Below are 72089 nucleotides of genomic sequence, written 5' to 3'. Positions count from 1 at the left end.
AAATCACTATGAGATATCACAAGCAACTCCCAAGGATCTTCAATAGCCATTATATCTTGTTAAGCTTATCGCTTACTATTCTTTTCGCTATGCTAATGTAGCAACTGCTCCATGACTACATATCTATACTTATGGACTCGAGAACATTTGCACCAAAGCCTCACCATCGATAACTTCCAGGTACATCTCTGGATGGGGGGCATGGTGGGAGAAAGCCTCGTCAATGGTGCAACCCATCGCCTAGAATTTTCCTTCAAATTACAAACCTCTTTAAACAATGCTACCATCTTCACAAATCAAAGATCTCCAATTCTTAGTGAAGATATCTATATTAGCCTCGCAAGTCGACGTAATTCTTTCAATCCTCGCCAACAACTTCAACACAGAGCAGTTCAATAAGAGTCTATATGACTCACTTCTTGTATTTCATGTATATCTACTTCATAAAGAGCACTTAAATATATATAAAAACATAAAAAGCACATGGAAAAAAGCATGCAGGAATAGGTCCTACTCAACAACATTTGACAAGAATCCCGTCACACGAACGGACACCATCGAAGGCCAATTTCTTCAAATGAAAATATACATAAAAACATAAAAAGCACATGGGAAAAAGCATGCAGGAACAGGTCCTACTCAACAACATTTGACAAGAATCCCGCCACACGAACGGACATCATCTTCAAATGATGAATGTTGCTTAAATGAATCAAATGAGGAAGTGAGAATCACCATCTTGTTCTTCTGATGATTATGTCTACGTTCCTCCGGATCCTTCCCTCTCTTCTCTCCCATTATTAACATCTCTTCGCATCCCCACCACCACTAACACAAATCACATGTAACCTTGCTTATGATTGCCAAAAACAAGTGAGCAAAATAAATAAATAAATAAATTCTCAAATATAAAAATGCAATCACTCTCACAAAAAACCCCATCCCATTAGGAATTCCCAATAAACCACTAACCTTTTCATTTACTAACCTTCCTTTATCATTCCTTCCGAAGGGACAAAGACCATTGAACGTCAATCAACATCAAAGCCATCGACAAAGCTTGTCCATTCTCCCTATACAAAGGTCTTCAACGCGATCATGAGGATGCAATCGCCATCAGGAAATGTTAACCCATTCCTAGAGTTAACAAGAGCTACCACCATTATCTTAGAATAAGGAGTCAAGGTAGATACACCAAAGGTTCATACATTCAAGATATGAAGCAATGATATCGAAATCTACAATTTGGACAGGCGCTTGTAATGGTGTGACAGAGTATTTAGGGCGATTCCCGCTTCAAGAGCATGTGGTAGCATGTAGGATGAAGTCCCAAGTGATGTACTTCATAGATATATTATAAGAGTAGTCATTGTAATAGCATTAGGTCTCTTATGAGCCTAAAGTGCCCAGTTGGCCACAGTTTACCGGCCACAGTTTAAGTGAGTGTGAACACTTATGGCCATGTATATAAGTGAGTTTCTCTCATAATACAGCATACTCTCCCATTGTGCAATTGAGTCTTGCTGTTGCTAATCCTTTTGCTAATGTCTCTCTCTATGCATGCTAGTGAGTGTGTGTGAGTGATGTGAGGTGAGAGGAGGGACAAGTACACATAGTGCAATGCGACGGCATGACAACGCTCGTAGGAGGCAGTGGAATTGCTACTCAAGGAGTTGTAGAGTAGCTTGGAGACCTCAAGGGTTACGAGCTCGGCCATTGGAAAGATCCTCACGCGACAGTTTTACGGTTCACCAGGTAATCTCTTGTTAGGTGTGTTTCAAGGAGGATTAGGGTGAGCCATAACATTTAGAGATCATGAGAAAGCATAGACTCTTTACCAAAAAGAGAACTTGCACCTTTATTTACTGATTGCATTGAATATCTAGGATTCATTTTTTTGAAATATGGAATCTCATCTGATCCAACCAAAATAAGAGCTGCTATTCATTGGCCACAGCTTAAGTCAATGAAAGTATTTTGAGGATTTTTTGGTTTAACAAGTTGGTATCATATATTTATTCAAAGATATGAGAAACTTTCCTCTCCCTTTGCAACATTTCTCAAGAAGGATTTGCCTTTTAAATGGACTCCAATGTGTCAGAGTGTTTTTAACAAGCACAAAGTTGCCTTGGTAATAAACCACATGCTAAAATTGCCATATTTTAGCAAGCCCTTCGAGATTGGGGGAATTCTTAGTCAAGATAGCCAACCTATGGCTTACAAGTCTCAAAAGTTGAAGCCTCACGAGAGAAATTATGATGTTCATAACTTGGAACTTCTAGTTGTTACTCATGTATTGAAATTATGGAGTCACTACTTGCTTGATTAGATATTTACTTTGGTAACCACATAAAAGTCTAAAATGGATATTTACCCAGAAGGATCTTAACATGCATCAAAGAATGGATGCAAACTTTGCAAGAGTTTGACTTTGAGATAAAGTGCAGATCTCGGATGGAGAATGTAGGTTTTGACACTCTTAGTCGAAAGGTTTTGGCACTCTTAGTTGAAAGGTTTCTTTGTTAGTAATAACTATACTCTCCAACCCTTTGCTTGTTGAGATGAAAGAGGAGATCAAGATAGATGAGTTCTTTGACCCGATTATAGCTTTATTGAAGCAAGAGAGCAAGACTCCTCAAGAAGCCTTGTTACTTGGCCTAAAAACTTAAGAATATATATCACTCTAGGAATATGTAAAATAGAATCCTTATGCGTATACACACTGAGTGGCCATTTTCATAGTTTCAAGGACTACAAGATCCTTAACTGTAATTTTAGGAACCATTGCCTCGTGTTAGTGAAGCCTATGCAAGGATCATGTTTACAAATCCCCCATGCCAGGCACCCATTTCATCCCCTATATTCTCGCAATAAACTCATACGGTTGTAGTTGCCAATACGGTAGGGGAATAAGAGGCAATTATTATTATGATTATTAAGTGCATAAAAATTACATGGAGGGGAGGAAAGGGACATTGTTGTGTATGCAACAACATAATACACACCAAGGAAGGAAATGGAGTGTTTCGAGTGTAGGAAATCATAGAGTTGCAGAATGTCCAAACAAAGTGCAAGAAAGACAATACCAATGCATGTGTGAAGATTGTGGAGTGAGCCATCTCTATCCTAATTGTCCAATTGTCTCGGCGGAAACTACCTCACTTTGTTAAGTGATACAATGTCATCCAAGGCCATCCACACCACTTAACATATTAATGCCAGATGTGAATAAAGTGGTAGAGCCAAGGCAAGAAGAAGTAAAGTGCTTTAAGTTTACTAGACTACATGCCCAAGCCTAAGGAATAAGAGAAAAAGGAACATGACCTAACCATGGCCATAGGTAGAGTTGAAAGTGGAACACAAGAAGAAGAAAAAGTGTGGAAAGAAGGCAAAGAAATCCCTATCTTGAAGTAGAAGGGAAAGCCACTTGTTGAGAAGAAGAGGTATCTCAATCCAAAAAAAAAAAGCTTCTTAAGGACACAGAGGTGGAGACATTAGGTCAAGACTAATAAATTGAGGTTAGGAAAACCTCTAGGAAGGTTGTAGCCAATACAACTATTCTCCAAAAGATATTTTCAAATGATATGCACCCATGCAATTTTGATTTATAAATACCTACATAGTATGGGAATACATTGAACAAGATTATAGGAGCACGAAAGTATTATTATCACTCAATAAGTTTGCTAGAATGAGTACAATCATGGGATTACTATTATCTGATAAACATGCATGCACCAATAAAATGCTTGACATATAATGTAAGGGGTTAAATAACCTGTGAACTCAAAGATTACTTTAGAACTATATATATAGGATGAAACTGGATATAGTGTGTCTATAGGAACATAATCAACATGCTCTCGTTGTGGACAAACTAGTTTTGACATATATTATGTAGGCTTACCTACTTTTTTTTTTGGCATTCATGTACTTGTACAACATGTTTCACACATAATAGTGGCTTATGATGATCCATATGGTAGACTGATAATTGTACATTACATTTTAAATAGATAGACTTTTAAATTTGCATCGATTGATGGTCCTCTGGTATTTTCTCATCATGCCTTGCTCTAGCAAAAACTTATGCAGTATCTATGGATGACTAATGCTTTTTTTTATCTGGTGATTTTAATAATTCACTAATACTCATGGTTGCTCGGACATGATTGCATCTCAGAGGATCTCTGAACAAATGCATTATGTTTTTTATGTGGTGATTTTAATAATTCACTAATACTCATGGTTGCTCTCACATGATTGCGGCTTAGAGGATCTCATGAACAAATGCATTATGTTGTTTGAATGCAATAGATATGGAAGAAACTTATGATGATATATGAATAGTTTTACATTCCATCACAATGCTCTTATTATTATCATGCTCTTTTAGATCGTTGGTATATCATAAATGTTGATCATGCCGATCCTCATGCATGTTGTATGTTGGGTTGACTATTCCTTGGGACCCTCCAATCATTCTCCTTTATGGTTGGGTCTTTATTCGTATGCTCCCATTGATGATATACACTTGCTCAGCAAACAAGTGTGTATAGTAAATAACAGTTATCTCACTAACCCCCTATTTCAAGAAATGGTGTGTGCTATTATGGATGCCCTAAAAGCTGAAATGTCTGGCATCATTTTGCAATGTGAATACAAGGGTTAATAACAAATTATGGAAAATGGTACTTAGGTGAAGAAAGAAAAAAAATCATTGGCTAAAAAATCAAATGTAAGCTCTTGAAGAGCTTAGCCATATTCATTTGTTATCACCCATGAAGAACTACAGATGAATTATGCCCAGCATGAAGTGGATAAAAATGATCAACGAAAGCTACAAAAATGGCAAATCTGATCATGACAAAAACCCCTCTGGACAAGGGTTGTTCCTCCAAAGCTTTCTTGAAAAGTTTACATTCAACATGGCAAAAAGTAAAAATTTTATATTAATGAATATCACATAGAAATTGATATATCAACATAAAAAATCATACCTATGTTAATGTTGATGGTGATTGCATATTCACCATAGCTTTTATTTTTCTCTCTACTACTATTTGGATGCTATCTTTAGAAATGGCATGGCTAAGAAACTCTCCTTTATATGCATGGAAAAAATACTTTAATGGATTGAATGATATTATAATCTTTTTGCATCTTTGACGTATGTATCTTAGTCCCAAATCATCTATTATTTTTTAGAATTCTACAAAAGCATCCAAGAAGTTGTTGTAAAACGATATGCAAGAAAATCAACAAATAATCTCATCATACATCTTTGAAATTTCAGTGTTACATTGTGTAAAACAAAAAACATCACATTTAACAATATTACTTCCCACTTTGTGATGAAGGAGGTCTTTTCTTAATCCTCAAGTGAAATAATGACCTAGTTATAGCCATCGTACACATTCATGAATCTACACTACATCCTTTGACTTACTACCTCATCCACCAATGTTCATTAGGGAAAAGGATTCTTCATTAATTGAGCGTTGAGTTTTTTGTAATTCACGCCTAACACCTCTAAAATAAATATAATCTTTAATAGATTTTTAATATTATCTTTTACTTTCTATGAATGATTTGAATTCAATCTATACATTTACATTTACACTTACACTATTTAGGCATTGTGCATTTAGAGATATTTGCTAATTTGGTAGCTAGAGAAACTACCGTTAAATTACTATAATCCCATGTAGAGATATCTGCTAATTAGTAGCTAGAGAAACTACCTTTAAATTACTATAATCCCATGTAAACAAATCATCATAATCCTTGCATAAGCCTTTTGTTTCTTGGTGAAATCACTAAGAAATTATTCACTTACTCTAATAGTTCTCGCCCATTGCTATTATAGCTATAGAAGCTACCTTTAAATTACTATAATCCTATGTAATCCTTGAACAAGCCTTTTAATTCTTTGGTGAAATCAGTGGCAACTTTACTCTTACATCTATGTAAACAAATCACCATTATCCTTGAACAAGTCTTTTATTTCTTTAGTGAAATTAGTAAAAGCAAGTTTATGCTTACTAACCTTGAACAAGCCTTTTATTTCTTTGGTGACATCACTACGCAAATTTACACTTACTCCTACGTAAAAAAATCACCATTATCCTTGAACAAGCCTTTTATTTCTTTAGTGAAATTAATAAGTAATTTTAGTCTTATTATAATATTTCTTGCCCATTTCTCTATGCCAATGTTTAGCTCTTTCACTTAATTATTACCCCATTATGCTTGAATTTGATATTTCTTTATCTCCTTAGAACTCTGACTATGAACATTCCTTATCTCTTCATTTAATTTCTACAAAGCTCTTGAGTTACATACTTCTTTTGCTATATTCCTAGCTTATTGCAAATAAATTGCTTTCATGGATGAAGATGATTTTGATTACCAACAAATCGAGATTTTATGCTCAATAGATAAAGATCTTCATAATATACCTCTAGCTTCACATATTATCTTATATTGCAAGAGTTTATAAGAGTATATTCAATCTATCCACGCTGATAGATAATCAATATAATCATTAATTACTTTCCCTTTTTTAGCCATGTTATCCCAAGAAACATTGGGTATGAGTTCTCCTCTTTCACTTTTAAAGACATCAAACCTTCCAATTATCATTATTTCAAAGTAAGACCTTCAAAATGCCAAATTGCACTAGCCTTTTGCTTGCCATGTAAGATTGAGAGGAGTTTTTTAAAGTCTTTTAAGTCTCAATTTACTTGTGGTATTGTCAAAGATGTGTTGGCCATTAATTCTCCACCCTCATATTGTAATGGCTCATAGGTGTCATGCATGTATATCCTCGATTAAGAAGTAATCCTCATTGAGTAGCCTAGGCACCCAACTTTTCCATATCAATATGTAATGGTAATGTAGGAGGACAAATAGTGTAGAGATGGCTTAGATAGATTTAGCACAACAACAAATTAAGTACATGCTTAAGTGGCTCAATATCTCCATAATGGTCCACACATGGGGCTGATAGACTTCTTAGTTGGACACACCTTGCCTTAAGTTTATGGGCCCAAACATGAAGCCATGTTATTTTGCAAAGTCACATGGGCTAGTCACATTGTTTTTCAAATAAGTCACATGCATTGTATAGGTGACCACATACATGTTTAACACTTTGTCACATGGTTTGCACTAGTCACATGGTTTACACTTTGTCACATGGTTTGCACCAAACTTATGAGTAGATCTATGTGGGATCTAAAAGCCTCCATCCAAAGCTATATTATCATGGATCGTGGTTCTAGTTTTACCCTTATGATTTTATAGCTTCATATTTTCCTACATTAAAGATTAGTGTTTTAATCATATTTTTTATGTTACCTTTAATTTAACCTAAACTAACTTGATTTTTTATATTTAGCTAAGCTTGGTATAAATCTTATTTGCTAGTTGATTTCTAACAAAAGATTATAACAAATGGCTTCTTTATCAAGACCCTATAAAGACATCAAGTATCCTCCTCTGGCTTCTTTGTCAAGGCCCTACACACCACAACTCAATGTTGATGGAAATCTTGAAAGAATAAAAGTATTCTCTATATAAGTTTAAGCCAAAGGCTATCATGTTATCTTATGAAACTTAAGATACCATCATTGGCATTAATGTTCATCCTCCACTAATAGTGAATGCACAAGGAAATCTAATATCACCCATTACCACACTCATCTTTCCTTAGAAACAAAGGGATGAAAATTCCCTTTGTGCCCCCTTTTATGCTATTATCACTAGCATAGTGATAGTATGTTTACCATGGTTTAGCATGTCCTTGTAGCTATAAAATCATCGGGTATATTGTCATTCAATAAGATACTATAAATCTATTTAAGGATTCAAAATCTTAAAAATGATGCGAAACCTATGAACTAAGTAAGGCTTTGCATAAATTTGCTTACTAGCCCCATAGCATAACTAAGATCCAGTCATGTGATAGTCATGTAAATAAGACTGCCAACAACCATCTTTCTTTCCAACTCTTCACGAAAATCAGCCCGCAGCTTCACATTCTGCTCCAAAGGTATACTCATTGGCTTACACCCTGTCATCCCATATTTTGCCAACATATTCAATGCATATTGGCGTTGCACTAACCATGTCCTTGCATGGTCTTTGATCAATTCAATCCCAAGAAAATATCTCAATTCACCCAAGTCTTTCATATCAAACTGCCCACTCAATGCCTTCTTGACATGCATATTATATAATATCTTCCTTACATCTTTGAATAATGGTGTTAGGAAAATCAATCTCATTGAGTTCCACTCTCTAGTTTAATATAATCAAGAGATACACATGTAGAGTTGCAATAATCTTGATCACCCTTTCTCAAAAGAAAATTAAGGATTTAATATTTTAGTCAAAATAAAAAGTATTATATGCTTTTACAACAAGGAATGGCACATAAATAAAGAGTGCATGAAAAATCTAGCATGTGCCAAAAATAGAAAACTAAAAACCAAGGGAAAAAGTACAAGAATGTAGACAAACAAGATGATTTTTAGTGAATCATTGATAGTGAGGCTTCTAGGCTTATAATTTAATATAAGGAAAGCGATTACTTTATGAAGCTTGTAGATTATGATATTATGATGGCAGTGGCGATGCAAAGCATCTTATCAAAAATAAAAATTATATTTTAATCATGTATAATTTTTTGGGGTATGTTCTTTGGGTGAAAGATATTAAGAAGAACATCCTTTCTATTGGTCATCGCACTAATTTATGACTTACAAGTTCATTTCATCACCAAAATGAGACTATCATTCTTGAGGTCATTCTAAAGGGAATTCGGAGAAACAACTTATACATCCTCTTTCTATTTGTATTGCAACCCAAGCTAATGTTGGGAGTAGCAAGATATGGCACAAGGAATACATTTATCTTAGTATGCATGCTCTCATAAAATATACAAAAGATAATCTTAGAGACAACTTAGAATTTAGATTGATTTGGTACATTTCCAGAAGGCAACATGCTAATGTGGGACATTATCTCTATAGCAGTCCATACATGGGTTTGTAGAGTTTACTTTTTGACCTACTATAGAGAGTTTGTCAACAATTGGTTGCAATTACATTTTGCTTGTATGAGTGAATGATATCTAGACAAGTGCAATAACACTGCTTAAGCATCCATCAAGCTTGTTTCTAGGATGATTCATGTTTAGAATACATAATCATAAGTTTTATTATCAATTAGTCTACAAATAAATATATTATAGGAACATGCTCAAGTAGGATCTAGTCATTGCAGATGAACCTCGTGTTTATCTACTGAACATCATGATCATCCCATACTAGTATTGATTCTTTGATATTATCGTTCTTTTCTATGCGCTTTGCATTTGGACAACAATAAAGATCAATGTTCTAAAAGTTTCTTCTAATGTGAAAGGATAATAATAAGTAACATGTACTCATTAGTGGCAACTATGAGATATGTGCATCATGGTCTATTCACATGTTAAGGTTTCAGGACTGATAGGAAATGATGTTCCAACATGTATTTTCTTCCAGACCTAAAAGATACACACCAAACATCAAACTACCATGACTGTTTGAGTTTATGTTATAGAAGGTTGGGATGTGAGGGGAGGGGCTCTCTTGAAAAATCTCTTCTTGTTTTTTGAGATGACTGGAATTGAACACCACAACGAACACACACTACCTCCTACTACGTACCTCACTGTATCGTTTGACGCTCGAACACTTCCGCCATCTAGACTATCGGTTTTCGGGCAACTCTTGAAAAATCTCATTACATGACAAACCCTAAGACTTTGGGTCAACAAGGAGAAATGTCAACGAGTGTTTATTTCTTGCTCTTTTTAAAACTTCTAATTTTGGGTCCTATGGTTAAGGCAAAAGTCCTCCTTAGCAAAATGAAAATAAGATTTGGGCGTCACCGTCGCTATTTCAGGTTGTGGATGATTCGAGCTGCTATTTTGTTATTGTTGTTGGCTTTGAGCTGCCTGCTTGCCATAGCCACCTCGATGGTGTTGAAGGCATAATTGTAAGATTAAGATATCCTAAGAATGGCACCACTAATCAAGGGAAACACTCATTATCATTCTCATTGATCCAAGACCCAAGGTACGTTTATAGCTTTAGATGGAAGCCTCTAGATCATCTCACAAGGTCCATGTATCAAGTCCACATGTCCTCACACTCACTATCATTCTCACTGATCCAAGACCTAAGGGACATTTATAGCTTTAGATGGAAGCCTCTAGATCCTCACAAGGTCCATGTATCAAGTACACATGTGCTCCATAAATATGATCCACACACAACCCACACTTAGGTAATAAACAACACGACATGTATCATCCATGTGTCTAGCACAAATCATGTGTCCTATAAATATTGCATATCCACTTTCTTTTTTAACATTTGACCACACTCTCAAACGTAATCTTTAAACCAGTGAATCATACACCAATACAAATTTTGGGAGAATACTTAATCAAATGGATATTAAGAGAACATATAGTGGATAAAGGATATTTACTTATCTCAATGCATACATGATAATCGACCATGGTCAAGGTGAGGATATTTACTCATCTCATATGCATATATGATAATCGACCAATGATAATTGACCATGATCAAGATGAGGAGGAATTAAGGCAAGGAGCAGCAAAAAGGTAGCCAAGAACTTTATTGAAGCAAAAAAGAAGTGATGTAAGGGGATTGAGTTTTTGTTAGCCCACAAAGATTAGATAAGGAGATAAAAAAGGCTAAGCTCATGCCATTCTAGGTGGCAAGGTAACTTGGCTAGCCAAGTTGCAACCCTCACTCCTTTCCAAGGATTTCTACACCCATGGCTAGCTCATGCCATTCTAGGTGGTAAGATAACTTGGCTAACCAAGTTGGAAATCTAACTCCTTTCCAAGGATTATAGACCCATGGCTAGCTCATGCCATTCTAGGTGTGAAGATAACTTGGCTAATCAAGTTGGAAATCTAATTCCTTTCCAAGGATTTCTTGACCATGGCTAACTCAAACTATAATGCATATTTTACCCCAAGGGTAAATCTATATTGATGAACTTAATGAAGGTAATTATCTTAATTAATTTCATCCTTAATTAAGGTCATCTATAGGAAGAAAATAATAAGTATCCATAAAAATCCATACATAATTTGGCAAGTGTTAAGGGTTTGGTAGAAGAAGATCCCAAAATCCATACATAATTTGGCAAGTGTTAAGGGTTTGGTAGAAGAAGATCCCAAAATCTTTGGGAGGTCATAGTTGCACTATATTACTTGGAATACTTGATCACAACTTAATACAAGCTTAAGGGGTTCTCATCCTGTAAGAAACTTTCCAAAATCTTTAGAAAGATTTATAGTTCCACTACATTACTTGGAAGACTTGATCAAAACTTAATACAAGCTTAAGGGATTCTAATTCTTGGTAGAGACTTACTTAAAGAAGTTTTTGAAGGACTAAATTAAGGGCTCATGATCAAATTAAGATAATGCTAATGAAAAATGAATCAAAAGCACGAGCTACTACCTTTTGCACAACTTCAAAATGCAAATGAGTCAAAACCAAATAATGGAAGCTAATTGAAGGCTAATGTGTTTCGTGACCTAATGATGTGGCACACTCACTCCTAACCCTAAGAATCCACATTATTTATGTCCCTTTTAGGCTAGTTTTTGTTTACATAAAATGACATGTAAGATCCAACCATTAATCCCAAACATGGCTGGCTATATCAATCAACAAACTCATAATTGGGTGGAAGCACATTAAAGCACTGTGTCGTCTCAAACATGTGTGCTTGTGATAGCACAAAAACAAACTCGTGTGTCGCCTAAGCAAGAAGGATATTTGTCCTTAAATAAATGGAAGAAAGTTGTAGTTGTAACACCCCCTATATTTTCAGCTAGATGAACCTCATGCATATATGACTATCTCGGTTCTAGGTAGATTTCGGGGTGCCTGTGTACGTGGCACCCCACGGGCCCCAGCATGAGCGGTCACCTAGCCGGTGTGACTGCCTCAATACAGACAGTGGTACAGACAGCCGTGCAAAAGAGTTATGAACACACGTCTGTATGTCGGTGCGTTTGCTGTGATTTGAACCCAGGTCCCTGCCAAGGGAGGCGAAGCTGCTATCCACTACACCACGCGCACACTTGTGACATAAACACATGTCCATAACACCTTATGGACATATGTCTACAAATGGGCCTGTCTCACCGGCCATTGACCGGGTGGCCGGGCCCACGGGGTGCCACGTACACAGGCACCCCGAAATATACCTACATCCGACTATCTCCCAAGCATTATTCATGATTAGTTGTTCTTTTCCATCTAAATAGTGGCATAAGCCTATGCTTTGTACGAGTCTGCTATATAACACCCCCTAGAAGAAAGTTATACTTACAACACCCCCTATATTTTAAGCTAGATGATACTCATGTCTATGATTATCTCCCAAGTATTATTCATGATTAGTTGTACTTTTCCATCTAAATAGTGGCGTAAGCCTACGCTTTGTACCAATCTGCTATTTAACAGTTTGAGGCACTGCTATATATAGCACTACTATATCTATGCTTCATGTCAATATATTTAACATTTTGAGGGAGTGTTATACCATTGTCTATGTTTCATGTCAATTATAAAAGAGTGCTATATAGCACTGTCTATGTTTCATATAGCATTGTCTATGTTTCATATCAGTTATATAGGAGTCTATTGTGTTATTTATGTTTCATATCAACTATCTAGGGAGTATATTGCATTGCCTAGCTTTATATCATTATATAAAATAAATTGAGGTAGTGCTATATAGCTTTGTCTATGCTTCATATTAGCATATGAGGTTAGAAGAAGTGTAGTAGTCTAAAAGAGTGCTATATAGCACTGTCTATACTTCATATAGATTTATATAGCAATCCAAGGGAGTGTTGATTCTCTTCATATCGGTTGAGGGAGTGCTATATAGAACTACCTCTCACTATTATAACATAGATTGGTATGACGCACAAACATCTAGCTGGTTGGTTTTCTGTAGCAATATCATAAATTGAAAACACTCAAATTTGATACTGCAAGTATATTGATCTATATTTGGGAGCCAATCAAAGGATATGCTAATGATTAGGAGTCTTTCCATTGTTTGAAACTATCTCACCTTGGTGCATTTTACAATGGTTATTTTACACGATCAAGAACCTTTTGAAATATGCACAAGGCTGAAATGCCCACTCATGAGTTGTTACCTTGGTTACAAATGGGTTTGAAGGTGAGAGGATCTCGAGAGAAGATGTGTGTGAGTTATCCCATATGCACACGTGTAAAGGTGCCCACTCATGAGTTGTTACCTTGGTTACAAATGCTTTTGAAGTTGAGAGGAGAGACAAGATGTGTGTGAGTTATCCCGTATGCACACGTGTGTTGTATAAAATGGGGATGTGTTGGATTCTACTTGTTGGGTGCGCTCACTGTAAATTCATTCTTTTAGTTTTGTTTGGGCATACAAGGATGCTCTCACACACGCGCGCGCACACACACACAAGATGCTGCATCTTTCCCATCATTGGCCCCACACATACACAAGATGCTGCATCGTTCCCATCATTAGCCACATGCGACCTCTTTGGTAATACCACATGAACATTCTTGGGCTTCAAGGGAAACCCTCAACATTAGCATTCAACTCTGCATATTATGTCAATTTTTCATATATGTGCATATTAGATTGATGGGTTGTTTGGTTGGGTATTAATCCTCAATATCAGCACTGTGTGCATAAGCGAGCTTTAGGAGCCGAGGAGGCAGATGATGCGTGTGTGAGTTACCCTATACACACACATGAAGGTGCCTAAATGGGCCTCTCGTTGTATAAAAAGAGCATGTAAGAGGATGTGTTGCCTCTTTTTAGGTTTCTTTTGTTTGGTGATTCCCTCTCTTCTTCTTCTTCTCCTCTCTCTGTCTACCTCTATCTTTCTCTCTCATAGGATGCTTCATCTTTCCCATCATTAGCCCGTATGATCACACGACCGGTTTAGCAGCATGATATCGACCATCTTGGGAACCCTCAACATTAGCAATCAACTCTAGGGACAATGCATTCATACGCACACATTACGTCACAGTTTCATATATGCATGCATTAGGTTGATGGATTGTTTGGTTGGGCGTTAATCCTCAACATCACCATGTGTGCATAAGTGAGTTTTAGGAGCCAAGAGAGGATGCAAACCCCCCCCCCCCGGTGCATTAAGTTGGGAGCCAAGGCATGTGGGCATGACGTGCATGACCTGAACTTGTTGCACAAGGAGTACTTTGTACACCTGTGATTGACTACGGTCATCATTTGTAGTTGGCATGTAATAGTATTGGTTAAGCTACGCATATAGATCAATGTGTACGTGTTTGCATGGTTATTCATTGGGACTGCATTGAATTATTATTGACCCAGAGCATAGGAGGGTCAAATGCTTGCTCTTGGTTGCAAATGGATTCGCAGATGATAGGAGAGAGAGGGGGGGGGGGGTGTAAGTTATCCTATAAGCATATGGGTGTAGTAACAGTGCCTAACGGCTCTCCAGTTGTAGTTTAAAAAAAAGGGCATGTGTTACCTCTTTTTAGATATTTTTTGCTGGTGACTACTGCAATGACAAGGTGTAACAAATTGTGTTGAGTAAAACACGTCTCTCAATTTAGTATTAGTCATTGCAATACTTGATAAAGCATTCACATGGGAAGTTAACTATGAAGCACAAACATGATCACCAAGAAATTCAGACATGGTTGACACTAAAAAGAGCCACATTATGCATACATAAAGGCCATTGCTTCTCACGTCACTTAAGATTATTGTTTCATCATGCAAAGCTAAGCACAATCAAGGAAGTGGTGTATCAGGTTTGGGACACAGACACAGAGAGCCAAATGTGCATAACTGTTTATACCTTGAGAATACACTCCATGAAAAAGAAGTCCCTGTCAGCAATCGAAGGGTGAGCTCCCATCCTGAGTCCTACTTCCAATTGCAATATGAGGACAAATTTCAAAAGACAGGTTTAAAAACCTGATTGTAAATTGAGACATCACTATGCTCCTATAATCCAAAAAAATCATCTGTAATAATACTAGAGCCTTGGTGCATACTTCTCAGCCACAGTATTACTTCGCAGGTATCTTGTGAGCAATACCTCATTTCAAAACCTCGTCAAAGGGAGCAAGGAACCTTGCCGATAACTTCGGAAGCTATGCACTACCATCTTGAAACCTCAATAGAGTATGACTTGAAAATTTTGCTTTTCCGCCATCTATAGCAGTGTATTGTTTCCGATAGGCACATAGGCCCAAAAAATGCAGCTCTTCACTACAGCTGAAGTGTCACTGAGGGGATGCAAAGCTTAACTGAAAACCTCTCTTGCTACGATCACTGTCAAATCGCCGCAAAACTTGACAGAAGTTCGCCTGCATAGGAAGCAATCACATAATCATTCAATAAGCACTTTAGCACTAAGAAACAGAAGAAAATTAACCCCAAAAAAAAAACAGTTGTTCACATGACGCGCACACCCCCAACCCACGCACTCACCCCCCTGCCGCCAAAATGCACACATGCACACACACACCCCACACCCCACACCCCTCCTCCTCCCCCCCGCCCCCCCCCCCAAAACACACCTGCACACACTCGCCCCCCCTCTTCCCAACAAATCCACACACGCTGACACCCACCTAAACCCCTCATGCAAGCATATGCACAGACCCACATGCACATGCACACGCGCACACACACACAGGTTTATTAACATCTCCAGCAGCTGAAACGGTCCACCAGACCAATGTGAATGATGATACTATCTGTGCGTGCGCGCGCGTGTGCGCGTGCGTGCGTGCGTGAATGATGATACTATCTGTGCATGCGTGCGTGCGTGCGTGCGTGCGTGTGTGTGAGAGAGAGAGAGAGAGAGACCTCAAGGCGGAAGAGCCTGGTAGGAATCACAATGCCAGCACCAATAGAAACCCTGGTAGAAGAGAGAAATTTCTCCAAGGACAAGGATCGGCTGTCTATTTCAGGCAGACCAATGAGATTGCCTGCACAGATGAAACAATGGGCATGTATGTTTTGCTCCCTTAAAAAATCCAATGGCAAATCAAATGACAGATCTGCAAAACCAGTCACTGCAAGGTCACCCCCAAGGGTATCTCTCATTTCGGTAGCCTCAGTGCCATCCTCCACAGCAGTCGTAGCTCGCCTGATCTCCATAGGTCCAATTCCTCTGGAGCGAAAACCAGACATTGTCACTGGACCTTTTATGTCACAAACAAGAGAAGAATGCCCGCCCATGAAGAATCGGTCACTGATGGGGGTTACTTTTTTACGAAAGCCTTCACCCCAAGGCACAATCAGCCCCCCTGAGATACCCAGATTCAAAGCTGCATTGCAAATGCCCAAAGGAATGGCACACCTGAGATCTAATTCCTGCAATAGGGTGCACCCTTCAGTAAGTTAATAATATCTAGCATGTACTCAAATAGATATTTGCAGCAGCTGCCATTCACAAATATACAGCAATAAAGTGGTATCATAACAGCCTTGTGGTTCAAAGTACAGCATTCAACTTAGTGGGGCGTACTCCTCCATCAGCTAGACTACTAAAAGCTGTAAGAAAGCAGCCCAACAAGCAGTTATAACAAACCAACGCAAAACAAACTCCTTTCACCTAGAATGCTGAAGTTGACCATGAAAGCAGTCTAGCTACTCTCACTCATCTCAAGGTCCTCGTAAAAGTTCAACCCACATGTAAAGAGGAATACTCCTATATGACTTCATATCTATATTCATGAAACATCGGAAGAGTCAAAAGCAAATCATTCAGACACTTTAATTGACATGAATGAGTAGCATGCTCCACAACAAAGTGGAACTTGCCCGACACAGGCTTATAGTGTGTTCTACAGCACTTGCACTCGGAGGACTGTAACTGGTGCACACTGGCTACATAACTGCTGCATATTAGCTACATAACTGCTGCTAATTTGAGATCTGTTTATGATCAGCTGGTAGACTCCTATTGGGTGCAACAAAGGTTGTATGGCTCTGAGGACTGCAGGCTTATTAAACTCACAGGGGGATGGGGGCTCATTATAGGCTCACGCTACTCCTAAGCAGTTGGCCAGCTTGTCATAGTCCAACCTTTTGCCCTGAAGTTGTAAAAGCAAAAATCAAGAACTTTGGCTATTATTAATAATATTTAATAAAAAGACAAAAGCAAATCAAAAGCATTACTTTTTAGAAAAAAACAAGGTTTCCCCAAGTATAAAAGAAGCATGAGCCTCTCTTGAGCATCAAGTTGAAGAAGAACCTCTTCATCGCGTTGCCATCTTCGTTCAAGCGTGGAGATTATCTTCTTCATCATCATCTATGAACCAAATCATGGAGTTTTTCATCGCTACCCATTGATTTCAAAGCGCCTCCAGCAACTGCAATGCCACGTCACCATATTTCCGTGCGACTGTACGGACAAAAACTTCAAAAACCCTTAAAACTGCTTTTTGGAGGTTTTTATCGCCCGAATACCATTAAAACAGGTTTTATATCAATTTTTTTTCCAGTGAGGCATGTATGTTGGTATGATACATCAACTACTTTATTATGTTCATGGATGCACCACTAGGTGTGGCTCTTGCGGGATGGCCATGAGCAAAGTGGGTAAAGCATCAAGAGGGACATATGTGGAAAGTACTTAGTGGATGTATTGTTTGGATGCATTGAGTTGCTCATGTTGAACCACCAGTCGTGGGTCTTGCGGAATGCCCATGAGCGTAAGGCTTGCGAGTAGCCCTTAGACTGTTACTTTAAGAGTAGGTACAGCATCTTGAGGAGCATATTGTTTGCGAATGCATATGTGTAGAGCTTGGACATGGAACTTTGGGCATAGAGCTTAGACATGGAAGCTTGAACTTGAGCACTTACATGAAGAACTTGGACATAGAGCTTGGGCATGAAGCTTGGACATGAACATGGAACACAGAGCTTAGACATGGAGCTTGGATTTTGGAATGGGATTTGGACTTGGACTTGGACTTGGACTTGGACTTGGACTTGGACTTAGATTTGGATTCATTGGACTTGGGATCCATTGGATTTGGAAATTGGATCTGGTACTAGCGTGGTGAGAGATACTTGCGGGTCATCCCCGTGGTGTGCTCGACATCAGAGATCTTGTACGTTGACATCAACATCGACTTGGATATCCTACATCGGCATATTTGCTTTGTTTTGTATTCATTGATTGTATTGATCCTGGCCAGCATGCCCGTGGATTGTTCCTGAATAAATTCCTGAAAGAGGGCGGAGAGCTACAGTTGGGGGTCCCGTCGACATTCTCTTTCTCCAAGAGCACCATCTATCCGAGGGGCGTAATCGTCGTTGTGGGAAGATTTTACAAAGCAGGGGTACTTTTCGGTCTCCCTCTATCTGTGATGTCATATGCTCAACTGGCAACATCTTAATGCCTAATCTTTGACCAATGGCTTGTCTTTGATGATTTTTCTTCATGACCTGTTAGAGGTGTTAGATAAAAGAAATCCATACTGACCTCTTGCAAAAATTAGACACAATGTAATCAACAAACAAGTATACATCATTCGCACCTACTAGATATTCCAAGTACTGGCCAAGTAGTCTGGAGCCCAGTGGACTATCACATGCCATAAATCCAAGCATTGTCCACGCATCAAAAACAACACACAAAGTCAAAGAAATTCAAACATACAATGAATATGTAAATATCTTCATGTTCATAGATTGTCCTATCATAGTCGAGCATCTAGTCTCATTGGAAACCGCTCTTGAGCTTATTTGGCTCCCCAAGGAAACCACTTAGTCAATCACAACCACTCATCTGGGCCATCTGAACAATATGACCGCCCAAGTGTGAAAGAGTGCACAGAGCGGAAGCAAATAAGCACTAGAGTGTGCTAAGTAGAGACCGCAAGAGAGAGAGAGAGATATGGAGCAACTATGCTGAATATACTGAAGTGATACAGTCCCAAGCAAGAGACAGAAAGAGTCTCATAAGTGAGGGAGCAAAAGAAAGACTAGACAAGATGGAAAAGTGAGAGGCAAGCCCACCTATTTATAGATAGGAAGGGCTGGCCAACTAGACATGCTACTACTGGCCGAGTGGACATGATAAAGCAGGCCGATTGGGAAAATACATCCAGGTTGGGAAAATTTGCAAAAAAATATGTAAATAACGGTGGCCAGCCCACAACCAAGGGCCATGAAAAAGGGACCAAAAGGACACCAAACATGAGCAGAAACTGGGGATGAATGTGCTAACACCCCCTCTCAGCACCAAATGCTGAACATACTCCGAGAAGCCGAAGATGAGAAGCCAAGGAAGCCTAAGAAACCGGCTTGGTGAACAAATCTGCAGCATTCTCTGCTAAAGGACAATACTCCAAACGCAAATCTCCAGCAAGAACCCGTTCACGAACATAGTGATACCGTATCTCAATGTTTTTCCTACAAGCGTGAAACACAATGTTCTTGGCGATGGCGATGCAACTCTGATTGTCACACCAAAGAAGAGTAGATCCGGTAGGAGGACAGCCAAGCTCCTCCAATAATCTCCGCAACCAAATTGCCTCACATGCAACATAACAAACCGCATTCCAGAGTGCCACACAAGTACCGAAGAACTCTGAGAGCACACCGCCAATGCTGTTGACGAGGTTTGGATAAAAAAGAACTCAATAAGCTGACTGCGAAACATACGTCCAATCGGGAGTAGGTCAACCAAACCGAATAATCAACGAGAACCCGATACTGTCCCTGATCAATCCCTAGAGAAGTAACAAGAAGAGAGCTTCTCACTAGTATCCATAGGAGAAGAATACCGGTTTGTATCCAGTCATTTGAAATCTGTCAAGAATCTCCCATGTGTACTTCTGCTAAGAGAAGAAAATGCCCTTCGGGGTCTGCCAAATCTCAAAGCCAAGAAATAATGCAAAAGGCCAAGATCCGTCATCTCAAACTCCGTCTCCAAAGCATCCATGACTGAACGGATCCTCACAGAATAAGAACATGTAAAGATGAGGTCATCAACATGGACCACAATGATAACAATCAACCCCCTCTCAAGGAGGATATAAAGGTTCGAATCTGGATGAGAACGGCGCAAGCCGAGCTACTGAAAGAACTCGTCAATCCGCTGGTACCAAGCCTGCGGAGCCTGCTTCAAACCATATAAAGCTTTCTTCAGCCGGTACACCTGATCCTGTTTGCCTAGAACAACAAATCCTAGCGGCTGATCAACATAAACCTCCTGTGTAAGATCTCCATTCAGGAAAGCCGACTTGACATCCATCTGGAATACATGCCATCTATGATGTCTTGCAAGAGCAAGAACGGTGTGAATGGTAGTCATCCGGGCCGTCGGAGCGAAGGTCTAATCGAAGTCGACTCCAGGGCACTGAGCATAACCCTTGGCAACCAACCTCGCCTTGTGCTTGTCCAAGCTGCCATCATCTCGGAACTTCGATTTGAAGATCCAACGCACACCAATCACCTTACGCTGCAGTGGCCTAGGCACCAAAATCCAAGTGCCATTCCATTCAATAGCATCCAGCTCTGCCTGCATAGCACAACGCCAAGGCTCATGTGAAAGAGCCTCGTCCACAAAAGTGGGATCAGAAGGACCATGAATGATAGAGGACATAAGAGCATAGTTAACAAACATGTTGCCCTCATGAATTTGTTTTCCTGAAACTCTGGAAGATCGCTTGAGAGAACAAGGTGGAGAGCAGAAGGAAGCTCACGTAACCCAGAATCATGAACTGCCTGATAGTACCATCCAGGCACAGATATGCTCGAACTCGTTGGAGGAGGAGCAGAGTCATCATCATCTGACTGAGAATCCACAGCTGGAGGTGTAACATAAGTAGAGGGAGGCGGAGGCGGAGGCGGAGGAAGAAGAAACTAACCACCCCCCTCTAAAGATGTAGGAGTCTTGTCGAACACCACATCACGGCTCACAACAACTTTGCCACGCTGAGGATCATAAAGACGATATGCCTTGGACAGTGCTGTATCCGAGAAAAGTCATGCGCTGAGACTTCGAGTCCAACTTGGAGCGATGCTCCTTTGGCACATGAACATACGCCAAACAACCAAATATCCGGAAATGAACAGTAGAGGGCTTCTTACCATGGCAAGCCTCATATGGAGTTTTATTTGGAAGAGCAACAGTAGGATACCTGTTCTGAATGTAGACAGTGGTAGACGCCGCCTCAGCCCAGAATTGTCGTGGTAATGAAGAATGCTCAAGCATAGCACGGGCCATCTCCATAATGGTCCTATTCTTCCTCTCTGCAACTCCATTCTGTGATGGAGTATATGTTGTAGTAAGCTGTCTCCGAATGCCATGGGTCCGGCAATATTGCTGAAACTCCTGGGATGTAAACTCACCACCTCTGTCGGTCCTGAGAACCTTGACCGAGAAACTGGTCTCTTTTTTCACCTCAACTCTCCAATCACAAAAGTGCTAAAAAGCCTCATCCTTGGTCTTCAGAAAGAAAACCCAAGTATATCTGGAGAAGTCATCCACCATCACGAGCATGTACAATGCCTTACTCAAAGACGCAGTACTCATAGGACCACATAAGTCTGCATGAACAAGAGCAAGTGATGTCGAAGATCTGTGTGTCGCCTCCTTCGGAAAGGTGGCTGGTCCGAGACACCGTTGTAGAGGAAGAGTTCTTTGCTTCTTCATCTCGCTTCTTCTTGTGACATTGGGGCGATTTATGACCCTTCTTGCCACAATAATGACACTCAATGTCCTTGTTTTTAGAAGATTTGCTTTTGTCTTTATCCTTGTCGTTATCCTTGGAGTTCTTGTCAGAACCCCCTTTCCCTTTCTTCTATTGATTCTTCCCTTTATCTCGCGCAGCCAAAGCTCCATCAGAACCACCAGATGTGCCAGTCCGCTCCTCAAAGCGAGACTCAATCTGCATAATGGAGGGGAGAACTTCCTCCCAAGTAACTGGAACAGGACGAGGAGAAGAAACAAGAGACTAAAAATAAGTATCAAACCTCTCTGGAAGCTTGGAGAGAAGCCGAATAGCCATATACTCTGTAGAGATATCCTTGCCACGAACAGCAAGCTCGTCCCGGAGATCTTTCATCTTCGAGATGGAAGCAGATAAAGATGGAAAGGCCGAAACTGATAAGTTCATAAGCTGCTTTTCCAACACCAAAATCCGACCCGGAGACTTAATCTCATAGAGATCTACAAATGCCTTCCAAACTTCATGTGCAGCATCTGCTGTACGCACATGAGAGAGAACAGAATCCTGACAGTTCAACGTCAGAAAGGAGAAAACACAACAATCATTCGCCTGCCAAATATCAATCTGTGCCTGAGTCACACCACCGGAAGCAAGGGTGGGAGGGGTGGCATTGGCAGGTGTAACAAGCCAATCCCAGAGATCCACGCCATGCAAGGCTGATTTCACCTTCACCTTCCACAAAGTATAGTTGGAACCATCTAGCTTTGCAGACTCAGAGAACATATGAAGTGTAGTCAGGGCAGCCATCACAAAAGCTTGGGCCCAATCTCAGAAATATGCACAATCTCGGAAGGAGTGTCCACCACAGGTACCAAGGTTGCCACCAAAGCCCAAACCACCACAATACCCCCTCTGCAAAAGGGAATGTCCACTGGAGAGGAAAACACAGCCAAAGAGGGGCTGCTAACCTGAAAAAACAGGCCGCCTAGTTCCAAACTCCAAGTAGAAGAAAATGCTGATGAGAAATTACCTTCAGGCTGTAAGCGATGAAGCCAAAGTGAAGGGAAAGCAATCAGCAGCAGCTGTCCAGAAAACGCAGCATCCAGAGGGCTGCAAATCTGAGAAAAACGCAAAGGTGAAGGGGCTGTAGATAGGGCTGAATCTGGGGCAGCAGATGGAATCGCTGAACCGGGAGCGATGATACCATGAAAGAGTGCACCGAGCGGAAGCAAATAAGCACTAGAGTGTGCTGAGTAGAGAGTGCGAGAGAGAGAGAGAGATGGAGCAACTATGCTGAATATACTGAAGTGATACAGTCCCAAGCAAGAGACAGAAAGAGTCTCATAAGTGAGGGAGCAAAAGAAAGACTAGGCAAGATGGAAAAGTGAGAGGCCAGCCCACCTATTTATAGGTAGGAAGGGCCGGCCGACTGGACATGATAAAGCTAGCCGACTGGGAAAATACATCCAGGCAGGGAAAAATCCCAGGAAAATATGTAAATAAGGGGTGGCCAGCCCACAACCAAGGGCCATGAAAAAGAGACCAAAAGGACACCAAACATGAGTTTCTACTAGGGATGAATGTGCTAACAAAGTGTTCATCAATTCAGTCATTTGGGCCATCTCACGTCTTGGACCGCTCGACTGTCAAATAGTCATCTGGGCCATCTAGTCGCATTGACCGCCTGACTGTCAAATCCAACACAATCATCTGGGCCATTTGGTCACTATGACCGCCCGACTCTAAAATCCAAGGCATCTGGCACAAAGTCCACCCAATGGGTAATCTGGCATCACTGCCACCCAAATACAAATCTCGCTCCTTGGGTCATCTGGTATGCAACCGACCCAAACTAGAGCATGACCAATCAACCATTACATAAGCAAAATAATGATCTATTACATTCCAATATATATATATACAATGAAGAGGGCTAGAGGAACAATGCCTCCCTCTTGAATCTCATCTGGACCAACCGCTTCCTCATAAGCTTGAAGTAGTCAAGATGTCCCCATGTCCCATGTAGGGTAGAGCATGGCATTCTTCCATCACTTTTGGCCTCAAATTCTTTGTCACATATAAATGGGTTTGCATCATAAGGAAACCCTTCTTGATGACATAGAAGACCACTAAATCTCCATTCTGCAATCTGTTCCAAATATCCTTGAAATCCTCATCGTTAGCATAAAGATCTTTCTTCAAAGTAAAATCCATATGATAACCCGTAGAAACCGCATGGCTCATGGGTCTCCGAGATGATGCATCTGCTACCTTGTTGTCTTTTCCATAAGTATGAATAATTTGGAAATGAAATTGGGCCAAATAATTAGCCCATCATTTATGCTTTTCTGACATCTTAGGTTGAGACATGAGGTACCTAAGACTTTGATGATCTGTCTTGATAACAAACACCCATAAGATAATGCTTCCAAATCTTCAATGCATGAACGATAGCCATCAATTCTTTCATACGTGGGTGCGGTCTTTTCGGCTCCTTGAAGTCTTCGACTTTCATAGGCCACAACATAACAAATCTAGAATAATCAACATTGGTCCTTTGCTAGCATAAAATTTCAATGCGTCAAACGATTCTTTTCAACTTTGATCCACCATCCACGGCTTTCTTTGTCAAATCATGCAATGGACTAGCCACCATTGCAAAGTTGAGTCCCATAGTCACCAGAAACGTTTCGGGGTTTTTGACGTTTCAGGGTTTTCGACGTTTCGGGGCAAAACGTTTCGGCCTTCGGCTAAGAAACGCCAAGGTTTCGGATTGTTTCTGTATAATTTTGCATTGCTAAAGTTTCAAAAAAAAGGATCTTTTAACTTTGAGAAACAAATTTTTTTTTTTTGAGAAACCAAAAAAATCAAGAGTTTCTGAAACGTTTCTTGCGTTTCGGGGTTTCTCACTCCAGAAACGCGTTTTCATGTGACTATGCCAGTGCAAGCCACTTGATGAACTTACTATAATAAGAGCATAAGCCAAGGAAACTTTGAATTGCATGCACACTAGTCAACTTTGGCCATTCCATAATAGCCTTAACCTTGTCTGGATCCATCTTGACCCCTTCCTTGGACACTATGTGGCCCAAGTAGTGAATTTATGCCATTCATAAACAACTTGTGCTTCCGCTATTCCTGAAACACAATATCCAAGTGCTTTCGATGCTCTTCCTCATTTTTAGAATGCACAATAATATCCTCAAAGAAAGTAGCAACAAACTTCCTATGTGGTCTAAAGATTCTTTCCATCATTCGATTGAAGGTAGTGTCAAAATGGGCAGCGAAAATGAGACAAAGTACTCAGACCAGAAGTACAGAAATGAAAGAGAGGAGAGGGTGGACTATATACACCAGAATCCGGTACAAACTGAGTGGGGGACCAAGGCATGCCATATATACAAGAAGGGCAGCCAGTCGGCCAGTAGCAACTGGGCCGACAGCCCCCTGATGGGCCCACGACTGAAATATGTCGAGTCGGCAAGCACAAGATTAGGTCGGTCAGCAGAACATCAGTCGGCCAATGACAGATTAGGTCGGCCATCATAAACAGTCCCCCCTGCTCCTAGCAAAATTGGAAAAAAACATGGACAATGAGGAAAAATGGAGAAAGCTCCTAATCGGGCAGGCACACCCACAACAAAGGCCCTCACTCCCTACTGAGTAATATGGTAGGGACAGGAGATGACTGCTAACACTCCCTCTAAGCTCCTCGATGTGGAACCAACCCCAGTGAGCTAGAGTGCTGACAGAGCATCTGCTGAGGTAGACGCTTCGTGAGAGGTCCGCCACATTGTCCTCTATCAAACAATAGATAAGCAAGATGTCACTAGCCAAGAGATAGATATGCAGGATTGTTTGAGGAGCACTCTTCACTACATCACTTGATGGAGGCCTCGGACTAGCGACAGCTTGGCAGACTACTACTAGAGCTTCATAGTTCTCGAGAGAGACTCCTCCAGACACCCGCTCCCACTAGGGGTGGGAGACAGTCCCAGCTCACAGATTTCTTCCAGAGAGCTATGCCAGTGCCAGCTGATGTACCACGTGGGGTGACCGCACAGAGAGCAGAGGAATTGAGAGCCAGGAGGACACCTAGACAGACTGGACATAGAGCACCCCGACTCCGTCACCGAGAGATAGCAGCTATCCGAATGAGACACCAGATGGAGACACAGGAGAGGCTAGCTCGCTTTCACTCAGACTTAGGGTACATGTTCATGCCATTCACAGCCTCAGCATCGGCGATGTATGATATCTTATATCCCTCTTATGGCACTGGATGGAGTTGGACATAGATCTGCATAGCATGCTTGTACTACCCCTTCAACATATAGAGATGCATCTTGCCTTAGCACTCCATCCACATCCCCACCCCCCCCTTATATTGTTTGTATATGGGCTCCACCGATCCATGATGATTCATAGTTGTATCCAGACACATGCACACTTTTTCTTTTGTTTCTTTTCTTCCGATGACCGGAAGAACACAGTTGTATTATTTTGTCTCATAGGCCGACTTTGGCCTCTCATAGACGTTTCTCTCTCTCTCTCTCTCTCTCTCTCTCTCTCTCTCTCTCTCTCTCTCTCTCTGCTGCACCTCCCCGGACCCTTACACACAGGTTGAAATTTTATTCTTATTGTGCTTGAATTTTGAAATATATTTTAAAACTCTCGAGTCGTGACTCGTCTTGCATTTCTCCATTTTCTTCATTGCTTTTTGTGCATATGCCATAGATGCCTCCTGCATCGAGTTCCGTATGGGCAAGGCACACCATCATTCAAGGCACACCCAACACCCCAGGTGTCGGTCACTCCAACACGCGCGTGTGGAACTGCAAATATTGTGGAGGAATATTTACTAGCACATCCACTCATGTTATTTATCATGTTGGCGGCATTGGACCATGTTCATTGATGAATCTTCAAACTTCATATTTCAAAAGTTTATAAGTATATATATTGGGGACAACGTTCACTACGTTTGGAATCTTTTCAGCACGTTTTCCAAACGTACTGCACGAACTCTGTGCGATCTTCGAGGTTCATCCTCCGTGGTCCACTCGGAGGGATACTCCATAACACCTAACTCCCGAATGGTATCCAACAACCACTTTGGTACCCAAACAGAACGCGGTGCCTCCTGCTGATGTTGTGGCTCATCTCAAATCTCGGACTCAACCTCTACAACTGATTGACGCTGGCTAGCTAGAACAATAGCCTAGGAATCATCCTCATACTCATGAGTCATCTCGTTCTCCAAGAAGTGGTGGCTCATCAACAGTGAAAGCTGGAACATGCTCATCAAAGACAACATCTCTACTGACAACAACCTCATTCCGCTTTGGATCATATAACCTGTAGCCTTCGGAAAGAGAGTTATATTCCATAAACACAAGCTTCTAGGACTTCGAGTCAAGCTTTCCCCTCTGCTTCTTTGGAATGTGAACATAGGTATCACTCCCAAAAACATGGAAATGGGAGACATCTCGTTTCCTTCCAAAATAAGCCTCAAATGGAATCATCTTAGGCACTGAAGTCATCGGAGATCGGATGAGGGTATGGATAGCCGTAGCCACAGCCTCTCCCCAAAGTAGACAAGGAAGATCACGATGCTCCAACAACATCCTCGCTATCTCCACCACGGTCCTGTTCTTACCTTCAACTACTCCATTCTCTGAAGGTGACCCTATATTGGCCAGCTCCGCTTGATGCCATGCTCCGCACAAAAGCATTAGAAGAAAACTCCCCTCCTTTGTCAACCCGAACAATCTTCACCTGCAATCCAGACCCCTTTTCCACCATAACATGCCAACCCTTGAACCGAGCAAAGGCTTGGTCCTTTTGGGAAAGAAAATACATCCATGTGAACTTGCTACAATCATCCACAAGCAACATGAAATACAAGGAACCTCCCAAAGATGGGGTCTGCATAGGTCCACACAAGTAAGGTTTCGAAGCCCGCCTAGCAGCTTGCTTTGGAAAAGACTCCCTGTGCTACTTCCCACGAATGCAAGAACTACAATGTCCTTGTTTTCTACCAACATCTGGCAAGCCATCCACCATTTGGTCCCGAAAAGCCCACCGCAACGCATCCACATTCAAGTGGCCAAAACGGAAATGCCACAAATCACCGAGCTATGTACCTCTCAGAGAAGACAATGCTGAGAGTTTGTAAATCCCATTCTCCACTCCACCTTACCAAACAACCTAGCCTATTGCTTTGTCCCAAAGAGCAACAAAATGCTCATCAAACTCCACCCTTGCAAACCTCATGCAGTGACAAAAGATGAAAGCCAAGAGATGGAACATAAAGAATGCTTCCCCCCTCTACCATCGGGAATAATCTCCAACTTGCTCTCACTGTGAATCGGGATAGTGAATTTGTCACCAATAAAGATGTGACATGTCTACCTTTGAAGATCTTGTAATAGCTCTCGAGAAGGAGTCATGTACCTAGAAGCACCACTGTCTAGAATCCACTCCCGAGTATCCCTAGGCGGCACTCCTCAAAATCACTAACTCAAATTTATATCCACTTGTATTTCCTTTGCCATGTATGCTCATAATGGTACTGAGCCACCCACTGGTGATCAAAGAAGAATAGAAAGCTGAGTACTGAGGGGTAAGATGAGACAGTAAAGTGATGGCCATATCCTCTGAAGATATCTCCTTCCTAGCCTGAAGAACCTCCTAGTGAAGAGCCTGGAATTTATTGATGTACTCTCGCATCGTCAAAGACTTTGTAGGATTCATCACTCACATCTGCACTTCCAAGGAAATTCTCTTCATGGGTGATACCCTATTGTACAAAGAAGCCAAGTGCGCCAAATCCCTTGGACCAGCGTCGTGTGTTTGATGTGGTTAATCACTTGGGGTGTGCACTTAAGGAAGATGAAAGAACGCACACAAGCATTGACACGATCCCACAATTGTGCATGAGCCTCCCGCTCTTTCCTAGTGGATAGTGAAAGCTCGTCCTCCTCCAACTCTAGCCTTGGCACTCCAACCACAATGAAATCAGCCAAATCATAAGACTCCAAGACTGTCATGTGCACAGTGGGTATCTACCGTGTGTTATACGCATGCAAGACTAGTTTCGAGACTTAGGGAAGCTTGGAACTAGGCAGGCTGATTGACGAGCTGAGTTAGGGAAATACTAACGGGTGGGCACCCAAGTATGGACGGGCGGGCGGCCAAGTGTGGATGCCCGATGACCTGCCAAGAGCCTATAAAAGGATGGCCAAGGTTAGTTATTGTATTATAGAGAGTCTCGCGAGTTTGTGAGAGCTCTATGGTCTTGGAGCCTGGATCTAGTGCAGACGTGCACCTGCTTTATGCAGCCGAGGCCGACAGCAGTCTCGAGGCCCACGAGGGCAGCTTCGTGGCGGTATGGGACGTCGCGAGGAGGAGATTGGTCGGTACGTCATCCTAGTTAGCTCAGCTCGTGGCTCGGTGGGGACAGCCAAGACTGTGGGCTTGCCCACGGCTGTCATGGTTGGGAGGTGAGTCAGGCCTGCACCCCCTTGCTTGTTTGGTTGTTCGTTTGTTTGCAGGATTCGAGTTTCGAACCAAGATCGATCACGAGGGAAGATCCGTGGGGATTTGACAGTGGTACCAGAGCATACCTCGTGAACGAGCAAGTCGGTAGGTAGAGAAGAAGAGGTCGAAGAACGGTATGTGTTAAAAACTTGCTGTTTTTTCAGTGCATACTACAGTTTTCAGATTAGTATGTGTTTTTTCTTCATCAAAGAAACCCATGTTGTTGATGGGATGGTAGTTAAGTAAGGGTTGAATGCTTTTGTGCAGTCGCATGAGAGAAAACAGAGAAAAAAAAAACGAAAAAAACAAGTTTGCTTTTCGTTGATTGAACGAGAGAGAGAGAGAGAGCGAGCGAAGTGTTGGTTGACGCGTTGCTGGCGAGTGCGCGTATGGGCCGCAAGAAACCCTGTAGGCAGGCGCCCCAGGCGCCTAGGCTTGCGTAGCCAGGCCTACGCAGCCTAGCGCAGGCAGCCCAGGCCAGGCCGGCGCCCAAGCCAGGCAGGCCAGTGCTTATGCCAGGCAGCCGGCGCCCAGGCCACGTCCAGCAGGTTGGCGCCCAGACTTCCGGTTATCTGGATGACCGGCATAATCCGAATCCGTGTAACCATGCACTAATGCATCCTGTTTGCCAAAGCAAATGCACATATCATGTGTGCCCTTCAGGTATCTCATGACACCTTTCACTGCTTCCCAATGCTTCTTGCCAGGATCGGCCATGTATCTAGAAACCACTCCCACTGCAAATGCAATGTCTGGCCTAGTAGCAACCATGGCATACATGAGACTGCCACAAGCTGAAGCATACGGAATCTTGGCCATATCAGCCCTACCACTATCTGACTGTGGGTTGTCCATAGCACTGAGTTTCACATATGGAGGCAAAGGAGTACTAGTCTTCTTCCCCCCGTCCATATTGAACCTCTGCAATACTTTGCCAATGTATTCCTTCTGAGACAAATACAACACATGCTGATTTCGGTCCCGAAGTATCCGCATACCCAAAATGTGATTTGCATCACCCAAATCCTTCATATCAAAGGTTTGATGCAGCCTCTTCTTTAAGGCATCCATCTCTTTACGAGATTTCCCGGCAATCAACATATCATCAACATACAAGATGAGGATCAATAGACTGCCATCCAAAGCTTTCTTGGTGTATAAGCAGTGATCTATGTCACTCCTCCTGAAATCCTGTGATTTCATGAATGTATCAAATTTATGATACCATTCCCTTGGTGCCTGTTTGAGCCCATAAAGACTCTTTTTCAGCTTGCATACAAGCTTCTCCTTTCCATTCACTGCATAACCCTCTGGCTGTTGCATATATATCTCCTCATGGAGATCACCGTGAAGAAAAGCAGTCTTCACATCCATCTGAATCAAATCCAGATCATCATGTGCAACCAAAGCTAACACAGCTCTAAGTGTGGTCATTTTGACCACTGGAGAGAAGATCTCATCAAAGTCCACACCATATTCCTGCTTGAAGCCCTTAGCCACTAACCTGGCTTTGTATCTTGGCTTTGCATCAGGTGCAACTTTGAGCCTGTAAACCCACTTGCATGGCAAAACCTTCTTGCCTGTAGGCAAATGCACCAACTTCCATGTTCCATTTTTGTGCAGAGAATCCATCTCTAGCACGCTCCCAAAGAGCCTTGTCTGCCCTCTGTAAAGCCTCCTTATAACATGAGGGCTCCCCACAGTCAGTGAGCATTAAGTAGTCAACCCCTGGAACAAACCTGTCAGGGGCTTTGGAGGGTCTTGTGGACCTCCGTACCCAATGACCATCATTTGCAGGTTGCTGTCCAGCCTGCATATCACCTATTGGTGGCTCCTGTTCCATGCCATAAGGTTGAAATATCATGCCCAGTATCTCCTCTAACTGTGGTATATCCATAGGGATATCTTCTGCCATCTCTGGCTGTCCATTTGGACCATTTTCAGCACCATTTAAGGGCTGGTTTTGCTGCTGTAATGGCTGATTTACAACCCTTGGTTGTTGTCCATGATGTCCATCATCATCAAAGATGACTCTGCTAGGCTCCTGTTGCCTTGCAGGCTCCTTATACATGCATGTTTCATCAAAAATGACATCATTGCTGCGTATAATCTTTCTATTCACGGGATCCCAAAGTCTATACCCCATTTCACCTCTGTCACCATATCCTAGGAATATGCATTTGTGAGACTTAGGATCAAGTTTGGTGCGCATTTCCCTGCGTATGTGCACGTACGCAATGCAACCAAACACTCAAGTGCTTGTATGACGGAGGCTTCCCTGTCCATACTTCCTCTGGCACTTTCCCACCAAGCCTCGTGTTAGGTGACCTGTTTATAAGATGAACGGTTGTCATAACAGCTTCAGCCCAAAAACCATGAGGTAACGCAGCATGTGACAACATAGAATGGACCTTCTCCTGAATGGTCCTGTTCATCCTCTCTGCTGTCCCGTTTTGTGGAGGATCATAAGGAGTAGAGAGCTCCCTCTTGATGCCTTTAGCATCACAAAAGTCCTGAAACTGTTTGGACATATACTCTCCACCATTGTCGGAACGCAAAGCCTTCAGTGTTTTGCCAGTTTGATTCTCAACAAGAGCAACAAACTTCTCAAACACTGAGAATGTATCACTCTTCAAACGAAGAGGATAGACCCACACCTTGCGTGTGGCATCATCAATAAAAGACACAAAATATTTTGCCCCTCCCAAAGAAAGCTGAGGCATCTCACATACATCTGTATGCACAAGCTCTAACTGAGCATCTTTCTGTCCAAGAGCTTTCTTGTGGGGGCACTGGAGTTGCCTGCCATATATACAATGCTCACAAAACTGAAAACTTGAAAACTTTAGAGAAGGCAAGTAACCCAAACGAGACAATTGCTCCATTCCTTTGACACTCATGTGTCCCAACCGGCTATACCACATAGAGATTTCCGGCAGCTCGGTTGCATTTACATTAGCATGGTGACAAACACCTGCATGCATGAAGTAAAGAGTGTCCATCTTAGAGCCTCTGGCAACAACCAGTGAGCCCTTACTAATTTTCCACTTTCCACGACCAAATGTGGTAACATAATCAGCATCATCAAGCTGTCCAGTAGAAAGCAGATTCTTCTTGATCTCAGGCACATGCCTGACATCATGGAGCATAAGCTGTGAGCCATCTGAAAACACAAGCCTCACATCACCTCTGCCAAGAATCTTGCATGCATGGTTATCACCCAAATAAACTACTCCTTCATTGCCAGCAGTATACCTGACAAACAAGTCTCTGCAACCTGTGACATGAAAGGAGGCACCTGAATCAATGATCCATGAGTGCATACCATGACCATCTCCTGTAATTAGTGAATGGGCATCAAGTGAAGACGTGAATAGGACCTCATCCTCACTGTCACCTGCATGTGACACATTGATTTCTTCAATCTTGACTCCACTTTTGCCCTTTGGCTTTACATCTTTGGCTTCATCTTTGTCTTTGTCTTTGCCTTTTCCCTTTTCCTTTTGATCATTTTTCCATTTGTAGCATTGCTTTTTGATGTGTCCCTTCTTGCCACAATAATGGCATTCCAAGTCCTTTTTGGAGCGGGACTTGCTCCTTCCCCGTTCTTGGCTTTTACCCCTTTGCTGGGATCTCCCACGTGCATTCATTGCATTTGACTTTCCAACAGAGTTGTTTTTCCTGTTCATCTCTTCTTGAAGAAGAGCACCCTCAACATCTGCATATGACAGCATAGCATTCGAATTGCTAGTGGCTGTCCTGAATGTGTCCCAACTCTCTGGCAAAGTGCATAAGAGAAAAGTGGCTTTGAACTCATTGTCCATTGCCAACTTTTGATTAATGACTTGGCTGACAATACCATTAAACTCATTTAGATGGGCTGCCATAGACGCCCCTTCCTTCATCTGAAGACCTATGAGTTTCTTCAACCAATACACTTTGCTTGAGGCACTTTGCTGGGCATACAAGTCCTGCAATCTTTGCCACATTTCCCAAGCTGTCTTCTCTTCACGAATGCTGAAAAGTAAAGTGTCTGACACAGACAACATGATGGTGGATCTTGCTAGCTCATCCATATCTTCCCACTCTTCAGCAGTAAGAGAAGCGGGCATTACACCCCTTTCTTTGATGGGCTTGTGCTGCTTCTTCTGGAGCAACACATTATAGCACTGGGTTTGCCAAATATCATAATTATGTGAGCCTTCAAGCTTCTTGATGTGAAGCAATGAAGAGCTCTCACCTGTGGTTGCCATAGCAATATGCAACCTGTCAATGCCTGACTCCCTGCAAAATGTGCAAACACTGCACCAAAAGCACACAAAGTGCTCACAGTTGTTCTCCCAAGCTTTATCTCCCACTGCGGAAGCACAAATGCAACTCTACTCCCACTGTATGTGATGAAATCACCAAAATCTGGTTGCTGCAGATTTAGGACAGCACCTTAAATGTGCTCTGTTCCCCTTTCAAAGTACTGTACAGCAGTACTAAGTGCTCACCAATGATGTACCAAACCTGTACCGGCAAGTACAGCAGCTGAAATTGAGATTTTTGCTCACTCAAATCAATGTGCAGCCATGCCAAAACTTGTACAAAGCTGTACCAAATCTGTACCAGCAGGTACAGTAGCAATAAATGCTCTCTTGGCTGTCCAAATGAGTGAAAATCAGACTTTTACAGTCCCCACCACTGCATACAACAGTCCCGGACTGAAATTGAGCAAAAGCCCCTTGACTGCAAGTGGATTTATGAGGATTCAAAGCATAAAAGTCTTGCCTGCTGCTTTGCCAAGCTCAACAAGCATAAAATCTTGAAAAGCCCCTTGATTTAAGATCAATTTCTGATCATACATGGTACATTAACGCACATGAAGGCATCCAGAGTCTTCACGATGCTTCCCCCTGGCCACATATACATCCAATACATGAAAGCCCCTTGATTTACAAGCACATTAAGTGCTTGTCAGGCATCAACACGTTGCCCAAAGAATCAAATGCGAGTGCCTGCATGCAAATCAATCCAATCGGCACAAAAGCCCCTTGATTTGCACTGCAATTTGCTGCAATTTTGCCCGAATGTGCGATTTCTCACATCATACAGCATGTATGAATGCCCAATTGCACAAATACATCAAAAGCCCCAAATTTTGACATCCAATTTCCTGCAAATTGATCCTGATTGTGACCAATGTCACCCAATTTTGCCAATTTCGCTCAAAATTTGAGCAATTTGCACCTATACCTGCTCAATTGATTGAATTGATAAGAAATTCCCAAAGAATTGAAGCAAATACCTCTTAATTTTTGAATTTCTCTGATTAATGTTGCAGAAAGGGGGCGTTGAATTTGGTGCTGCTGTATTGATGCTGTTGCTGCTGAAAATCTGTGCAGATGAACTGCAGCTGGTTGGAGCTTCTATACACAGAAGCGTAAGTGCGTAGCTCTCCTCAGGCATGCTGCAGAAGACGTGGAGACAAAATGACAGGCGAGGAGTTCCACTGGGCAAGTTCGCTTCGCTCCTCTTCACCTTCTCCAAGGCGTACGAAGCTTACGTGGAAAAGGACTTGGAATGCTATCGAGTCGACGACGCACGGCGTAGACTCCTCCAGCTTCGCACGAACCTACAGCACGGCGCCCATCGCACGTCGCGTGTTTGTTGCCGCCGACTCAACCTTGTTTGTTGCCGCCGACTCAACGTTGCCGTGTTTGTTGCCGCCGACTCAACGTTGTTTGTTGCCGCCGACTCAACGTTGCCGTGTTTGAGTGCTTTGCTCACGCCTAGTAGCCAGCCGACTAGCGACCAACGCCTGCTGCAAGCTGCTCACGCTGCCTACGACTTGGCTGAAGAAGCGAGGCAACCGGGGTTACCAGGTCTGCACAGCAGCACACAAGAGTCCGTACAGCACATGAGGTCGTTTTGCAGCTCTTCTACGCCGATTTCCAGCTCTGCACCCTTGAGAACAAAACCCTAAAACCAGGGCTCTGATACCAGTTGAATGGGAGATTAATTAGGGTTAGGTTTTTATGTGAGAGACAAACACACAGAGAGAAGAGAGAGAGAGAGAGAGAGAGAGTTGTGGGGATAAGTCAACTCAAGCATTGAGTGAGTGTGTGACTCCCCTATCACACATGTATATTGCACTAGTACACATAGATGATAGTGCACTTAGTACATTAAAAGTACTAAGTGTACTATGTACTATAACTTATGGGCTTGTACACACTACAAGGGTGGGCATAATGCCTTTACCCCAACAGGAGATGCTTCCAATCCAGATTCAGGACTACAAAGACACTCTGGAATGCTATGTCATGCATCTGGAAAATGTAGACTTGTTATTAGGGATTGAGTGGTTTAAGACTCTTGACGTCCAGATAGATTGGTCTAGTCATATTTTTTCTTTTCAGCATAGGGACACCAAGTATAGTATTTTAGGTGATTGTATCCATCCCTCTCAGGGACCTCTTGTAAATACAATTGATTTTGGAAATATAATGGATTCTTCTTTGTGTACCGCTTTCCATTGTGTATGGGACGTCATCCTAGTTAGCTCAGCTCGTGGCTCGGTGGGGACAGCCAAGACTGTGGGCTTGCCCACAGCTGTCATGGTTGGGAGGTGAGTCAGGCCTACACCCCCTTGCTTGTTTGGTTGTTCGTTTGTTTGCAGGATTCGAGTTTCGAACCAAGATCGATCACGAGGGAAGATCCGTGGGGATTTGACAAAGACAGACTCCATCATTACCTTCCAGATGCCATAGTTGGTTTGGTCCAACTGTCGGTCCACCAAGAATGTCAGCCATCTCATGGGTTCACAAGGTCTTGTGAAGGGACGGTGGGTGGGAAAAAAAATGAAGAGGAAGAGGAGGCTGCAACTGCTATGCAAGGTGGTTGTCCAGCAATCATGGCCTCCTTCTACCTGCTTCTCCATGTCCCGAACAGCCAAGAAATTCTCCAATCGGCTTCAAGCCACCTGGGGCTCTGATACCATGTCAAAATGGGCAACGGAAATGAGACAAAGTACTGAGAGCAGAAGTACAGAAATGAAAGAGAGGAGAGGGTGGTATAGACTCTACTACATACAGCAGAATCCGGTACACAATGGGTGGGGGGGGCAAGGCATGCTATATATACAAGAAGGGTAGCCAGTCGGCCAATAGCAACTAGACCGACAGACCCCTGATGGGCCCACGATTGGAATATGTCCAGTCGGCCAGTAGAACATCAGTTAGCTAGTGATAGATCAAGTCGGCCAGCATAAACAGTCTCCCTACTCCTAGCAAAACTAGGAAAAAACATGGACAGTGAGGAAAAATGGAGAAAGCTCCTAACCGGGCGGGCACACCCACAACAGAGATCCTCACTCCCTACTGAGTAATATGGTACAGATAAGAGATGACTGCTAGGTAGCCGGGGCATTGGTAAGACCAAAAGGCATCACCAAATACTCATAAAGTCCAAATGTTGTCCTCAATACAGTCTTGTAAATGTCCTCGGGAACAATCCTGACTTGATGGTAACCACTCTTTTAAGTCAATCCTGCTAAAGATGGTGGCTCCATTTGAAAGAAAGAGCAATCACAGGTTGTAGGCCCAAACCACAAATTGTAGAAGGTTGGGAACAATTGATTATTGCTGAAAATGAGCACGAGGGAAGCCCGTAGGTACTTACAAGCATAAGAGACTGTTTCTACACCCAATGACCTCTAGCAGATATGCAAGAATGAGATAGAAAATGAGTGCACCCTTATATATCCCTCCTATGAGCTGGTCGACCAGTTGTAGCAGGCTAACAACTATCATGTAGCATAAAAATGCTATAAAAAGCCTAAAAATGGTAGAAAATTCCTAAATAATATCTGCTAAAATATGCTAATGCAGGGTCTCATAAAATGACCAGTACAAGCATGAAAAGGTGTATGTAGACCCTCTATGATATATAGTCCAACACCTCCTCTTCAGCGCCAAAGGGGCAGTCCAATACAAGCACGCTAAAGTAACACCTCCAAAGTAGCTCTCGGAAGTGATTTGGTGAAGAGATCAGCCACATTTTCCTTGGTAGAATAGTAGGCCAGCTGAAAAAGTCCCAACTCGATCCAGTCACATACAAAATGATAATGCACCAAGTACATGCTTTTATAGGCTGAATGCCTCATCTTTCTCAACACTCTACTCATGCAGCAGTGACACTTGGCTAAACCAATGACATCACTACTTACTTACTTAAGCCCCTGTTCACACACTCTCACCTCTAGGAGGTGTTCACACACACTAACACTCATAGGAAGCGTTCACACACAAGAAACTTCGAATACCCAACAACTACCATGCCACCCGCTGAGTCCATAAGGAGCATATGGACGGACAGCATACACACCCTCTATGGCCGATGGGAGAAGCTTCGATGCGGCTCTGAGCATATGCAAAAACACTAAGAGGCTTTTCTGCAAATTTGGAGCAGCGGTCCTTTCCTCAGGGTCAGGGACAGCAAGGTTCCTTGGCTACTCCCCCTTCCCCCCCATTGTATGAGATAGCCTTTCCCCGAGAGCAGCCAGCCAGCGAGGAAGAGCCCCTATTTGTGCCCTTTCATTTTCTTGTCTCCCATGATTGAGACTGGGTCATGTACTTAACCATTTCGGCTGTTTTTTTTTGGGGGGGGAGTCTCAGCTAATCTTTCTTTTTTTTTCCCGGGAAAAAGATCCTTCAATTAGTTAAAGAGAAAAACAGCCACAAAGAGCTAAATACAAACTCGCCTCATATAAGGGCGGGAAACAAGTGATCATAAGGGGGAGAGATCCTTCTCCTCCGGCTGGCCGCTCTATGAGAGAAGGCTATCTTTTGTAACTAATGGAAGGATCTTTTCTTGGCCAAAAAAAAAAAAAGAGCCAACCCTACCCCATAGCCAATCCACGCCAAGGATGTGATGATTAGCTTGTAGATCACTTTGACTTGCTTTGCCATCGTCGAATTCACAAGGCTAAAGAACTCTCCTGCATGAAAACTAACTAGATAAATCTTGAATCAACATACTGGGACCAAAATCATGTTACAAGGACCCCACTCCGCACAATTTAACATGGAGGAGCTGCAACAACTAATGGCCAATATCAGTAATCACCTAAGCAGCCCTTCAACTTAGCTCTAGATTCAGACATAACTACAGCTGCAAGAAGTTTCTGAGAACTAGCAGGAGCTGCAAACCTGGCGAACAAAGCGTAGCAGCTTACTATCAGGTCCAATACCAGCAACTTGAATAGCTGATCTTAAAGCATAACCCCTGGTTGGCCTCAAGGCCGAGTCCCGCTCATCAATCTTGAAAGTGTACTTGATAGATGAAAGCAGAGAGTGTCCTAACTGTCTGCGGATGGAGCGAGATGCCATGTGATCGGGATCTTCCAAGGTCCGCCATGTAAGATTGTAGCTGAGATCATGATGCTTATCCGTTACCAATCCAGCAGAAAGCCCCACAAGCCGCTCTGTAAATGAGGAATATTTCTGCCAATCCTGATTGAATATGGAGGCACGAGTTACCAAAGCAGCTGGCAAACCCTTGAACCTGGGATAATAGAGTCCAGCACTCATTTCTGTTGTACCATCCCAGCCATAACTCCCTGTACTGTCCCAAGTCTCCGCATATCCAAGCAGGTTCTTCCACTTTATGGATCCTTCACACGTACAGCCCCGGGTCTGCAAATCACACAAAAATAAAGTAATATAAGCAACATAGTACAAACAAATGCAAAGGCAGCATACATCGGATCCATCCATATGTCCAAGTTTTTATGTTCTCGAACATAAGACAATCCTATGGGACATACAAGTTTCTCAACAGCCACAGACCATTGAAACAGAGCTCCTTGAGCATGCAAGCATACTCGGAAGCTGGACATTGAAAAACTCAGTATATATCAAATAAACCAAAAAAAAAGGCTACAGCCTTTCTTTTTAAATTAAAAAAGAGAAAAAACTTAGTAAGAAAACCCCCAAAAACCTTTAAAACAATCAAACAAAGCAAACAAGCAAAGCCATATTCTGTTCTTGTTAATTCCTCAAAAGGGAAAAAAAATATATTTTAAACATGCAACACTTGTGTTCTTGTGGGCTTCTGAAATTTCTGTTGTGAAGCAACTGCGTTTGGATAAACACATGGCCTAGTAATTCAAAAATACTACATTAATAAGACCAGATGGAGAAGCAGTTTGGCTTGAACTTGAAACAAACATGGCCTAATAGTTAAGAAGCGCTACATAAAGATAATCAGATGGAAAAGATGTTTAGCTTAGCTTGAACATAAACGAGCTGAAGCAACACTGATAACCAAAATATAGATTTAGCAAAAGAAAAGAAGAAAGGCACCGTAAATCAGGCTATCATTGTCATTGTATTCAGATGTTTACAGGATGACAATGACCTACTGGTTAAGAAGTAAAACATTAGGGAGACTGCTTAGCAACATATACGAGTTCTGTATAAGCAATGCATGCCTTGAGTCGTGACACTACAAGCCAGCTCTGGTGAAATTAACAGGGGGAAAAGACCCTACCTCAGGCTTCATCACCACATTACGTACTTGAGATGAATAACATGGCCTACTGGTTTCAAACGAATATACAGTACATATATTATAAAAAATGCCGTAACATGATTACCATGGCCCACTGCTTAGAAAGCACTACATAGTACATACATTTGGGGTGATTGTCTGGCTCCAACGTTTCAAAATAACCAGTACTAATCAACAATCAAATTGGTACATGATGCGACACTAGGAACCAGATTTAGCAAAAAAGAAAATATAAATAACCTGAACTCCAGCTTGGAAAAGATGCTATCATCACCACATTAAGGTGTTACATTGGTTACAATGACCTGGGTCCTACCAGTTCAGAGAAAAAGATAAGAGAACCTTAACTCAAGCTCAAAAAAGATGCCATGGTCACACATTGAGGTGTTAAGATGACTAAGGCAATACAGTAAGGTGGTCTGAAGCAACAATCAAAAAGACTATCTCAGGGCTTGGAAAAGATTTTAAAAACCTTAACTGGAGCTAAAATTATTTTCACCACCAGAATAAGGTGTTTGTTAGAAGTCATCTCCTGTCTATATTTATACACCAGGGCCTCTGTTGTGGGTGTGCCCGCCCTGTATAGGTGTTTTATCATTTTTCCTCACTCCTCGTATTTTTTCCCTATTTTTCCCCATTTTTCGGTGGTGTGGATGGATGCCAGATGTTGGCAGGAGCTTCTGGTGGCTGGCCGACTGTCCATTCAGCAGTCGTGTGGCTGGCCGACTGCCCAATCAGCAAGCGTGGAGTATTTTACTGCTGGCCGACTTGCTTTATGCAGTCGTGGAGTTTTCTATTGCTGGCCGACTGCTTCATGCAGTCGTGGAGAGCCACCAGCGCTGGCCGACTGCATGCATGGGGCATATAAACACTTTCTCATTCAGTTATTTGCGGGATCTTGTGTATAGAGAAGAGTTTACACACCTATTTCTCTGTGTTTCTTGTGCTGTCTATTTTCTGCATTCTACTTGCTCTTGTCAACCCAAGTTTGGTTATCATTTCCGCTGCATATTCTGACATGGTATCAGAGCCCTAGGCTCGTGATAGATCTTGGGAGTTTTCTGAGCAAGAGGGGGAGCGTTAGGTTGCTGATTGGTGGACTGTTTTGGACTGTTCGGGAAGAGAAGTTGCACGAGGAAGGCGGGCTAAGGTGCTGGACAGCCACTTGCAAGTTTCAGAGATTTTTTTTCCCACCCACGCACCCTTTCAATTTACTCCCCGCGATGGCAGATTTACTAGAGATGGCTGAGAAGCGCGTGAAGATTCCGACTCTCCCCACGTTCCCAGTGGACCGTCACTTGGACGGGTCCAATTACGGCATCTGGAAGGTCATGATGGAGTCTGTGCTGGAGACATATGACCTTGCTGATTTCATCATCATCGGGGTTCCACGGCCGGAAGCAGAGGAAGGGGAGTTACTGTCAATGAGGAAGGACCAAGAGGCACAGGCACACATGTGGGATCGTGTCAACGCCAGGGTCCGGTCATTTATTTTCCTCAACTGCACACCACAAGTGATCAATCATGTAAAGCACATGACGCTGGCGAGAGGCATATGGGAGCACTTGGCTTCTCTTTATAACAGGGTATCACCCATGAAACAAATCTCCTTGGAAGTGCAGATGCGGGTTACGAACCCTGCAAAGTCCTCGACGATGCGGGAACACATTAACAAGCTACAGGCCCTTCAGCAGGAAGTCCTACAAGCTGGGAAAGAGATATCATCTGAAGACATGGCCATCACTTTGCTGTCCCACTTCCCTGCTCGGTATTCTGCCCTCCACTCTGAATGGAACTCTAGGAGCAGGAACATACCTAGAAGGTGGAGATATCGCCGACAGTGCACGAAGATCTTCTGCATCTCTCATATGGGCTGAAAACCCTCATCATCCACTCGAGCTGCATGTCGATGTACATCATCTTCTCAGGCTGCATGCCCCCCAATAACATCTGTCTGGGCTGCATGCCCACTTACATCACTTGCTCCCGCTGCATGCTCTCACATCATTGGTGCGGGCTGCATGCCCTCTCACAACATCATCAAAATTCCCTTCACCGGATAACCTGCGAGGTTAAGGCCCACTTGCCCTCATCATCGGAAACAACATCGCCACGGCTTTTCAAATAAGCAATAGCCAACTCTTGAGGTTCCCTCGTTGATTACGAGTGGCAGGCTCAGCACCATTACCTGGGAGGAGCTTGTGCCAATGGTTGGACCAGGAGGAACGTTTCACGAACCCTCCTCACAGTGGCGGTTCAGAGGCCTTAACTGGCCAACGGTCGAAAGGCCGGAATAACAACAAGGGCAAAGGGAAGGCTTCACCGGAGAAGTCTTCTGAGAAGAAGCTTGACTCAGAACGAGAGAAGCTGAAGGCCGAAAGATCCTGCAATGATTGTGGCAAGAAAGGCCACTATTGGAAGAAGTGTCCTAAGCGGACAGGGAAGAGCTGATTCCTCAGCCTCAGCTGCAAAGACTCCGACATTTGTGCACTTAGAGATGATGGACTCCGACGCTTCATTATCTTGGAGCGAGGAGGCAGTTGGCTTCACCGCGAAGGATACCCGGGAATGAATTCTTGACAGTGGTGCTTCCAGGCACATGACTCCCTCCCGTGACTTCTTTCTGGATCTGAAACGGCAGTCGGGTCGCATCTTTATTGGCGACAACTCCACTATTCCGATACATAGTGAGGGCCGGATGGAGATTATTCCCGACGGAAAGGGGGGCAAGCATGCTTCCCGTGTTCTTTATGTCCCTGCTCTGGGTTTTCATCTTCTGTCAGTGCATGAAGTATGCAAGACTGGCTTTCGGGTGGAATTTGAGGAGCATTCAGTTGCTCTACGGGATCATGAGACTGGCCAGGTTGTTTGGGAAGGCGGTGTGGAGGATGGTATCTACAAGCTCTCTTCACTCTCCTCGTTGACAGGTTCTCAAGTCGGAGATTTGTGGCACTTTCGTTTTGGCCACTTAAATGTGGATGCATTGAGGCAAGCTTTCCGAGACCAGATGGTGGTTGGCTTGCCAAATGTTGGCAGTATGCAAGGGCGTTGCAGTTCTTACATACGTGGTAAGCAGCACGGGGAATCCTTTCCGAAGCAGGCTTCCAGGCGGGCTTCCAAACCATTGGAGTTGATTCACACTGACTTGTGTGGACCTCAGCAGACACCATCTTTGGGAGGATCTCTCTACTTTATGCTGCTTGTTGATGATTGTACCAGATTCACGTGGGTCTACTTTCTTTCCCAGAAGGACCAAGCTTTTGCTCGGTTCAAGGATTGGCACGTGATGGTGGAGAAAGAGTCTGGATTTCAGGTAAAGACTCTCAGGGCTGATAAAGGAGGTGAATTCTCCTCAACTGTATTTCTTAGATTTTGTGCAAATCATGGCATCAAAAGGGAACTGGCCAATACAAGATCGCCTTCGGAGAATGGAGTTGTCGAACGCAAGAACAGGACTGTGGTGGAGATGGCGAGGACCATGTTGGAGCATCGTGATCTTCCTTGTCCACTTTGGGGAGAGGCTGTGGCAACGGCTGTCCATACCCTCAACCGATCTCCGACGACTTCAGTAGCCCATATGACTCCATTTGAGGCATACTTTGGCAGGAAACCTGATGTCTCGCACTTCCGTGTCTTTGGGAGTGACGCATATGTACATATTCCGAAGAAGCACAAGGGGAAGCTTGACTCCAAGTCCCGCAAGCTTGTATTTGTGGGGTATAATTCTCTTTCCAAGGGATACAGATTGTATGATCCAGATAGGAACGAGATTGTTGTCAACCGGGATGTGGTCTTTGACGAGCATGTTCCAATATCCACTGTCGAGGAGCCGCCACTTCTTGGAGATCCAGAGGAGTCTGATGATGATTCCCAGACCATCATTCCAATTGATCACCCTCAGTCAGCAAAGGAGGTTGAGCCCGCAGCTGGAGTAGAGCCCGCGCGACCACAGGAGGCTCCACGATCTGTTCGAGTACCTAGGTGGTTGTTAGACACCCTTCGGGAGTCAGGTGTCACGGAGCTACCCTCCGAGTGGACCACAGAGGACGGCCCTCGAAGATCACACAGAGTCCGAGATAAAAGCAATACAGCGGAGCTTTTTCAGGTGAACTATGCTTTGATGTCTCGTATTATGCGGGACAAGGAGCCCACTTCTGTCAAAGAAGCCCTCTCACAAGATACTTGGAGGAAAGCCATGCAGGTGGAACTTGATGCCATCGAGAAGAACAACACTTGGGAGTTGGTTCCAAGGCCGTCGAAGCGGTCAATCATTGGTGTCAAATGGGTCTTTAAGACCAAATATGCGTCTAATGCATAGTGACATGGGATGGGGGGAACGGACCCTAGGGACGGGGAGCGCGTGGGACGTCCGCGGGACGGCAAAGCGGGGACGAAAACCTGACGGCGAAGTGGGGACGCCGGGAACGCGTTCCGGGAACGTCCCGGGAACGCCGTTCCCTGTCCGTACAGGGACGGTCAAACAGACCGTTGGCGGTATTTTTGACCGTTGGCGGGGCGCCAACGGCTATCTGTCTTGACCGTTTGGCCCTTGCGCCACTCCTCCAAAGCTTCTCTCTCGAGTCTCTCTCTCCCACATGGCTCCCCTCTTCTTCTATATAAGAGACCTCTACCTCCATGCTCTCCTCAAGCCCTCTCCTCTCCAAGCTCTCCCTCTCCAAGACCCAAGGCTCAAGCTCTCCCTCTCCATTGTCCAAGCTCTCCTTCTCCAAGCTCACCCTCTCCAACCTCTCCAAGCTCACCCTCTCCAAGCTCTCCTTCTCCAACATCCAAGCTCTCCCTCTTCAAGCTCTCCTTCTCCAACATCCAAGCTCTCCCTCTCCAAGCTCACCCTCTCCATTGTCCAAGCTCTCCTTCTCCAACATCTCCATCCCGATTCTCCGTCTTGACTCTTTCTCAAGCTCTACCATCCATCTCAAGCTCTACTCTATCACTATGGCATCCTCTTCTCAAACCCCTTCCTCTCCTCAACCCGGGTCCGCCGCCGCCTCCACCACTTCAACACCCGCTCCATCACGAAGAAGGAGGCCCGCCGTACATCGATGGAGTTGGTGGGATGAGGTAGAGTGCTCGCAATACGGTCAAGGGGGTGGTTCAAGACCATGGGTATGTAAGCTTTGCGGCTACAAGCGAACCGGCGGTGCCCACAAAGTGCGTGCTCACTTCTTGCATGAGCCCGGCAACGAAGTGCAATTTTGCAAGGAGGTTTCGGCCGAGAAGAAGAAGGAGCTCCTTGAAAAGCTTGTGGTTTATGAGGCGGCCGAGTTGGCAAAACGCAATCCTCAAGTGGCCGTCGACCCCACATCCTTTGTGAGGACATCAACGCCGCATGTACCTCGTTCATCAAGAGAGGCATCCGCTTCCCAGGGACGCCAAAGTACTCTTGATGAGAATTGGAACCCTCAATTGAAAGAGGAGGTGGACATGGCGGTGGCACGATTCTTCTTTCATGACTACATAGCATTTCAGGCGGCATGGTAAGTCCTTGGCACTATGCATATGTATTATTATTTAATATTTATACTATTATGTATTATGCGTTTATACTTTAGGCCGTAGGGTTGCTCATGTACTATTCAAATATCATGCTCTAAAGACTAAAAGACTAAATGATGGTAAAAATCTGAATTTTGTTTGTGTTTTGCATATCGTGTTTTGGATAGATCTCCATACTTTCGGGCCATGTGCAAATTGATAGCGGAGTATGGACCCTCTTATGTTCCCCCCTCTTCGGAGACCATCCGCACCTCTCTCCTTGAGAAGGAGACGGCAAGCGTGGAGGTGGCGGCCAACCACATGAAAGAGCAATGGGCTGAAAATGGTGTTACCCTCGTCGTTGATGGGTGGAGTGACACTAGAAAGCGCTCCATCCATGGAGTTGTTGCCTACTCACGAGGGGAGACATACTTTGTCGACTCCCATGATGCTTCCGAGACGGGGAAGAGTGCCGAGATACTTGCTGCGGAGTGGGCAACAACACTAGAGACGGTGGGGACGGAGAATGTCATTGCCATATGTGCGGATGGAGAACCGGCAAATAGGGCGGCGGGGACAATTCTCCAAGCAACTTATCCTTGCATCACCGTGTGCTTTTGCATGGCCCATTGCCTCAACAACCTTATCAAAGACATAGGGGCCTTGGATTGGGTTGCACCTGTCATTGAGGGTGCCAACAAAATAGTGACCTTTGTCCTCAACCATCAAAGGGTGCAGCACGAGTTTTCCAAGAAGTCAAGCCTCTCTCTTCTTAAGTATTCCGAGACGAGGTTTGCATTCAACTTTCTCATGCTAGGCCGCTTGTGTACATGTAGCGGGGCATTGAGGGGACTCTTCCTCAGTGATGAGTTTGCACGCACTTCAAAGGCTTCCACGACGGTCGGCAAATTTTGCAAGGAAAGGGCGGACGATGCGGCATGGTGGGAGGAGGCCAGGCGCTTGTGGAGATGGTGCAACTGATTATTGATCTCCTTAGGGTAGTGGATTCCACTCAACCATGCATTGGCAAAGTGTACGAGGCAATGGATCGCATGACAGAGAAGCTAAAAGCAATGTTCAGAGTCAAGCCTCACTATAAACAGGTCAAATCCCTATGTTTGAAAAGGTGGCAAGCCTACCACTCTCCCCTCCATGCTGCTGCCTGCATTGTTGATCCTAAGTTTCAAGGCAAGGGACAACACAAGGACAAAGAGGTGAGCAAAGGCCTTCGACAAACCTTGGATCGCCTTTACACTAGTGAGGAGGATCGCCGCACAATCAAGGACCAATTGCAGATTTATAGAGAGAAGCGGAGGGCTTTTGGTTTGGCAGATGCACAGGCGGACCGCTTCAAGATAGGGTCTGCACTTTGGTGGGAGGATTATGGTGCGGAAACTCCAAAGTTGCAGGAATTTGCTGTGCGCGTACTCTCGCAGGCTTGCAGTAGCAGTTGCCTAGAGCAACTCTGGTTAGTTTATAGCCACATTGCCTCTAAGAAGAGGAACCGCCTTGGTGTACAGCGTGCAAATGATTTGGTATTTGTCAGTGCCAACTTGCGAATGCTTTGCAAGGGCTTGACAAAGAAGGCAGATCCTTTCACCGAATGGGAGCAGGCACAGCAGGACCCACATCTCTCTGATCAGCAGAGGGCCGAGATTTTAGAGGAGCTTGAGGTTGTGCCCGAGGCATTGTCCCCCCCACCTCCCCCTCCCCCTCCACTTGAGGACCAGCCTATGGAGGACTTCACTGAGGAGGTCACGATTGATCTTCACCCTTTTCAGCCTCTTGCCTAGTCTCTTGAGTCTAGAGTCTCGAGTCTCGACTCTTGCCCCACTTTTTTGCTAGCAATCTTGTATCTTGGCACTTAGTCATTTTGCCTTGAGTGTACACCCTCCTTGGGCCTTTCATTATGCCATTTGGCATTTTTGTTTAGATTGTACACTCGCTTTTGTTTATCACGCCATCGGCGCCCCATTATAGTTTTTTGCTAATACGACTATGCATTTCTCCTCTTTTTGGTGCAATTTTGTGCTTAATGTCTTGGTTTCTAAGTGTAAATCAAGTGTGTTAAAAAAATTTGCAAAAAAACAATCGTTTTCAGATTGCCGTTTTTTTCACCGTCCTTGGGACGGCCTTTTGCCCCGTCCCCGTCCCGTTCCCCGTCCCATGTTTCTATGGTCTGATGGGTCGGTGGACAAACACAAAGCCAAACTAGTGGCTAAAGGTTATGCTCAGCGGCCAAGCATAGACTACGAGGATACCTTTGCACCGACAGCACGGATGTCCACGATTCGGACCGTTCTTGCCCAGTCAGGCTCCAAGGTTGGAGTGACTCAGATTGGGGAGGAGATCTACTTCAAGATACAATTTTACCCTCGGCTCAGGAGCAGTTTCTTGGAGCAACAAGAGGCAGCCAACTATTGCCCTCTCTTCGACAGAGGCAGAGTACCGGGCTGCTTGTAGTGCTGCTTGTGAGGTTGTGTGGCTGCGGAGACTGCTAGGCGAGATTGGGTTTCCACAGAAGGAGCCCACAGTCATCCAATGCGATAACCAGAGTTGTATAGCTATTGCTCGGAACCCGGTCTTCCATGCCCGGACCAAGCACATAGAGATACAGTATCAATTTGTACATGAGAAGATCTTGGCTGGTGACATCTTGCTACTTTATTGTTCGACAGAGGACAATGCGGCGGACCTCTTCACAAAGTCTCTACCTCAGGCTACGCTCAAGCGGCACTCCAGCTCCCTTGGGTTGATTTCACAGCCAGGAGCTGAGAGGGGGTGTTAGAAGTCATCTCCTGTCTATATTTATACACCAGGGCCTCTGTTGTGGGTGTGCCCGCCCTATATAGGTGTTTTATCATTTTTCCTCACTCCTCGTATTTTTTCCCATTGTTCGGTGGTGTGGATGGATGCCAGATGTTGGCAGGAGCTTCTGGTGGCTGGCCGACTGTCCATTCAGCAGTCGTGTGGCTGGCCAACTGCCCAATCAGCAAGCGTGAAGTATTTTACTGCTGGCCGACTTGCTTTATGCAATCGTGGAGTTTTCTACTGCTGGCCGACTGCTTCATGCAGTCGTGGAGAGCCACCAGCCTGGGCGACTGCATGCATGGGGCATATAAATAGGCCCCATGCCCCCCACCACTTTCTCATTCACTTATTTGCGGGATCTTGTGTATAGAGAAGAGTTTACACACCTATTTCTCTGTGTTTCTTGTGCTGTCTATTTTCTGCATTCTACTTGCTCTTGTCAACCCAAGTTTGGTTATCATTTCCGCTGTATATTCTAACATTGTTAAGATGATTACCATGATGGACTGGTTGAGCAGCACTACATTGAAGTGATTGCATTATGCTCGGACTCCGCTAATGCATAAAGGGGCTAAAGGGACACAAAAGCAACACTCAGAAACCCTACCTTGAGCTAAGGTGATCCCCTACCTTGGGCTTGGAAAAGATGTTTATGCTGCCAATCACATTAGGGTGATCTCATTTTCCTTGCCTTCCGATATACCACTACTACATAAGGGCACATGAAGCAACACTCAAAAAACCCAACCTCTGGCTTGGAGTAGATGCCGACATCACCGGAATACACAGTCTCAGGTTCCTTCACATCCACAACAACGTTGGCAGTGCCAAGAAGCTCGACCGGGCCCGGCTCAAGCGAGATGACACAGTCTTCAAAGATGCCCAGACTTTCAAGGCGAGCACTGGCAAGGGCAACTTCCTGCAGAAGATCATGAGAGGTCTGCACATTCTTGACCTGCTCGAATTCTGCTTCAATGACAGGGTCCTTGGTGCGCAGGTTTCCTTGAATCTTCACATCGTGAACCCTAAGCTTGATGGGCTCCTCAGCAAACCTCTTGAAAAGACGCTGCCGGAAGGCCTCCTTGTGCCATTCTCCCTCCTGCTCTTGCTCTTCGTCTTCATCATCATCTTCAACCCATCCTCCTCCTGCTAAGTTTTCTTCTTCGAAGGCCGCAGTGCCTGCTTCTGAGAGTGTGTGCGCGCTGGCCTTGCTGCCTTCGTTTCCCTCCTCGCCCTGTTGTTGCGGTTGGAAGCCTTCATCTGCAACGCCCTCCTCTTCCGACGAGCTTCCCGCCTCGCCGTTCATGTCTCCGCCTAGCTCTCAGTGCTAGAAACGTTGGAATGTGTAATATTTATTTGTGTTCAGTAAAAAGAAGAAGAAGAGTTGCCACATTTTGTCCATTTTTCTCAAATTGAAGGTTTTTTTTTTTATTGCAGACTTTTGAACAAAATTAAAATGTCTACAATTCTGTGGATTTTAAGAATTCAGAAAATCAAATCTAAGGTTAAAATTTTATTTGCGAGTCCATTGCATACAGTTTGCAGGTTTTTTTTCATTGCAAACGATTTCATTAGAAACATGAATAATTATCTATAGCTATATATATATTAGGTATATATTGTTTACCCTGTTTTTGTTTGTTAACAAAAGGCATGGGTGATTTTTTATCTTACATAATCCAAGACATTGTATTTCTTGGGGGGAGTCAATCAAAGCTAGTTTTGTCAAATTTGCCAACGATTTTTATTTTATATTTTTTATGTCACATTTGATATTGTATGTGCTTTGTTATAGATGTGGCTTCAGCCAGCTATCATTAATTGTCCTTTTTTTGTCAATGCAACTTGTTTTTTTTTGGTAATATTCGAGGTCTGATGATATGTTTTATTGAAGTAAATTTAGTTCAATGTCATTAGTTCAGTGTCTTTTCTTTGTCAATGCAACTTGATTTTTTTGGGTAATATTTGAGGTCTAATGATATGTTTTATTGAAGTAAATTTAGTTCAATGTCATTAGTTTAGTGTTCTTTTTTTCATTAGTGCGACTTTTTTTGGGTAATAAGATTATATCTAAGTTTAGTTTGGTGTGTTGAGAAGCAGCATGAATTGAATAGATAGCTGGACAAAACCAGATATGTACCTTATAGTATAAATTTTAATACCCAAAATAAAAAACCATAAAAGTGGCTTACTCAACACATCAAGTTCGCTTAGAAAGAAGCTCAGAGGTGTAGAAATGAGTTGGCATCTCCTATGCCTGTTTGTTGTTGGAAGCTCAAAAACAAAGTCTACCACCATGGGCACAGATAGCACTAATAAACCCAACACATCTCTGGCACAACCACTCTAGTAGCCTCTCAAGATTATTGCCTAGCATCGCATAAGTTATACATGCTAACTTCCTATGTTGGCATGTGTGAGACCAAGAGAGTCAGTATGTAGCATTTGGCGGACATATATGTACTAATATTTAAAACTATATTAGTTTGCTCAATTGAAAAAATATATTATCCTTTTTACAATGTTGTGTAGTACAATATTCTAGCACTAACTATTGAGGTTAAAAGTAAGCAAAAATTCATCGTATTACACATAATTGTGCTTGATTTTAGGGAATATCTTGTCTTGGTTGACACATAAAGTCCTTGCACTAGAGAACAATAGCGCTAAATTTTGTGATTCAGTTTTCCAATTGCAACAACAAAAAATCACTTTGTTGGATCTATGAGAATGATGCCCCATTTCAAATAGTGCATTTGATATTTTTTACCATTAGAGTTGATTAGTGTTTAATTGAAATGTTTAATGGAGAAAATATTTGTGTAGGTAGCTTTTCTATATAGGTGGTGCGGAGGCTGATAATGGATGCTACTACTAAGAGTAACTCAAAGTCAATAACCTTAGAATTAGGGGATAGATCCCCCCTAATTATCAATGATAATGCTGACATGGACACTACCATTAAGCAGCTAGCTAACTAGGGGGGATTGATCCCCCCCTAATTATCTGTGATGATGCTAACATGGGCACTATCATCAAGCAACTTGGCACTCTTATTCAGCATGGTGAGAATCCAACTACTATCAAGCTTATGGCATGATCATGAGCAAAATCATGCCTACACCACCAATAGCGAGCAACGAGCTTATTGCTCAATCATCATCTCCACGCTCCATTTTCCCATCTATTTGTTATTGCAATAAAAATTACAATAAAAAATATGTTTAACTATTTCAATGTAATTAGTAGAACACCATTTGTAGACGAATTTTAAGTTGTTTGAAAAATCACTACGCATTGGCTAGACCTCCAAGTGAGGACACATGGATATTTGGCATGCAAATCTCTCTCTCTCTCTCTCTCTCTCTCTCTCTCTCTCTCTCTCTCTCTCTCTCTCTCTCTAATATATATATATATATATATATATATATATATATATATGTATATGTATGTATGTATTGATATGAAGCTACTATGGTGGCAATATAGTACAATAATCTCAGAGTATTGTACTATGTAGTACAATACTCTAAGATTATCATAAATACTCTAAGACTATTTATGATAATCATGGCAACAATAACTTAAATCAAGCCATGTATAGAAGACTACATACCCATGATGTATACCCACTTAGGAAGCATAGTGAAGTGAACATGGTTAATATAGAGCATGACATAGTTGCTTAAGCAACTCACAAACTAGTCGCACCAAAAACACAAGCATGCGCACTTATTATTTGGAGAAATTATCAAAAAGGTACAGTTGCCAAGCTATATTAATTAGTAGGTCGAGAGAAGAGAGCAGAGGCAACTACTAAACACTCATGTTTGGTTTAATGAGCAACAAGGCAATCAAGATAAATGTAAGTGTTTTCTACCCATAAACACTTAGGCCACACCTAACAAGCACATAGAAAATCTAGATTCTTCAATTTATTGTCATTATTAATGCATATAAGAGCACCCCTATGCTTGGAGTTTGGCATGCCATGTAGTATTAGTTCAAGCAATTACTTAGTTCGTGTGAGGGAGTTGTCTACCATGTGCGTGCTAACCTCAAGAGTGCAATACCAAGCATAAACCAATAAAAGCGTCCTATGACCTTTATTTAGAGGCAAGATGCATACAAGCAAAGTCCACCCATCCAAGTACAATGAGCATGTTTTCAATACTACATGCTAGCACACACCCAAAAACACAAGCTAGTAGCAAGGTAATAGGAAATATTGATATGAAGCTACTATGGTGGTGATATAGTACAATTCTTAGAGAAATTATGATAATAATGGCACTAGCCAAAGTGTAGAAGAATACATACCCGTCTTGAAGGAGCACTATAAAGTGAACATGGTTAAGATTAGAGCATGATATAGTTATTTAAGCAATTGGCAATGAGCCATGCAATCATACACACTTATTATTGTGAGAAATCATATAAAAGGCAGAGATGACAAGCTGCACTTAGCCACATTAGATTGAGAGAAGAGACTCGAGGCAACTAGTAAAACTTGTTTTCTAGTAGCCATTTACTAAGTTGACATAAAGGCAATCAAGGTAAATGTAAGTAAGTAATCAAAATGCATAAAGGGCTACACATTATCAATCGAGGGGGCATGGGAGAAGGCAATGGTGGTGGTTCGGTAAGGAAAGTAGTTAAAGCTCTTGCACCTTCAACCATGACTATAATGACACTCACATGTAGCTAGTTTAGGAAGTGATACAACTTTCAAGTAGATGCAGTTACAATAAGGAAATCCCTTCAAAACCTTGCATGCACCCTGGTTCATGTTGAAATCTTTTTTATAGTTAGCATGCAACATGCAACAAAGTAAAAAAGACTAAAAAAGGAAAACATCCCGAGTTATAAACAACTATAGCTTACATGCAAAACAAAAGAAATGTTGGGAGCAAATGCAAAGAAGTAGAAGCCACCATATAGAATCCCATTTTAACCATTGGTAATAGCCGATTATTTGAACCACCCTACACACAAGCAATAACGCGTTAAACTTGCAAGGTGTGTTCACAAGAGTAAGGGTGTAAATTTAAATCCAAAGGTGAAGTTGCCACACTAAACGTTGGTGGTGACATCTACCTTCACTACAAGGGAATGACCTCATACTAACACCCATACCGACGTTTTATACTTATGTTCTTTTTTTCCTTTATCATCCCCCATCAATATCATTGTATGTAAAATTGTCGGAACAAGACCACTGGTATAAGCATCGGGAGAAATGGGCATCGACAAAATTTCCAGAAGAAATGTCAGTATAGTTATCGAACTGACCATTAATTGTTAACAATTTTGACCTCAATCAATGGTGGTTTTGAACTGACATATGTAAATTGAGATAGCTTTGAAATTCAAGGCACGGGTTTGAGTGGTCCATGGTTTTGATTCTAGTTTTAACAATTTTACTATTTTGGCTTATGCCAATTTAAAAGCTTATCAAAGTCGATGGTTTTGATAGAAGTTGGATCACGGCATGAGCACAATTTTTGCTCAGTATGGGTCTCATATTAAGGGTTTAAGAAACCATGGCAAAAGCTCAGTTGGTAAAAGAGGATGAGTGGATTCGATCCTCGTTAACTATAGTGGATGTGCACCCTTGTACAAATTGCTGACGATGGTGTCTGTGAGTTGTATATACACAAGCCGGGTGTAAATATCCATTTCCTACAAATAATTTAAAGTACACATGTTAGGCTAGGCTAGGTGGTCATACCACTACTTCACACACATCTGGCATGGGTTGGTGGGGAAATTATTAGGTTTTTTAGCACTCTTAATTGCCAAGGACAAGAATTTACATGGGACATGGGAACCATGATAAATTTTCTAGCATAAAAGATCTTCCAAGACACGGGTTCGTGAAGGGATGTATACGGCCTTCACTGCCAAAGACAAGATTTGGTGCACCAACCATTTTAGTGAACTAACTTACAACAATTTTGATCTACACTCATGGTGAGTTGTGCACATGATGTGAGTGGAACTTGGAATAAAGATCAAAGTAGCAACACACACACATAGATGTAGCAAGCAAGGAGAGATAGATAGAAGCACAACACTCAAGTACATTGACAAGTACGAGTGAAGTATAAGTTAAGTGACATGATAAGGTCACTTACACACACTCATAAGAGTGTGTAAATATGCTTGAGGGAAAAAGACTTCGAGAGGAAAAAAGATCTTCGGCATATTATTAGCCTATGTCCACACATCACTATCATATAAATGGCTACAAATCCCCCCTATAGTGATGATGTGAACATGTACAGGGATCATGTGACTAATCAATCTCCAAATGGCAATAAGCTTGGGAAAAGCTTCGGACTTCTCTTGTAAGAAAGTATATGCCACATTGTCGTGTGTAGAGACATAAGCTAAACTAATCTCTCCTATAATAAGCCTCTCCCTGATATAATGATAATGTACCTCAATGTGCTTTGTGTCATTGGGTTCCTCGCCGACTAATGCACTCTGGCTGTTAGTGAAGATGGAGATGGGGCACTACTATATAAAACCAAGTTTTGCCAAAAGGTGTCTGAGCCATACACACTCCACAATCACTGTATATGCTACTATGTACTCAGGTTCACAACTCCAAGTGGCCACTATCTGCTTCTTACTCAGCCACCATGATATACATAAATCACCAAGGCGAAAGCAAAAGCCCCACTACTGGACACTCGAGTGTCATAACATCTAGCCCAATCGAATTCATTGAAAGTATGCAATTGAATATCACCCCCCTTAGCATAGAATATGCCAAGGTCTGCAAGTATCTAAATAGTCGCTTGGCAGCCTGCCAATGCTTACTTCCAAGACTCTACATAAACTTGCTCAATTGTGAGACCCCAAACTTAATGTTTATAGAGTCCGTATCCCATAAAAATGCATTTTATCACCTTATCATCCAGCTTATCACATTGTTGCTCAAGCACAAGAGCATAAGCAACACAACCAAAAACACGCAAATGAGCCATAGAGGTCTTCTTGCCATTCCAAGCCTTATAAGGGGCAATTATTTACAAGGCCTTGGTGGGGCATCTCTTTAGCACATAAGTGGCACACATAACTACCTCCAACCAAAAAAACATAAGGCAAATCCCGCCCTTTAACCATGCAACGTGCCATCTCCATGAGAGATCTTTTCTCTTTCTCTCAGTCACACCATTTTACTAAGGTGTGTGAGGCACTGTGTATTATTATTTTATGCCTCTTTCAACCATATACACATAAAACTCCTTTGACATATACTCCCCCCCCTTGATATGTACGAAGGGTTCCAACTTTATATGCAGATACATTTTCAGCCATACATACATGAAACTCTTTTGACATATACTCTTCCCCTCAGTATGTATGAAGGGTGCCAACTTTACATGTAGATACATTTTTAGTCATAGAAACAAAGTGTATGAAACATGTAAACTGACTTTGCTTTCAACTGATACACCCAGGTGTGGCTAGAGTAGTCATCAATAAAAGTCACAAAGTAGAGATATCCCCTGATTGATGATGTCCTCGTTGTACCACATACATCACTATGTATAAGTTGTAATTTATGGATAGCCCTTACCGATCCATCTTTTGGGAATGATGCCCCTTACATCTTTCCCAAAATGTGTCCCTCACATGTATCTTCATGGGCCTCAAGCAACAAACTACCAAAATTTAAGTGACCAAAAGCGGGCATGCCATAGCATTACATCACTCACATGTGGCAATAATAACTAAACAAGCATTATGTACGAATCTCTCGTATATTTATAACCTTTAAAGCCCATGGCATAGAGTAGCGAGATATTATAGTAATGTCTCTATCACTTCAACACGAACTGTACACCTATCATCATCAACAAATCTAACCACTAGGCCTACCCTAGCAATGACAGAGACTGACAACAAATCTAACCACTAGGCCTACCCTAGCAATGACAGAGACTGACAACAAGTTATTTTGAATGCCTAGCATAAACAAGACTACTGAGAAAGTGATTGTCCCACCATTTGTAATAGTGAGAACAACCTTACCAAAACCTAAATTCAATGTATACGAGGAGTTTTTTACACATGTGACAGTGCCTCCTTGAGGAGTAGACTGAAGGGAGAAAAACAAATCACACTCAAAAGTAATGTGCTTGTTGCTAGCACCAATGTCAAGAGACTAGAGACATGATGATGAGACACTGTGCTTGCTAGTACTAGTGTGTCAAGAGACAAGACATGCTGATATATGAGGTGCTAGCACCAATGTCAAGAGACTAGAGACATGCTGATATGTCACTGACATGCATACATCATGGACAGAAGGGTCATAGCCACAATGCACAATGAATGCCCATCATCCTGTGCATAGTTCACTAACTTTTTAGCACTTTTGGTGCTGAAAAAAAGGAGTGCACAATGAATGCCCATCATCTTGTGCATAGTTTGTTGCCTCCTTCTTTTCAGCACTTGGTGCTGATGCCATACCTAACTCTTTCTTCTTCTCCTTCTCTAGCCTTTTCCTACATTTATTAATATAATGGCATGGCTTCCAATAGTAGTTGCATTTGCCTTTATTCTTAGGCTTATCACCCACCTTCTCTCCACATCCTTTCCAGAAGGCTGGGTTGATTATGCCTTTGTCTTATAGTCGCCCTAAGAAAATGTTTTACCTTTACCTTTTTTGATTAGTAGCGAATGCTTGATCTCCCACATGTATACTAATCCATTTTTGTTGAGATTTCTCTTCTTATAAGAGCACTGTAACCAACTCATCAAATGTAAGGGCATTAGGGTTTACCCTTCATCATAAGCTAAAGTGTGGATGCAAAACTCTAGTTTGAATCTAGTAAAGCTGTGAGAATAGTAGACACCAAGAATTGTTAGGATAGGCCTCATCAATACACGCAAGTTTCTCCCTAAGATCTTTAATCCTTTGTGAGGAAGTCATCCATTAAATCTTTATCATTCATATACTCAAACTCTAACTGGTTGCATAATGCTTATGCAAGTAGGCCACTTGTGCCTCATTATGCACCTAGTAAAGTGCAACAAGCACGTTCCAAGCCTATTAGCAGTTTTACAAAAGCGAATATGAGGAATAATGCTCCTTTTTACGTAAAGTGCCACCAATGCATGTGCATGTGTATCCTTTCCATGCCAATAGGCTTTGCAAAGTGTATGAAAAAAATTCTGGAGTGCTGAGTGTGGAAATAATACTTAGCAAGAATATAGAAATTGGTGATAATGTTGACTTATGTTACTAACGTTGTTGATGATGAGCTCAAGGATGCCATGTCAAAGATGACAATGGCCCTATCTCGACGCCAAACCTAAAATCAAGCAAAAAGTTTGAATTGACATTCCCCCAAGATGTTTGTGCAAAAACCTTACAACATGCAAATGAGCCCTGAAACGTGCCTAAAATGCCTCAAAGTTGCAAAAAAATGGTGTTAATGTAGTTAATAACACACTATGTTAGTTAACGTAGTTAACATCATACTATGTTATCGTAATTAATAACATACTATAGGTTATATCTTCTCCACCTAAGAGGATAGCTAAATCTGAGATAATCAAAAGAGAAACTTAAGGAGAAGAAGGGGGTGAGAGCCAAAAAGTAGCAACACACACATAGATGCAGCAAGTAAGGAGAGAGAGATGGAGGCATAACACTCGAAGTAGATTGACAAGAATGAGTAATCTGAAGTGACATGATAAGGTCACTTACACACTTATAAGAGTGTGTACATACACTCGAGGAAAATAACCTCCTAAAGAGGGAAAAAGTGCCACATCCCATTATTATCCTCTAAGAGGTCCACACATCATTACCATATAAATGGCTACAAAACAGTCCATTCGTATCTCCTTCTTAGGAGCTTACTTTGTCAGTATAGGGATTGGTTTTTTTTTTTGTTTTGAGTGGTCTTTTGGACTGCCTGGGGGGTGTTTAAGGATCCTACTCCTACAAAAAGGGTTTGTGCAAGAAAAGAAATGCTTAATATGTATGTTTTGTTAGTTTTTAATGCTTTTACCTTCCTAATGTAATGTAATGCATGAAAAAATATCATAGCTTTCAACACATTAATCCATGATTGTGGAGCTTCTAAACATCATTTTTGGAGTGCCTCTGACTCTTAGTCACCTAGACCAAGCAATTTCTCAACTCAATGCAATGAAAACCAAGCCTTTTGAGTAAGGAAACCATACAAATGGCCAAGAAAATCAAAATATTCACCCTTTCAAAACCTACAAATAGAATGTTTTAAAGCCTAATATAAAACAAGATTGAAAACAATAAAACACACACATCTAAGGCTCCAGTACCATATGTCTTTTGGAGTGTGAGTTCCTAATTGACATTGAAGTGTTTGCAATAGCGAATTGCTAATCCCCAAGGCCACCATAACAATGCCATATACATTCAGTGGTGGATCTTACCTTGCCATATCATGTATCATTGGGAACTTTACCGAAGAGCTATAGTCGTAACCTCCCTTTATGAGTACGCTAGCCCATTTTCTAGATCGTCACTTTGTTGTTACATTAGGGAGCTCCATAGCCATTAAGGTGTGGAGGGAGAGCTTAACCGTGTGATGGAGACAAAGAAAATCCCTACACCGAATTCAATCTCACAAGAGATAGAAAAGAAAGATGAAACTCATGCAAGAGAAAGCCTTTACCTGAACCACACAAGATTTTATCAGCTTATGCAAGAATCATGAACATATGCAAGAGAGTATAGAGGAGATGGAAGAGAGCTCACACGTACTCTATTGCAAAGGGGAATGGTTGTCGATTGCTTAATCTAAAAATTTCTTATATACAAGTCACTAGTATTCACCATTTGGATGTCAACCATGACTTAAAAATATTCCATGGCAACTATGTCTACCCTAAAGGAAGTATCTACATCAAGTCCAAGACTTCTCCTATTTGGTGTTAAGTATATAGTAAAGTTACATACCTTAGCATTATCTTACAAAGATAAGCTTTCATTACAAAAAAGACAACAAATGCCTTATAAAAGTAAAGTATGACATGTGAGGCTATGTTAAACCGTGGAGTGGTTAACAAGCATACAACTTTCTTTAGACTATGTGAAGTTGTGGCCAATGGAAAAAGCATGAGTGATGTGAAAACCCTAAAGATAACGATGATAAGGATTATTGGTCTATAAATTTAGTTGCCCTTGATAAGGGGATTATCTAAATATATAAAAAGTATACATAATTCTATAATAATTATTATTAGTCTTATTTCTATTGCTTAAACCTTAACAGAGAGGTTGTACTCTTAGAAAATACAAGTATATACTCTTGCACTTTATTTGCAATATCTCTTCTATTTTTGGGACATCACCATATTATTCAGCAACCTTTCCCATATTTTATATTATAACCTTTGGTATAAATGACCAAGTTGAGCCACAAGATAGGAATATTTTTTTGTGTGAAGAGTGGGGACTTGTGCTTGTTTTGCAATGTGTAGCATAAATATAGCATAAATACATTATGATGAAAAAGGGCTCTCTCGACTTGGGGAACACTAGCACCTAGCTTTGGTGTGTGATTTTAACTTTAGGTAATGTGAACCTATAGTACCATGAGTAGTTGAGTAGGGTGCCAACTCCCCCAGTCTCACTCAAGGTCGGCGGAAATTGAGTGGCTAGAAGTTGGCATGCCAGGAACACACATCTCTAAAGGGGAGGTGTCTCTTTAATAATTTGCAAGCATCTTGGTGTCTTAGATAACAATAGTATCGGAACATCTCTATGATGATCAACATTTAACCATAGTATTTGGCTATCCTTTCATGCATAGAGCTGAGTAAATTAAACATATATACCTAAATATCTAGATTAAAGATTCCTCTAGTAATGTTAAGTAGAAATGGGTAGTGATAAGGGTTGGCTGTTATGCCTAGATGGAGGCATGTACCCTAATCCAACTACAAGTCAATAATGGATGTAAAAATTAAAAGTGATTGTGAACAACAAGTATACTCATGCCCTTACTATGAGTGAGTGAATGGTGTAAGGCCTACAACCCTTTTAAGTTAAGGTTTCTCTTACTTTGGTTGTAAAGGCATTTTGTTGTTTGTGAGGATGGTTAAGGTTTGGCCTTCAACTTGCCCAATTTTTTCAAGTCAAGAAGCTTACAATATAGGGACAAGGATACATCAAGTGCTAGGAAAATCCGTCTCACCAAGGGGAAGTGTTGAATTTTTACCTCTCCTGGAGTTTTTACCATTGGGATACACATTGTGTGTGACAAAGGGGGAACATAGTCCTTGACTTCACACACATGTATGCAAGGTCTAAAGATTCATGATCAAAAGGTTAATTGTGGTTATAGCTATTGAATTAATAAGGGCAAAGAAAGATGAAATGGTGTACTAATGAGTTGATCTCATCAATGATATATTTGAGTTGGTCTTAGCCACACATTGTGTCACATGGTTTGGTCATATGAGTGGTGGAGGTGGTAGCTTTGGTGTCACTTTTGGGGACAAGGCTCAATCATATAAATTGGTGTGCTCATGTTTTTGTGATGCACTAGAGCTTTTATATAAGAGTTTATGATTGTTTCAATTTAATAATTAATAGCATTCATTTCCATTCTTTCCATATGATACATTTGGTGATAATACTTTATCCTCTCTAGCTCTAGATTTTTTTAGTTGAAGAAAGCTTTTATCTTAGATTTGCATGTTGACAAAGATGGAAAAGTGGCTTGTCACTATTGTAAGAAGCCAACCATGAGCAAATAACATGTCTAAATGTTATGTGTAGTGATGAGACATCAACAAGCATAATAATAGTAAATACATGCTAGTTAACATATGCATGGGGTCTAGGTGAGTACATATAAACAACTCCTAGATAAGACTAAAGTAATGGCTGAGAGTGGTCAACTACAAGCATAGTGATGAGCAAATAACATGTCTATAAATGTTATGCGTAGTGATGAGACATCAACAAGCATAATAATAGTAAATACATGCTAGTGAACACATGCATGGGGTCTAGGTGAGTGCATCTAAACATCAAGAATCATATAATAGAAAATACATGCTGGTCAACATATGCATGGGGTCTAGGTGAGTACATCTAAACATCAACAAGCATAATAATAATAAATACATGCTGGTCAACATATGCATGGGGTCTAGGTGAGTACATCTAAACATTAATAGGCATTATAATAGTAAATACATGTTGGTCAACATATGCATGGGGTCTAGGTGAGTACATCTAAACAACTCCTAGATAAGACTAAAGCAATGGCTAACAGTGGCCAATTATGATAGAGACATTAAACCAAGGAGAGTGAAAAGTTGTATAGCTAAAGAAATAGTCATAAACTCATTATAAGGGAGGGGAAATGATTGGTGATACATGTAGTGGAAGAGCTTGGTCCTCGCATCCAAAATGTTTGACCCATCCATGAGAGTCTAAATATAATAGATGGGCTTCTTGTAGTTTTTGCAAGTTCATTGCACAAGCATTCAAGGCCCTACCCATTAGACCATGCAATATTTTTCCAACCAAGGCACCTACCTCATAACTTAATCTTGTAACTATTCTAGGAATAGTTATTTGAGGACTATGTTGGCATAATTTGATTATAAAGGGGGCATAAAGAACTAAGTACCAATGGCATGTCATGTTTAAACTCAAGGTGTTCTCTAGTTGAATGTCACGAGTGTGGGTATTCCATTGATGAGGGTAAATTATTATTGTAGTGATGTCTAAAGACAAAGCTGAAAGAACTTTATATTAACATATACTATAGGCCAAAATGACCCACGAGATTAAATACATAATTTAAAGACCATGGAGGTCTTGAACTAAGTAGTTTTTAGTTTAAATGAAAACATTATCAATTAAAAAACCATGGAGGTCATGAACTAAGTAGTTTAAATGAAACCATAAAGTCTATAAATAAGTAGTTTTGTATTAAAAAAACATTTTAAAGAAAAAAACACACTAGTGAGCTAGAGGTGTTGTAACTGTTATAGAGAATGCTCCCATCTTGCAAAAAAATCCTTAATAAGGGCTCTCTCTGTAAAATAACAAAAACTCTTCTAACTTGTGTGCTAAAATTATATAGCAATGCCACGCACAAGCATGCATAAATAATTTGTAAAATCTTTTGGCACGTGGCCAATAAGGATTCATGGGTTACACTCTTTGTTTTATTGGTCTTTCTCCCTCTACCATGGGGATGGTGGGTTTGACCACTTCGGGGTGTATTTCCAAGCAAATCAATCCTAGAATTATGTGAGGAGAGCGACTAGATCTTTTTCTTCTTCGGCTAGAGGTCATCCCCTATGTAGATAGGCCATAGATCTTCACACGGGCCTACCATGTTAACTTCTTTAACCTTGGCTGGACCATCATAAGGGCTCTCCATCATGAGTTCTTTGGGCCAAGTCATTGTACAAATCGATCAACTATCTTGAAGGTTTTGAAGTGCTTGGGGACTTGTTTAGTCTCCTCAACTTTAGCACTTTCTTCTTCTACCAATGTTTTAGCTTCCTTTTTTTGCAGAGCGGCAAAGCTTTTAGGGTTTAGGTTGGGGATCAACAAGTTCCTTCATTTAAAGGGGATTGTATGGACCAGGAAGGAGGCATTGTGGGTGAGCTCCTTTTGCCAAACTAGGTTGAAGTACGCATGTGCTTCAACAGCCCCTACATATTTCAACCAATGCGCTTCTGAGTCGGTAGGGAAGACACCCGGGGAACCCATTGGGTTTACAAGTTCTGTGTGGATGGTTTTTCCATAATGGTTCCTCCTTGTTGTCATTTCAAGGCTCATGATTGGCAACTTTGGGCAAATATGCAGTACTTATCATGTAGAGAGACGTGATTTCTTGCCCATCAGAGTCAACGAACGGGTTCCTGTGCATCTTGGAAGGATGTCCAAGGTAGCAAGGATATGCATCCAATTCTAGAGTCTTACAGCTCTTGAAGGGGTGCAAATTCAATGCTATCCCTTTCCTCATCAATCATTTTGTAGCATGTTTGGCATAAGTGGACTGCAGTGGACCGAGTTGTTACTACCAAATCCTCTACGGAGGGTTGGCCACTCATGGGATGGACCTTCTAAGTGCGTAGGTTGATCTTGACTATTTGGTCTTTTTTCTAGATATAGATGTGATCTGTGTCCCAATCATGGATCGTTTTCGTTTCTCTCATAAAGGGATGCCCTAGGATGCAATCATATGAAACACGCTGTTGGCCAAAATTCATCAACACAAAAGTGTGTTGGAAGTTGGTCCCAAGGAACTTGATCTTGAAGTCCCTCAGGAGGCCTATGGGCCTTGTGGTGGCTCCATTAGCAAGTTTCACCAATAAGGTTGTATTGTTTATTGACAATGCTTACTCTGGCCCCCTCCATCCAAGATGGCGGTGACCTAAAGACCATTGAAGGTTATGGGGGGTAGTGCTGTGTTGATTGAGTTCATCTCCTTCGAAGTATTGCCCGAGTTTATTAACTCAAACAGTGGGGACGCTAGTAATTCCACAAGGCACTATTAATTCATCTTCATCAGTCTCATTAGAGTTGTCTAACTCTACAGGCTCTTGCATTCCTACTCCTAGGCATCCTTCCATTTAATCTTTCAAGTCCTTTCATAATCTTGGGCTACCTTGGAGTAAGGTGCCAATGGAGATTCGGATTTGAGAAGAGAGAAAGGAGGAGAGACTTGCAATGTCCTTAGGAATGGATGCAGTTTCCTGAGTTGGATTGCCCTTGTGCATTTTTAGGCTCTTACAGGTATAGGGTATTAGAATATGGACTTATGTGTTTGTCCTTTAGGGTGGTCATCCCCTAGGTTTTTGAGATACTCTCCTACTGGGTTTCCCCTGTGGGGGGTATCTACAATAGTTAATCCTACCGCTCAAGGGGATCTCTGAGGGGGTGCTCGGTCTTGTAAATCTCTGTTATGTTCCTGAGCATCCTCAATCGGTCTTATGTTGGAAATAGAAGGTCATAGTTCAAGGTATGTTGTCGGAGCCTCATCCTCTAGTTGAGCTTGACAGTCCCAAACCAGCTCTTCTTTATCCTTTCCTTTTCTTCAATGGGGTTAGGGTTTTCGACTAACTTTCCTGGGCATCTGGTTAGGATCAATTGGTTCTCTAGCTAGGGGGGCTTAAGGTAGTAGTTTCTTCTCTTCAAATGAAGAGGTTGATGCATTAGTCGTTGTTTTGTCTCTCAGACCCGCTTTTTATGACCACACAGCTATCCCCTTTGCCGCCTTCTTCTTTCGTGAGTGCCTTGTTGCGCATGCTTGTTCTAGGACATCCCTATGGGATAGGACTTTTATGTGTCCTGGGTGTCCCTAATTTTGCAAGGTCAATGCCTTGGCTATAGCAGCATGAGCTGCGGCCCCTTCTTCTACTCTACATTCTGGTAACTATATTAAGAGGGACCGTGTGGATGAAGCCATCTCTTACACTTAGCAAATTAATGCTGGTGTGCTAGGATTAGCTTTGTGGGCTTTTCCTATTGTGCCTACTCTCAGTGGGACAGTCCTTGTACATATGGTCAAATTCCACACCCTATACATAAAGGGGTTAAGGTGGACGTACTCATAGGAGTACCTGCCATCCCTTTTTTTATCGAACACTCAGCTACTCAATGAGGTCCTGCTCAATGGTAGCATTGCATGGGTGGTCATTTAGCCACGTTGTTTAAGTCCCATCCCCATGGAGTCGGGGTGTCTAGGTATACAGGGTACATCTCATCTCCCTCCATCACATAGTGACTTAGGATCTGGGAGGCTGGAGTGTTTGATTTGAAGGGCTTGAAGGCGGTCCCTTCAGTGGCTTCTACTTCATCACCTTCTTCAAAGATTTTAGTCAAGGTTAACTTACGAATAGGGGTGGTGCGAGGTAATGGGGGCTGTGTGGAAGTACACGGGGTGGTAAGGGCACTTGTTGCCCTAAGAATTCCTCTCTATGCCAGTTCATGGCCTGGTTGAGGTGCGTTATGTAGTGATGGTGCCGGCAAGGCCAACAGTTACCTAGGGTTTGCTGGTAAGGCTTGGGGTAGGGTTGAGGCTTGGAGTAGCTCTTTGCTAGTAGCAATTCGCAACTTCATGATTGCCCCATCTTTGGCAAAAAGAGAAGTAGAGAGTGGGACAGGGCCTCAAATATGGCTAGTATGGTTAGCTTGACAAATCGGGCACCACACTAACTCCCTCTTTAGTTAAAGATGGGGTTGGCCAACTCGATCCCAGCCTTGGTTCTCCAATGCTGGGTCATTTGCTGCATCAAGGCCGCGGCCAACTATTCAACCTATTATGCTAAGGAGGATTCCTTGCTCTTCTTGTCAGATCTTATGCTAGTAGTTTTGAATGAAGCTTCGAATGTGCCCTCATGCACTTCTTGGGAATGCATTCCCTTGAAATTATCCTCAAAGTCCATAGCACTCCTACAACATTACTCAAAGGAAGTGTGGGCTGGAGTGTATAAGGAATTATGCAAGGGTACATCATCAAGGCCCTCAAGAAACCTGCCAACCTCTCATCTGAGAGCTTTTCTCTGTTTGGAGGTATCTAACCCGGTTGATGTAGTCCCAGATGGTTTCCCCATCCTTCTGTTTTACGTTGTGTAGTTGCTCGACTAGGCTCCATTAGGTTCCTTGGCGGGAGTATCCGACCTTGAAGGCCTCTTTCAAGGCTTCAAAGGTGGCCTTATCCTTTAACTTAGTGATCTAAACCATTGCCCAGCTTTGCCAACTAAGGTGAGGCCAAAGGCGCTCACCTTAATGTGGTCGTCCACGTGGCCAAATGCCTCACAGATGTGATTAAACATTTCTAAATGTGGTATGGGATCTCCAATTCCATCAAACTTGGTGATTAATTTAAAAATGTTGGCTAGTTTGTTTCGCTCCGACAGCCACCCACTAATATTCTCTTGACAATACAACATTACTGTAACTGCAATTTACAGTAATGCCCTTTTTAATGCCCTTTGTACCCCTTTTTAATGCCCTTTATACCTTGTAAATGCAATTTATTCTCCTTAAATGCCCCCCTGCTCATATTAATGAAATTGATTTTGAAAGATTTACCTAGAAGAAAGGTACAGGCATGGCAAAGGAAGACACGGGCGTGGTTCTGAGAAGCGTATGGCCATACTCTTCTCATAAGACAGACAAAGCAAAAAATGTGCCTATCCTCCTCACATTTTTGAGGTTTTGGATCCTTCCTTGATGATTTTTTTTGTGTTTTTCTTTTTGTGAGTGGCTACAACTAGTCCCCAGCTACCCAATGGTACCTAGAATGCTTAACTAACCCTATTTACCTAAGACTAATTAAGAGATTAAGCTACTTATGCAAGCTTGAACAAAAAATAAATAAAAACAAAAATTCATGAACTTCAAGAGCAAAGGCACTTACTTGTGTCTCCCGCTTCCGATGAAGACTCCCAAACTCCTTATGCTCCATTGAACTCCATGTTTGAAGTAGATAAGATCAAACAAACATATCAAACATACAACCATCGGTGGGTTTGCATTCTAATCGGGCTATGCAATGACTCTAGCAAGTGATAGAGTGTGGAGGACCCTAAGCTATGTTTGAAGTAGATAAGATCAAACAAACATATCAAACATACAACCACCGGTGGATTTGCATTCCAAGAAGGCTATGCAATGACTCTAGAAAGTGATAAAATGTGGAGGACCCTAAGCTAAATGCCCATGCCCGGTAGCGGTGCCAAAGATGATAAACGAAATCAACATGCAAGGTAAAGATGATAACCAAATCAACATGCTACCTTGCACAAGAGAGGGAAAGAAGAAGAGAAAGAGGACCATGCAAGGGTCGGTTCAGAGACTAGCACTTAGCCAGCCCTAATGAGGGTTAAGTCCCCAATGTGAGACAACTAGGAGCTCACTCCACCTCCACTTCTATCAGCTTCCACAAGCTAGGGAGAGAGCAAAGAGGAAGGACGCTATGGAAAGCCCCACCTCTACTGAATGCCTATATGTATGCAAGAGTGATCTCAAAGAGAAGACAAGAAGAGGGAGAAGAGAAGGCAAGACAAGAATCATCACTTACATGCACACACCACAATCATCACTTACATGCACACACCACAATCAAGCAAGCATGCATTCACCAATACAAGCCTACCACCATAGCCACAAAGAGAGTGAGAGAGGAAGAGAGAAGGCAAAACTCAATTGTGGTAATGGGATTGTCCCTTTTCATATTTCATAAATCAGTGGGATTCCAATGTCCCTCTCACCCCTCTCGCTCAAATGGTTAATGGAAGAAGCAAGGCTATGGAGAAACCCACTCTTCTTATAATATCCATGTAAGCAAGCATGGAGATTAGAAGAAGCAAGGCTATGCATACGCCTCTCTTCTTCTAATCTCCATATGCAAGCAAGCATAAACTAGTTCACAAATTAGAGAAGCAAGGCTATGCATACACGACTCTTCTTCTAATCTCCATATGCAAGCATAAACTAGTTCACAAATTAGAGAAGCATGCATACACCATTGAATCAAAAGAACAAGACAAGGACAATAAAGATGAGCCAAGAATATGTTCCATTCATCGCTTGTACAAAGAGATAAGAGCTCTTGGGAAAGCAAGAGTGTAGGGACTTGATTCAAGATAGCATGGAATGTGGTTCACATTACAACCCTTGCCTTTTATATTGTGGTTTAGCATGAAAATTTGATTAATTAAGCGACCAACCAAATAAAGCGACACCAATCTTCTTAATAGGCTATGATGTGGTAGTTAACTGCCATGTCATAGCCACTACGCCGCCTTCGCCTGATTGCACAATCCTGCAGAATAGGCTTTATTATGTGGCAATGATCTGGCAGTTAATTGCCACGTCATATCCACCTTAGACGTGGACGCCGCCTCTACTCATGTTGTTGGACGCCGGTCGTGGACGTGAATGCAATGGACGCTGGTCGTGGATGTGGATGTTGACGCGATGGACGCCTTGGATGCCACGTGGTTAGCGTGGCAGTAGTCCCAAGTATCCTATGCTCTATTTTTTGGGAGAGATGAGTTCTCTCTCTCTCTCTCTCTCTCTCTCTCACACACACACACACACACACACACTCTCTCTCTCTCTCTCTCTCTCTCTCTCTCTCACACACACACACACTCTCTCTCTCTCTCTCTCTCTCTCTCTCTCTCACACACACACACACACACACATTGTGTGCGTGTGCACACGCTCAAGCATGTGTGTCAAATAATGAATAGATGAAAGAAACTCAATGCAAGATTACCTCTTTTCTCCCTTTTCTCTTCTCTTTCTATAGAGATTTGAAGAATCCTTCCATGGCACCACACTATGGTAATGTGACTCACAATATATAGTCAATATCTTCCCCTTTCTTAGACACAACCACCATCAAATTATGCACACATTTATCACCATCAAACCATCAAATTATGCACACATAGCAAAATGTTTACCTTTGGTTTCCATAATTACCAATCTCTACTCAAATCTTTTGAGCTAATTGATTACACGACTTTTGTAAAAGTTAATATGTATCCCTTCCCTCCCTCTTTCTCTTCTTTCTTTACTCCCAAGCACATATCTTTTGAGCTAATTGATTACATGACTTTCATGCTCATGTCTATTTTTTGAGTAGTAATCTAGCAACAACCTTTTGAAATTATGCATCTACTAGTGACTCTCTTATTTCATGACAACAACCTTTTGAAATTATGCACTAGTGACTCTCTTATTTCATGAGTTGAAGGACTTTTCCCTTCTTCAATAAATTGAGGTAATAAAGTAATTAAGATCCATTTCAACCTAGTATCCTATGCTCTATTTTTTGGGAGAGATGAGTTCTCTCTCTCTCTCTCTCTATCTCTCTCTCTCTCTCTCTCTCTCTCTCACACACACACACACACACACACACATTGTGTGCATGTGCACACGCTCAAGCATGTGTGTTAAATAATGAATAGATGAAAGAAACTCAATGCAACATTACCTCTTTTCTCCCTTTTCTCTTCTCTTTCTATAGAGATTTGAAGAATCCTTCCATGGCACCACATTGTGGTGATGTTACTCACAATATACAGTCAATATCTTCCCCTTTCTTACACACAATCACCACCAAATTATGCACACATTCATCACCATCAAGCCATCAAATTATGCACACATACCAAAATGTTGACCTTTGGTTTCCATAATTACCAATCTCTACTCAAATCTAACTTGATTTTCCTTTCCATAAGTCTAAGCAATTTTTGAAGTTTAACTATTTAGATTATATCTTAAATTTATTGTGAGAAGTAGCATGCCCTATTCAACACAAGTACACCTACCATTGTCCTTTACATGATAGAATATTGTTTACATCTTCAAGTATCAAAGGATGCTAGGTGGGAGACCTTGAGAAGAGGAGAACCTATAATTGTGATAAAAGGTTGGTTTCCTTATGTACGATAAAAGGTTATATAACAAGTAGGTAAAAGCTATCTTACATAAGTCTAAGCAGATTATATAGATTATTGTTTACATCTTCAAGTATCAAAGGATGCTAGGTGGAAGACCTTGGGAAGAGGAGAATCTATACTTGTGATAAAATGTTGGTTTTCTTTGTATAATAAAAGGTTATATAACAAGTAGGTAAAAGCTAACTATGCTAGAAAAGAGCCTTGATTGGCTACTTGGATAGGAAAATTACTCAACAAAAGAGTGTGTGTGTGTGTGTGTGTGTGTGTGTGTGAGAGAGAGAGAGAGAGAGAGAGAGAGAGAGAGAGAGAGAGAGATTGATAGAGAGGAGGGACCATTCCAAAGAAAAATTAAAAGAATAATAAAAAATAAGATATTTTACCATTTTTTGGTCAAAATTCAAAATTCAAAATTTTCACTTTTTTAAAACTTTGAAGTAAATCAGGGTAACCCTAATGCAAACGGTAACATAAAAGATATATGGTAATCGTTTATTTAGGACCTCCTAACAAGTGTTTCTCTCTCTCTCTCTCTCTCTCTCTCTCTCTCTCTCTCTCTCTCTCTCTCTCTCTTGTGTGTGTCACACGCACACATCTCTATCTATCTCTCTCTCTCTCTCTCACATCTCTATCTTTATCTCTTTTATGGAGGCCAAGTTTATTTTCCCCAACAATGAAATAGGTGAGATGAGGGTGCCTTTGAGAAATGGCAAAGGCTTTGTGAACAAGGAATTTCTTATTCAAAAATGTTTACTATCACATTCTCTTTTTTAAAGGTGATCATCACAATCTCAGCACAGATAAAGAGACACATGTTGCCCTTGTTCCACTCTACAAGGCATAGAAGGACCTCTACCTCCTTGATGACTTGATATCTCTTACATATGAGGTATGTGTAAGCTCAAAATCCAATACATCAATTAGTACCTCTACTTATGCGAATATTTAAAGTTCAACCAATTTTGATAATATTCTACTACAGAAGACATCTATATTAGATGCAATGCCTCTATACACCCAATCACCCAACCATGAATTACTTTCACCCTTGAAATAAAAAAGCACTGTAGAGTTCTTGTTGAACATGAGGAAGGAGAACGAATATTTAAAGTTCAACCAATTTTGATAATACTCTACTACAGAAGACATCTATATTAGATGCAATGCCTCTATACACCCAATCACCCAACGGGCCAAATCTCTTTTTCCGAACCCGCCACCCTCTTCAACTTACTCATCCACCCCCTTCAAGCCAACCTTCTCAACTAGGCCCACCTTCTCCAATGTGGGCACCCTACCACCATTGATGAAACCATTGACCTTGCCACATCCCCGACGGGCTCGACCCCTACCCGTACCATGTTAAAGCCTAGCACTTCCTCCATCATCGAGGATGGGAAATTATATATGGCGCCTACAAGTCCCTCGATTTTGCTACGAGCTCCCCCCTTACACCCACCAATGCCTTCTTATCCTCTACCACATGTGCCACCTTCAGCTCTAGATAATCCACGACACTAGGATCATCCAATTCCATGATTCCCATGTGGCCTTTCCCTTGGACTTCTCCTTCTTTCAGTTGTGTTCACTCCATGCTATGGAGAAATCTAGCCTTGGGGCCCTTGAACACTTGTACACAGAAATATTCCTATTCCCGACAATCCCCCCCAGTGAGCCACCCTCGTCACCTTCTCCTCATCAACCTCACCCCCCTCACCCCCCTCACCCATCCCAACCCAGCACCAATTCCCAACCACCACCACCCCCAGCACCACCAAGGACCACCATCCTTTCCCTTTTCCCCTCACCATCCTCTACACCCGCCCATATACCTACTCCTCCTCCATCACCCCACCCTTACTCTTCATTCGGGCCTCTCCCTCAACCTAAATGATATTCCCTCGACATCGGTAAGGCCCCCCCACCTGTCCTTACCACAACCCTTGCCCCACGATACCCTCTCCTCCGTGACAGCCCCTCCACCCCCATCACAATCACTCCTTGACCTTCCTTCCCTCACACCTCTAGAAGAATGCGAGATCCCCCCCCACCACCCTCGCAAAATAGGAGAACAAAGAAATCGACCCACCCTTCAACCCTCTCAACTGCACGACTCCCTGGATCGCACAGAGTTTGAGCAGGCCATCAACATCCTACTGAGTCAACAACTCCAAGAAGCCCCTATCAATCGGGTGAGCGACCACATGGACATCCATGTCCTTCGGCCTTACTTGGATGCCAAGCACGATGCATGGAAGCGCCAACACCCCCATTGGTAGGAGGTTACCAGAGTGACCCCCCTCCACTGCTCACCCCATCACCTTCAAACTTATGGGCAAGTAGTCGGCCCTTTCTTCTCAAACCATTTATTTGGGAGTAGTATTGCAAGGCGCC

General features: G+C 42.2%; 1 protein-coding gene across 1 annotated transcript; it reads right to left on the bottom strand.

Moving 5' to 3' along the window:
- Positions 1–14950: 14950 nt before the first annotated feature.
- On the bottom strand, positions 14951–49598 carry LOC147635279 (uncharacterized). The gene is made up of 4 exons (XM_086802517.1): positions 48973–49598; positions 38558–39043; positions 15997–16506; positions 14951–15491 (listed from the first exon to the last, which is right to left on the bottom strand). The coding sequence occupies exons 1-4, from the start codon at positions 49528–49530 to the stop codon at positions 15408–15410; spliced, it is 1638 nt and encodes a 545-aa protein (XP_086658643.1). The 5' UTR covers positions 49531–49598; the 3' UTR covers positions 14951–15407.
- Between the last annotated feature and the right edge of the window lie 22491 nt (positions 49599–72089).

This window comes from Cibotium barometz, chromosome 9 (assembly GCF_041138505.1).
Source record: "Cibotium barometz isolate CiBa-2024 chromosome 9, ASM4113850v1, whole genome shotgun sequence".
In the NCBI taxonomy this organism is placed as follows: Eukaryota; Viridiplantae; Streptophyta; class Polypodiopsida; order Cyatheales; family Cibotiaceae; genus Cibotium; species Cibotium barometz.
This window is presented reverse-complemented; position numbering and strand designations above follow the sequence as displayed.

Bases quoted from the DNA above. Each gene is read 5' to 3' on its own strand.
- LOC147635279 (XM_086802517.1), bottom strand. From the start codon at position 49,530: ATGAACGGCGAGGCGGGAAGCTCGTCGGAAGAGGAGGGCGTTGCAGAT. The intron at 39,044-48,972 runs GTTGGGTTTTTT...TGTGATTTGCAG, and splicing joins GCATCTACTCCAAGCCAGAG to ACCCGGGGCTGTACGTGTGA. The intron at 15,492-15,996 runs GTCTCTCTCTCT...CTTCCTATGCAG, and splicing joins CCAGGCTCTTCCGCCTTGAG to GCGAACTTCTGTCAAGTTTT.